At 42.1% G+C, this 72,089-nt stretch overlaps 1 protein-coding gene across 1 annotated transcript; it reads right to left on the bottom strand.

Moving 5' to 3' along the window:
- Positions 1–17,678: 17,678 nt before the first annotated feature.
- Positions 17,679–60,172, bottom strand: LOC126470819 (uncharacterized). Its single transcript, XM_050098833.1, has 4 exons — positions 60,036–60,172; positions 35,930–35,992; positions 23,226–23,483; positions 17,679–19,666 (listed from the first exon to the last, which is right to left on the bottom strand). Exons 1-4 carry the CDS (start codon positions 60,124–60,126, stop codon positions 18,069–18,071), a joined length of 2,010 nt encoding a protein of 669 aa, XP_049954790.1. The 5' UTR covers positions 60,127–60,172; the 3' UTR covers positions 17,679–18,068.
- Between the last annotated feature and the right edge of the window lie 11,917 nt (positions 60,173–72,089).

Below are 72,089 nucleotides of genomic sequence, written 5' to 3'. Positions count from 1 at the left end.
CGAAATGGCTACACACGGCGCGCGCTCTGAAGGTAGTTCAAAATGATACCTTATTGTATATCCTAAATTTACTGTCTTTTTTTGCTTTGCATTGTAAAAATAGACACAAATGTGATTGAAATATGTTTTCTCCAAAATTATCTCTTATTGCGAATACAGTGGACATCGAAAGTCGAAGTACACATACGTGTACTTCAGGTCTCAACCTCAAAGTTTTTCTGTTTACCTTATTCATTGTGAAGTTTTAATAGTTATGAAATTGTTTCTGGAAATACTCATAATTATCCTACGGTTGAGGCAGAATGTTATATAATTTTTACGATCTCGATTGTTTGAACATCAACAATCAATTTATTGCGTTATTTTCAGTAATCAACATTGAAGAAATACTGCGGATACTGGAGGCGAGTGACTTCATTTCACTTTCAGACGATGAGAGTCAACAGTTTTCGGATGAGGAGGCTTTCCCTGAATCTGCTGTCGCTACTGAACACGCAGAAATCGAAATAGAAGACCCTACCTATGAAAGGTCGCAGGGCAGTGGACGTGAACATAAGTTACAATGGACTTGCTCAAAAATGAAAAGCAGGGAACCAGGTGAAGATAATTTCGCAAATCTGACGGATGGTGTGTTAAGGGATCCTGCTGAATACCTTTTTGAATATTATGACAAGAATTTTCGGAATGTTGATGCAGAAGAAACAAATCTGTATCATGTGCAAAGTAATAGCAAGAATTTCCTTTGTTGGGGTTGAAATTCTAATGGGTACCCTCAAGCTATCACAAGCCAAGATTTACTCGAGTAGGCTACCTTGCCTGCCTCTCGTCAGTGATACTATGACTTAGATTTCGTAAATAATTTACATGATCATGATAGGACTGACAAACTTTGGAAAGTGGGCCTATGGTTAATTTTTTGAGGAATAAGTGTCTCACCTTGCCACGATCTAAACATCTCTCAGTTGATGAGCAGATGCTTCCATTCTCTGGCAGATGTGCGATGAGAACTTATGTGCCAACTAAGTCTAATCCTCTAGGGTTGAATAACTTTATTTTGGAAACTTCAGGTGGTTTAGTTCTTGACTTCATAATATATACTGCCAAAGGAAGAATGCCTGACACTGAATTAAAAGAAATAGGTTTAGGTGCGAGTGTACTTAAGCTTTTGATTGTGACAGTTCCAAAAAAATGGACAGCATGTAATATACAGTGACAGATTTTTTACAGGCACTAAGTCAATTGAGCTTCTCTTAGGCAACAATGTATATCAAACAGGAACTGTAATGTAAAACAGAATTTCTGACGTGGCTTCAAAATTCAAAACTGATTGTGATCTAAACAGAGGTGAATGGAATAAATATGTGAGGAAAGACAAAAAGGTGTGTGCACTTAAATGGAAAGATGATAAGTCTCTTATTTTGGTATCATCTTGAATCGGGATTGTGCCGCGAGTTACTTGTAAGCGATGGTCAAAGGCTCAATATTGAATTATCGATGCACCACAACCAGCTATTCCAAGAGTTACAATTGTATCATGGGTGGTTTTGACCTATGTGACAGATTCATGGTCTTCTACATGTTAAATACCAGAACAAGAAAATGGACAATCGGACTGTTTAACAATTTTACTGATTTAGCTACTATTAATTGCTGGATTATCTACAGAAAAACCTGTGCAAAAGAAGAAGCACCAAAGTGTAACAGACTGTCCCTAATAAACATCAGACTGAATTTGGCTAATGTACTGATAAAGTGTTCTCATGTCAGAAGTCCCTCACAACTCTCCAAAGAAATAACCTTGGATGAACAAGAGATCACTGACAGTTCAGGAGAAGACGATGACAATAAATCCAAAAGAAGAAAAGTTGTTTCGATGCCAAGGAAGCCAACTTGGTGTGACCAGATTGATCTTCCGCAATACGTAGAGGCAAAAAATTCTTCTAAATGTCGCTTTGAAGGTTGCAAATCTCGCACAAGAAACTTGTGCTTATTTATGTATGAATAAAAACAGTTGTAATACGTTTTTCAGTGTATTATTTCTTTACCTGTTAATACCTGAAATTCAAATACGAGTACCTCAAATATTTTTGACCGTACAAAAAGTAAAAATACAAATAATGTAATCCTGAATGTAATTATGTGCAAGACTAATAAAAATAACACTAAAAAAATTTTCTTCACTTATTTTATCATCGGGACTCAAGAGGTTATATTGATAATAGGTCGGTTGTCATAATGCTCTGGCTGACCAATGTATATCAAATACAAAATACACAGGGCATATTCTCAAACACTCGAAATATTTTCTTCCTCGTGTTTTCTTCGCTTCGCATTACTGTCTTCCACAGTTGCGTAAAACATTAAAATTTCATATAATAGTACACTTCAATATCTATTTTTATTTTACACCCTATCAATCTGAGATGAATGCAAGGACGACGTTAAACTATATTTCATGCCTGTTGAAGCTCATATTCTGAAGGATCAGGAAACGGCCACATTATTGTCCCAGAGAAGTCGTTGATGACAATAGCTTGCTAGTTCCATTTGTCTCTTTTGATCCTGCTGTAAAATTGTACGATCTTTCCAAACAGTAAAAATTAAAAATTGCCTGGGAACTGCGAGAAAATCTAATAATACAGGACATTACGATAAAATGAAAGTTTGTTCTGCTTATGCAATTTTTAAGTCATAGTTTTTTAACAGCAGTGAAGTGTACAGTACAACAGAAAATACTTTTTCTGTTGAGTCAGGTACATATTTTATAGGCAATTTACATTAATGTCCTCGAGGAACAGAAAAACTGGAAGGAGTACAGCTGTTGAAGACAAACGCTATGATGCTGTGCAATGCCCCACGAATGTTATTAAGCTGTCTGAGAATCGGGAAAAGAAATCCTGGAAAACAGGAGTAGTTCTGACAAGTACTTGGCAGCAGTCGGCAGTCAGAATTTCTTCCGAATGAAAGAGTTTTCCACTGTGTTTTACTGTGTAGGCTTTCACAAGATGCCCTGGAAAATATTTTCATCATAGTCCGAGAAAATAATTCAGTTCCATATTCCATCAGGTTGAAGACAATTCTACGGCTTATTGCTACGTCACAGTAGTTTCGTCCCAGTCGCTGTTGCAATCACCACACAGAACGCAGATGTAGGTGAGATAATATAGTTTCTACATTATCTAGTCACGATAACCGTAAAACAAGTTTAGCAGAAATATATGTTATGTGATGTATTCCATGTACTACCTTCAGCAAGACAGCAGTATGAATGAGAAAGAATTCCTATGTTAACCTACCTCAAAAGCTACACTTCCGACGACAGTTTAGAAAGCGTATTGGAATCAGCGGTTAACATTATTCAACTAGCAATAAACGTTTTATGTGTCAGTGAAAAACATATTTTGGAGTAAGCTTTTAACATTAACCAAACAGCAGAAAAAGGTTTTTGTATCAATGAAAAACAGATTTTGGTCTCGAAGATGTCAATTCAAGTACTGAAGGGAGATGCATGGAAAGCAGTCCATGAACTCCTTGACAGTATTCCGTCGCCGGCCGGAGTGGCCGAGCGGTTCTAGGCGCTACAGTCTGGAACCGTGCGACCGCTACGGTCGCAGGTTCGAATCCTGCCTCGGGCATGGATGTGTGTGATGTCCTTAGGTTAGTTAGGTTTAAGTAGTTCTAAGTTCTAGGGGACAGATGACCTCAGAAGTTAAGTCCCATAGTGCTCAGATCCATTTGAACCATTTGAGTATTCCGTCTTGTTACTCTGTCAGGGAAAATTGTATATGTACTCCTGGCAAAACGTTGTATATTCTTTTGAGGAAATGTTACCGTCAGCTAGAGATGTGTGCCACTACAAGATGTGGTAGGAAACGTATAGGCAAGAGAAATGCAGTAAGGTTATTTTAAGAGGCCGTCAGAAGGCAGATAATTTACTTCTTATATTTTTTGGCTAATTAAGTTGGCTGTTATATAAATGGTAAGCAACTTGTAATCTGTAGAGCATCTGTAAAGAAACATAAAGATGTTAACATGTAGACAGAAGTATGCTCTTTTGTTTCAATAGCGTCTGCAGTTCCCAAATCTCTAGTTCAAACTATCTATCTATACTGCTATTATATCTAGAGCATAATTTACTTAGCATAAAAGTATCTGTGAAGAAGCTTTGCTCACATGACTAGGAAAATAAAATGCCATAATTCCAGTGACGAACTTACGAAAGTCATCATTTTTAAGTTCTGTCCATAGCGCAACTACAGCCACAGTGATTCAAAATGGCACTCGCCACCGAGTTGGCGGTACTTTTTTTTTATATTAACGCGTGGTGTCTGTCTGTTCTTTCGGACACGTCCGCCTCGATGGGCTATGAATCCACCACCTTCAGTGCAAATGCACAAATACGTTCGACTTGCAACAGGAATCTCAAAGTAGCGAGCATGGATGACATGCACGGAGGCTGCAGATATTAATAGGTGGCGCTACGTTGGAATGTGGGTCAACCGAGGGGCTTACTGGGATAGTTTGCACAATTATGATAAACCTGTGTCTGGGTGGCGAAGAGGTTAACGCAACTCCCTAACGAGCAAGAGGTCCTTGCTTGGAATCCTAGTTTGATACACATTTTCAGTCGGCGCTGTTGACTCCGCGTAAGATCCCGATGTAGCTGACATCATGAGTTCCTTTCTGTTACTTTCTTTTCTCCTTCCCCACCTTCTATTTACATAATAGGTACCTTCTTTATTCGGGCCTTTAGCTGAACCAAGGGGAAGTTCCATCTCAGACACCCGAGATGTCCATGTTGTTTCTGCCACCCAGAATTATTCCGATTTTCAGAAACTGCGAAAATTTTCCCGTCATTACCTCTTCATTTTATAGACAGTTAAATTGTATAACTACTGTGCTTATGGGACAAGCGCATGTGTATAAGTTGCAAATGCTTTACTTACTGAGGAAAGTATAATGCAACACTCGATCATCACAGTTTCTACGCTGACAATCTGCAGCATCTTTATAAACTTTTATAAACGAATAACGCGCCCAACGCACGTTACAATGAACGTGAATCAAAGTGTTTTTTATTATCTTCTTCACTTTTTGTTTTCTGATACTATTCACAAAACTAGTTAGATGCAACATGATTCATTCCCACGGCAACTGGTGGACCAAACCATCAGTAGCTAACCTTGCTCAAGATTTAACCTACGGCTGGTATATATTCCTTCTCATCCTTACAGGTGTACTGCTTCGGTGTATCGATACATAGAGGCAAATTTTAACAAGAAGTCAAGGTCGCTACTGGATACAGAAATCTGTTGAATTAGTGATTGTCACCCTAATTAAATCGATCATAAAGCGTCAGTTACACGGGGACGAATTACCAGTGTTAATAGGGCAAGAAAAAACTGAAATTAAAATGAAACTCTCAAGAAGACAAGTATACCAGTCGCCAACAGCAGCTGACCTGTTTGTAGAAGCTTTCGGTCTACTGCACCGCTCTACATTACCATGCACTCTAAATGCTGGCCGCGCGGGTTAGCTGCGCGGTTTCAGGCACATTCGCACGGTTCGCGCGGCTCACCCCATCGGAGGTTCGAATCCTCCCTCGGGCATGGGTGTGTGTGTTTCCGTTAGCATAAGTTAGTTTAAGTTAGGTTAAGTAGTGCGTAAGCTTAGGGACCGATGACCTCAGCAGTTTTCTCGCATAGGATCTTACCACAAATTTCCAAATTTCTAAATGATGTTCCCGATGTGGGGCGTTGAGTGCACAAGGGAATCAAGTCACGATAAGGAAGTTCTGAGAAAAATTTACATAAAGCTTTTTCTGGATAATTGATTACAGGAAAAAGTTTACGCCATTTTAAAATGCTTGAATGACGGAAGGTACACTCCTGGAAATTGAAATAAGAACACCGTGAATTCATTGTCCCAGGAAGGGGAAACTTTATTGACACATTCCTGGGGTCAGATACATCACATGATCACACTGACAGAACCACAGGCACATAGACACAGGCAACAGAGCATGCACAATGTCGGCACTAGTACAGTGTATATCCACCTTTCGCAGCAATGCAGGCTACTATTCTCCCATGGAGACGATCGTAGAGATGCTGGATGTAGTCCTGTGGAACGGCTTGCCATGCCATTTCCACCTGGCGCCTCAGTTGGACCAGCGTTCGTGCTGGACGTGGAGACCGCGTGAGACGACGCTTCATCCAGTCCCAAACATGCTCAATGGGGGACAGATCCGGAGATCTTGCTGGCCAGGGTAGTTGACTTACACCTTCTAGAGCACGTTGAGTGGCACGGGATACATGCGGACGTGCATTGTCCTGTTGGAACAGCAAGTTCCCTTGCCGCCGACCACTGGCGACAACATCGATGTACTGTGGAGACCTCACGCCCCACGTGTTGAGCAATTCGGCGGTACGTCCACCCGGCCTCCCGCATGCCCACTATACGCCCTCGCTCAAAGTCCGTCAACTGCACATACGGTTCACTTCCACGCTGTCGCGACATGCTACCAGTGTTAAAGACTGCGATGGAGCTCCGTATGCCACGGCAAACTGGCTGACACTGTCTGCGGCGGTGCACAAATGCTGCGCAGCTAGCGCCATTCGACGGCCAACACCGCGGTTCCTGGTGTGTCCGCTGTGCCGTGCGTGTGATCATTGCTTGTACAGCCCTCTCGCAGTGTCCGGACCAAGTATGGTGGGTCTGACACACCGGTGTCAATGTGTTCCTTTTTCCATTTCCAGGAGTGTATTTTGTATAATGTATTCTAAAGATGATGAAGGGTATTTCAACTGCTGCTACATACTACCTTGAACAGAAATGTAAAATTTTATACTTCGTTATTTTGTGCACTTCTAACAACCCTACCACAAGAAAGATCATAATTTAATAATGATTGTGGTGTTGCTCACGCTGCTAAATACTGCATTTCCGGGCAACAACAAAGTTATTATGTGGCAGGTGTCATTAGAGCACAGTTAATAAAGTCATTTTATGTAATAATGAATAAACTAGGCACTCATCTTTTCGTGTTTCCCACGCTGGTCTCGTTGTAAAATCATGGTTCAATCGTCGAAAATCTAGGTGGTGATGATTCCAAAGAGGCCTAGGTTTTATTATGCGATATTCAAAAGTTTTATAGATCTGTTTCACAAACCATTCTTGAGGATTAAACCTTTGAAAGTTAGCACAATGGTGATGTAAAAAATAATCAGCACTCCGAATTTAAGTTACACTTCCTTTTTATTGCTTTTGTTGCAATATCACATAACACACAAAACACCACTTCACAATACAAAACATACTTGAAAACATCTTCCTAACTGTTAAAGTTTACATTTAATAAACTGACTACAATGTGCGTCTATCCAATATGACGTCCAAGACTTGACGTTTTCAAGGTCCGACTCTGTAACAACTCACCACTTACGCGCCCAAGAATCAGAGTTACAAGTACGTCAAAGATCATAGTGACAAAAGAAAGAATACACATAAGAATAATATCATTGCAACACAAACATATCGATGTATCAAAGTACTTCTACATTAATGAAATCAAATCTGAATGTTGTCTCAGAAATATCTCAATTACTTTACAGAAACACAGTAGAATGTTGCTGGTGTCGAGAGGTTGAGTTGAGGTGCCGTAATGGTTACGTAATGCAAGTACCATTACACACTGAATGTACACTGAGAGGACAAAAGGGATATCGATATGCACATGTACAGACGGCTGTAGAGTCGGGTACACAAGGTATAAAGGAACAGTGAATTGGCGCAGCTGTCATTTGTATTCAGGTGCTTCATGTGAAAAGATCTCAGATGCGATTATGACCACACGACAGGAATTAATAGACTTTGAACCGCAGAATTGTAGTAGGACCATGTGAGAGTCCATTTCGGAAATCGTTAGGGAATTCAATTGTCCAAGATCCACTGTACCAACAGTGTGCAGAGAATACCAAATTTTAGGCATTACCTCTCACCACAGACAACGCAGTGGCCGACGACCTTCACTTCACGACCGAGAGCAGCGGTGTTTAGGCAGAGTTGTCACTGCTGACAAACTAACAGTGCTGCGTGAACTCAATCAACTTGGTAAATACGACGAACATATCAATTAGGGCAGTGCGGCGAAATTTGGCATTAGTGGGCTATGGCAGCAGACGACCGACATGAGTGCCTTTTCTAACAGCACGCAGCATCTGCAGCGCGCCTTGTTGGCTAGCAGCCATATCAGTTAGACGCTAGACGATTGGAAACCGTGGCCTGGTCAGCTGAGTCCCAATTTCAGCTGGTAAGGGTTCGAGTGTAGTGGAGACCCCACGAAGCCATGGTTTCAAGTGGCCAACTAGGCGCAGTCCAGCTGGTGGTGACTCCATAACGGTGTCGGCCATGTTCACTTGGGATGGACTAGGTCCTCTGGTCCAAATGAACTAACCATTGACTGTAAATGATTCTGTTTGGCTACTTAAAGACAATTTTCAGCCAAAAAAGACGGAATATTTATGGATTACAGTTCACCATATCACCGGGCGACAGGTGTTCGCTATTGGCTTGAATAACATTGTGGAAAATTCGAGGGAATGATTGGCCACCCAGATCTCCCGAAATCAATAACATCGAACATTCACAGGACACAGTCGAGAGGTCAGTTCATGCACAAGATCTTACACCTTTAGCAATTATGGACAGCTATCTCTATAGCTGCAGTGATCCTTCAGCGACTTGTTGAGACAATGCCACGTCGAGTTGCTCAAGTGCGACTGGTAAAAGGAGGTCCGACACAATATTAGGAGCTATCCCATTACTTTTCTCACCTCTTTATTCCAATCTTCAGGTTTTATTGAGAAAATAGTACGGCAAATACATCCCTGGAATATATAGTTATAATTTTATTTCCTATGTCTGCTTGTAACAGATTTATCCAAACAGAATTTGTAAGTAGGCTGTTTACGTTTTTATGTTGGTAACGCCACGTAGCGCTGTGTATGAAAATCACTGACTGTGCTGTGTGCAGTCTATGGCTTGTTGGCATTGTTGGAATTTTTGATATTGTAGTGTTGGGCAGGATGTGAACAGAGCATAGCATTGTGTAACTGGAGGTGAGCCGCCAGCAGTGGTGGATGTGGGAAGAGAGATGGCGGAGTTTTGAGAGCAAACAATCTGGACGTGTGTCCGTCAGAAAAACGAAATTTGTGAGACTGGATGTCATGAACTGATATATATATATATATATATATATATATATATATATATATATAATGACTTTTGAACACTATTAAGGGAAATACATTGTTCTCTATCAAAATCTTTCATTTGCTAACTATGCCTATCAGTAGTTAGTGCCTTCAGTAGTTAGAATCCTTTATTTAGCTGGCAGTATTGGCGCTCGCTGTATTGCAGTAGTTCGAGCAACGAAGATTTCTTTGAGGTAAGTGATTCATGAAAGGTATAGGTTATTGTTAGTTAGGGCCATTCTCTTGTAGGGATTATTGAAAGTCAGATTGCGTTGTGCTAAACAAATATTGTGTGTCAGTTTAGTGATGATCAAAATAAGTAAAGAGAGAAATGTCTGAGTACGTTCAGTTTTGCTCAGCTGTTTGAAAATCAAATAACGCAAGAGGTTTATCAGCACAGTAATTCATTACTTTTTCTAAGGGGAAGTTTCATCTGGCGACCCTGAGAAAGCTACGACATTTCTGAGATTTGGCTGAGGTTTTATGATGTTATTATTATGACGACAATGTGTATTATGCTGTTGAGGTATGTTTATCATCAATAAGTTGATGATACAGTATATGAGGACTGTTATTACGTGTTTATATGTATATGAAACAGGATGTTGGAAACCAAAAATCGTACTTTAAGAGTTATGACTTGTTTGTCCATGCGTGAATGTATCACAAGACTGTTATTCATGAGATTTCGTTTCTACATATTTCTACTGTAATTTTTCGACCTGTGAAACTTTATTGGTATCAAACTGTCACTGTAGCGGAAACCGCTGTCGTAAATTTTTGGTAAGAAAGTTAAGTGACCTTGACATAATGCGTTCTGGGCGCCCAGCTGCGCCAGTCGCATAGAGAAAAAGCCGTTAGGTGGAGAAAAAAGAGGCCATTAACCTTGCTATTGACATTCGTTTGTAGAAAGCATCAGAAATACGACACGCTATTACTTGGAAACATATGATTATACTGTGGAGCTCGTACTTTTGTTACTTACTGAAATGCTTATGAATTGATGGGAAATATTCTTACATGTGCACACCTTATTATGACAGGTGTCTTTCTACGAGAGTTGAGAGAATTTCTACTGACTTATGAGATGCCACATGGCTATTGAATGATGTTTTTATGCTTTGCTCTGTACATAGTTGCTTATTTCATTTGATATCTGGTTTCCAGCTGTATTGCAGCATTGGTTTTATAAAGTAAAATTAGATGCATTTTCTAATGTGGACACTTTCTGTCTACAGATCTGTTAAATAATAATTTTATGATCCACATTCTTCAAAAAAGGAGCACTTGGAAAGGAAAGAACAATAAGAAGAGACTAATAACAGTAACTGCATACATAATTTTCTTTTCAAGTACTTGATAATTTTTTTTTGTAGAATAAGTTGTTCTGGTGCACCACTTTAATGACATGGACGTTAAGATGGATAATAGACATTTCCTTTATCTGCATTGTTGTCTTTAGTGTACTATTTTTTCTGATTGTGGGTTTGTCAGATTTAGATATCAGTTATTGCATTTGCTGCTACTGTTTGCCAGGCATAATGCTAGTGAATTTCTCTTTGTATTACTCTGTTAAGCCAGTTTTACTACTGATTTTTTTTCTTGTTTGCTGCACATTGCCTTATATTAGTTGTAATATTGCATTTGCTTGCTAATTTAGATATACTGCTGCTTGCTTTGCCAATTAGCATTTTTTGTCATTGCTGTTTGTGTTAATTGGTTTGTGCTGCTGCATTGCCTCGTCTCTTAGTTTATGCATCTGAGCTTAGTAGATTTAAGTTAGCTTAAAAGGAGGTAGGCTATAAAAGAGAATGAGTTGCAATGAATTGGAAGAAACGTATTGAGAAGTTATACGAAAAAAGTTTGTACAAAACAGGTACTGCACAATGAAGAATAATTATTTTGAAAGAGGATATGAATAGAATACAGAAACCAGGTATAGATAGGACTTTTTGGGAATAATGATGAACGAAGGGAGATCTCCAAGAAGTAAAGAAAGTTTTGTTTGCAAAATACTGCAGCAAAACAAATCCTGTCCTTTCCTTTTGTGTTATTCCGCTTTGTGTTTGTGTTCCCTTGTGTATTTGTGTTCTTCCTGTATTTATGTGTTTAGCAAATAAGAGTTACATTGTAGAATTTTTCTATTACTCGGCTACAGTCACTATTATGTGGAATACTGTTATCCTCAAATATAATTTGTATTTATGTTATTTACTTTGTAAAGATGTTTAGACATTATTTTAAAAAGCTATTCTGATCTTTTCTGTATTTACTTATGTCATAATTTCTGTAACACTGACGTATATGTTTAATTCTATTCTTTTGTGAAGCCTGTACTACTACAAATGTTATCTGTATTGTTTTGTTCTTTAATGATGTATTTTGTACCTTTGTAATTGTATTCTTATGTTGTAAATTTATAATTGTATAGACACTAGTTCTTCAAATTAAGTTCCATTTCACTGCACACGTTTCTGTTGGTCATAGTATATGCACAATATGTGGAAAAAGGGGACTGTTAGTGCTCGCACGTGTGTTGATAATTTAGCAAGGGAGTGGTTAACAGCATTGTTGGTTCTAAGGGCACCAAAAAGTTTGTGAGTGCACAAGTGGTGGTTTATGGACTTGCTATATTTCCGCAAGACGCTTCGATGGTGATTGTGCACCTGCACAGTCGCAAGAGATGGCTTCTGGCCGTCTCTACAAGGACTGCAGTGGATCTGCACCTCTGGTGACCCACCAATACCATAATCTCTACCAGGACTATAGTGGGACTGCTCTGTGATGACATACCTACCAATATTCTTCAAACCTTCTACTGACTCTGCTGTGGGTTTACTCTGTTGCGGCCCATTACCTGTCTGCATGTCAGAGCACTGTCTTTCCATTGGAAGGACAACTCTACTTCCTCAAGACTGCATGAAAATCCACTACTTCTGTGTGCATTTTCTTTTACTGCTCAGACTTTGAGAAAAAAGAAAGAAAACTGTAATTACTATTGTGATGAATGATCAGGACTGTCTTTATGAGTACAATTTTTGCTTTTGACCAACATTGTATCAATAAGTGTCTGCATTTGATATTTTTGTTATTGTATTTATGAAACATTTTATCAAATCATTATTGGCCACTGCCCAAAACAACTTGTAAATTTTTTTGTGGGGAGCATGGGGGCTATGTAAGTAGGCTGTTTAGGTTTTTATTTTGGTAACGCCACATAGCGCTCTGTATGAAAATCACTGACTGTGCTGTGTGCAGTCTATGGCTGGTTTGCATGTTGGTATTTTCGCTATTGGCAGTTGGGCAGTTGGATGTGAACAGAGCATAGCGTTGCACAGCTGGATGAGAGCTGCCAGTTGTGGTGGCTGTGGGAAGAGAGACGGCAGAGTTTTGAGAGCGGACGTTCTGGACGTGTGTCCGTCAGAAAAACGAAATTTGTAAGACTGGATGTCTAGAACTGATATATATATTATGACTTTTGAACACTATTAAGGTAAATACATTGTTTGTTCTCTATCAAAATCTTTCATTTGCTAACTATGCCTATCAGTAGTTAGTGCCTTCAGTAGTTAGAATCGTTTATTTAGCTAGCGCTATTGGCGCTCGCTGTATTGCAGTAGTTCGAGCAACGAAGATTTTTGTGAGGTAAGTGATTCATGAAAGGTGTAAGTTATTGTTAGTCAGGGCCATTCTTTTGCAGGGATTATTGAAAGTCAGATTGCGTTGCGCTAAACAAATATTGTGTGTCAGTTTAGTGATGATCAGAATAAGCAAAGAGAGAAATGTGTGAGTACGTTCAGTTTTGCTCAGCTGTTTGAAAATCGAATAACGTAAGAGGTTTATCAGCACAATAATTCATTAATTTTTCTAAGGGGAAGTTTCAAGTTATACAATATAGACTCAAAGAAAAATGTATTTGCTTTCGTCTGCTTGCTCTTGAAAAACCGAGGATACTCTTGTGGTAATGTCACACAGTAGGATTTTGAAAAATGGTGACACACAGCCGCAACATGTAAACGCTCCATGTCCTTTCCCTTCGCGTTTGTTGCTGTCGACGTTAGGAGCGCCCTGCTGTTTGCTATAAAATTATGTAATGGGATGGCTGGGGTTGTCCATTAAGTCATTTTCCTCAGATGACATATCAAGGTATAAGGAGATTGTGTTTCATACTGTAACCATCTCATAGTCAGTCAGTTCATGACGTAATAAACACCAATTTTTGCTGTTAGTTACCGAATTCTCCAAGTTTTCAGTGTGTATGAAGTCTGAGAATTTCATTTCAATGGTATCACATCTGGGGGACGTTTACTTTGCTGATCTAATGCTATTTTCCATTGGCATTCTTCACTAAACCAAAATCAGAAGTGCTGGGTAAGTGATAATGTCTTGAAACCAATAATTTATTATCAGTGGCTGAGGCTTCACATTCGGATCTTGATATAACTTCATGAAAAACAACTAAATTTTAATGATCCTGTTTTTGCCGGTAAAATAGTCTAAATGTAAGATTATTTTAATTTTTGTAGAGGATAGATACTCTTACAGATCTCACTCCAATCCGTAAGAGATATATAAAGCTAATGTCCTTAGGATTTCCGGAACCAACACTTTTCTGAGGCCTTATAATTGAACCTGGGTTAACAAGTTTGTAAGGCGTCTGGATTTTATGGACCTTACATGAGCTTGATCCATAGCGACAGGATGATACAGTGTCAGATCATCAGAAAATAATAATTATATTATATCATAAAAGGCAATTGCAGTTAATCTCATCTACTGAAAATTAAAAAAAAACATATCTACCGTATATGGACAGGCATGAACAAACAAGTTAAAATGAAACGCATTTTGTAGATGAACTGAGCAGGTGGTTAATGATATTATAAAACTCCCTATTAGCAAAATAATAGTGAGATTCAGCGCAGAAAGGGATAACGCCAGAAGAATACATTATTCGTTTTAATGTAAATAAGGCCAAGATTGAGTGTAAGTGGCTGCATGTCATTAACAGGGCTAGGCTGCGATCCAGCAAGAAAAATAAAATTGTATTCACCTCTAGCGAGATGGTGATTGGCTGAAGACATACTTCTCATGGCAGACCACACAAGTGTGTCGAAATAAGCGAGGACGTTGAGATCTTTGCTTTCTGCGAAGTGAGGACGATATGCTTCATGTATTGTGGCAACAGATAGCAAAGCGGCAGTAATTAATCCTGGAGGAATTATTGCACATCGCTCCGACCCATTATTTTGACTAGGGAAAGATTAATGTTCTACGGAATGCAGGATAGTTGCGACTGAGTGAATTCAGTCAAGATCAGAGTAGGGAATTAGCATTTCAGATCCATCATGGAGACAACACTGTTGCAGATGCCACTTGGTAAAGTACCATCATGCATTAGACCACAGTAAGTGTTGAGTCTAGATTTTGCTCACTCCAACTTGCATACGCTTTAACCATTGAATATCAAAAGCTAGGATACTAACCTACCCTCACAATGAATACATGAGAATTTTTTTCATTGCTTAAAAAAGTACATTTATTCTCCACCAACTCAGTGCATGACCAGCTACAACAACATAGATTTAAATGAGCTGAAGAGGATTTTTAATGATCTTTCTTTCCAGTGATAAAAAATTTTCATGTGCGAAGATAACGATTTTAATAATCGTCATTTCAATATGTCCAAGAATTAAATGTTTTGTTATGGATTGTCAAAAGTAACTGAACATGATTGTTGTTTACCAATTGACCCCTGAAAGCAACAGTTGATAAATTGTATGTAGAATAAAAAAGAAGGGAATAGCTGTGTTGTTTTTCTAGAATAGACCACAAACTTTCAATTTTATTAATTCATGCATTGTAGGTACATGACAGCAGCATTTCTAACGATTTTTATTACGGTCCGCACCTGATATTAGCCACCTTACAGGGCCAGGGTCATACTTATTTAGAATGTCTGTTTGACACCCTGGGCTTCAGAATACAGTTCAGTCGTTTTGTCCATTTGTGCGCTAAGTGGAAAGCTATGTTTGCACACATTAGTACGCTCACTGTGCAGATACAACGATCAGACATATGACAAGTTACTGAAGATACAGGATTTTCCAATTGTAATCAGTTTCTAGAAGAAAGTAAATGCATTTGCTCTTCATTCATAATCATCAGTCCGCTTCAGTTAGAACTTACATACTGACAAACCAAGCCATAGAAACTGTTAGAGTGGGAATGTTCCCCCCTTGTGCTCTAAACAAAAGACTTCTTCTCTCCATGCTCAGCATTGCCGTCACTCCTATTGATGTTATTTAAAATACCTGGATTTGATCCTTTTATACTAAGAAAACAGCTTCATAAACAGTAATCAGAAGATGACCAAAAATGTACTTGATTCCCTTGTGCTCTGAACGCCACATATGTGGATGACACATTCGTCGTCAGGACAGATGGAGAAATCGAACTTCGCCGTTTCCACCAGCATTTAAACCAATAACAAAACAAAATACAGTTCACGGTGGAAATCTAAAAGGAGGGAATGTACTTGTACATTTTCTCACTATTAAAGTCTATACGAAACATAAAAGGAAACTCATACACAGAGTTCATGTGGCAGACAAGTAGTGGACAGGTACCTGAACACCATGTCCTGCCGCCACTCAAAAACAAAAGATACCTTAAATGCATTCGCAATTGCGAATATGGACAACCATCAGCTGCGTAATGGAATGGCAGCAATCAAAATTTGTGCCGGACGGGGGCTCGCTTATCGCGAGCAGTCGCCTTACCATTTGGCTATCTGTGCAAGAGCCACAGCCTGACTCAAACTTCCGAATGTTGTCAACCATCCATCTACAATCTGTACTCGTACATTCATTATGTACATTCCCGTACAGGTGAGATATTTTACTTGAATGTCGCTTGCCCGGTGAGGGCAGATAAATACGATATTGGAGTATTGGCAGTTGGGAACTTGAGCAACCATCAGTATTTGCTCATGCATGCATAATTCAGAATAACACAGCCATTACAATATCGTATCAGACAAAACAAAGGAATTCCGCATTTTATACAGCAATCACAAGACCCACTGAATCAATGGCACTGATAGCCTGGGGGGTGAAGTAAGAAAGCTATGAAACATTTTCGGGAATATGACAGAAGTGAATGTACCGTAAGGAAAGCTATCACTCCAGGAGTGCACGAGCTTAGCTACAATAATGGACCGGCTTGTATAAGTGAGATGGAGCACTCCATCAACACACGTCTTGCAGAGAGTAGGAGATGCATATGGCTTGGTTGGCATACTAAAACGCCTGTGGAAGAACAAGTGTGATATGCCAATACAATCAAACAAGCTCTTGTTTTAAATATACCGCTGTCTAACACTAAGCGAGAAATGAGTGATGCTTTCAAGATAGCTAAGGAGCCATCCAATATGAACTGTGACAAGGTGTACACATACTCGCTGTCTTGGCTGACAATACTTACAAGCCAGTGAGCTGACTGTGCTAGCAGAATCGCCCAGTTAACGTTACACTACAGGCAACTGCGAACACTGAAGAATTGCAGGCATCACAGACCATTACGTAAGAAGCACCACGGCGGTAGCTTTCGCCCTATTCGCCAATGACAATCAATAAAAACTCACATAAAATTTCCCAGTAACAGCAGCTAAAACCCCTAGCCCTTGATTCTGTCACCCAGTCAAAACATAGTACGCCATATCTTCAAATAATAAATGTAAAGCTGCAAGTAGACACCATGGTGAAAGTTGCCTACAATAGCAGCCAATACGTTAGTGATTTTACCACATATGACTCAGGCACACACGCAGAAAATTTTTGTTACAGTGGGCTCTCATAATTTTATTATTACTCTGTAAAGAACCATTTGAGACCCGGGTCCCCAATACCAAAATACTCAGAAAATATCCCTGAACAACCCCCTATATTTCAACGATGGTTTAAGACTTAACTCTGTTTGTGTCCTTTCAATTTCAAGTACATCTGGTTGAAATTACTCAGAATGTTTATTGTTCAGCTGTACGAGTCCTATAATTAGTTGTGTGAACCTAAACTGCAGATACCTATCTATTTCAACTCTTGAACATAGGAAATTCATCATTTACATGATGAAATGCTTATATTGTATGTTCATACTGAATAGGTGACCTATACTTTTATTTATCGAGTGTGTTTTACGTGTTTTCTATCACATTTTTATTATATGTTATGTTATCTCATTAAAAAAACACAATGTGACGTTGATCACAGACTAATTATTTGGGAAGGTTATGTTATATAACTGAAATCATGACTGAGTATTACAACAAAGAGATGTTAAAAGGAGTCATCCATACTAGGTGTCTTCACAGTTTAGTATTGACCATAAAATAAAAACAGACATAACTGTAAAAAATTTATTTTGGAATAACATCATTGAACGAAATCATACTTTCAGCAGTGCCCTGCAAGTTTAAATTCTCACAAATGGCATTCATACATCAGTATTATACACAACCAATGTTAACTAACAGTAATTTGGGTTCAGTGAATTCGCTGACCAATAAATCCAGATGATGTAACTATAAAAACTCCTCGATTTTTTGTTTTGTTTTTCATATCAATCTTTGCATTTTACAGTTGAAACAGTTGGAGTATTTTTTGAAATGTAATGGCTGGAAGCGTATCTATGGGGAATGGATTTATAAAGTGATATCAGAACATGTCTGTTCTAGCGAGTAGTTTTACACATTTGTTTCTGTGTTGCTCAAGATAGAAAGCATTCTGAGGCATGCACTGAAGGGAAACAGAACCTCTAGTGGTAGCCACCCTTGACAACTTTACGGCCAAAGCCCTTGATGACCAGCTCCGCTATATCCCGGACAAACCCACCATCAGAGCTGTCAGAGCTACCGGAGCTACCAGATCTACCAGGGATACTATCGCAGTCAGAGCAACCGGAGCTGTCAGAGCTACCAGAGCTACCAGATCTACCAGGGATACTATCGCAGTCAGAGCAACCGGAGCTACCGGAGCTACCGGAGCTACCGGAGCTACCTGAGCTACCGGAGCTACCAGAGCTACCAGAGCTACCAGAGCTACCGGAGCTACCAGAACTACCAGAACTACCAGAGCTGCCAGAGCTGCCAGAGCTCCCAGAACTGCCGGAGCTGCCAGGGCTGCCTCCAAAACCACCAAAACTCACAGGATGGCTTCCAAAAGTGTAATCAACTGAGCTGCCAGATGAATAGCCAGTTCTTGGATATCCTGCTCCACTGTTAACTAAGGAACCAGAGTCAACGTCAGCACTGCCTACATGTCCAATAGGACCACCTTCATGTCCAGCACCTCTGTAAAGTCCATTGTAGCCTCCAGCTCCACCAACCAGGCCAGGACCAGGAACTCCATAACCAACTCTCACTATTCCAGTTCCACCACCACTTCCAGGTCCCCAATGGCTATTTGTAGAGTCATGACGTTGGAAGCTACCAATACCAGGGCTGGCTATACCACTAATTCCTGTTCCGCCAATAGGTCTATGTACTTCTTGTCCAAAACCTCCTCCATCAGATCCACTATGACCCAAATATCCTCCAACAAATCTCATACCAGCAGATCCAGATGAGAAACCATGAGAGACTCCAGAGTATCCTTCTTTAGTCCCAACAGTATCACCTGCTTCACCAGCTCCCACACCATGTGCTGTACCACTAGGACCATTGTGGTCTAACAAACCTCCTACTCCACCAGCGCCACTGTGACCAATTCCGCCAAATTTTGGTCCACCTCCAATACCGCCAACTCCTCCATAGCCTCCTGAGATACCAACAGTAGAACCTGTGCCTTCAATTCCAGTGGCACCTGGGCGAGAGCCCCAAGGTCTACTGCCAAATAAACGGCTGTCAGATACAATTTCATGTCCACCACCTATTACTGTGGGTCTACCAACCAAGCCTCCATGTCCAGCAGTTATTCCTGCAAGTCCACCACCTAAGCCTCCAAGCCCACCAGTTATTCCTCCAGGTTCACCGCCTAAGCCTCCATCAGCTATACTCCAATATTGACGTGCCACATCACCATGTTCACCTGCTATTCCTCCATGTCCGCTATTTCCTCCTAATACACTTTCTCCAAGAACAGTTTGTACAAATTCAGTTCCTCCTGTTCCAGGGTTGCCTCCTACACCACCTAGTCCCAGTACACCACGTCCTATGCCACCAGATCCAGCTCCAAGACCACCTCCAATGGCTCCCACACCATCTGTGTAGTGTCTGTATCCTGTTCCGTGTCTTCCAATTTCGCTAATGAATCCACCATGCTCACCAGCTCCTATTCCATGAGATCCAGCTCCAGGGAACGGTGCTCCCAAATGCCCTGATGCTGACTCTGAACTAGACCCTGAGCTGCTGCCACCTGTTAGGACAATCACAGAGTTAGACAATTGATTTCAACACGAAATAAAGATTGAAACAAGAAAAAATGTATTACTTTCCTTCTCATAGCATTAATTTTTTCTTTGTTTTGTGGTTGAAGTAAATGAAAGTTGAATAAATATAATTGAAATATCACATAGGTCATTTGTTCAGCGATATACTCAATATCTTTTGCATCATAGCTAAAATATATATTCAATACAACACCCAAATATAAGGAATGGATAAAATAAAATTAAATGTCAAAGAGAAAGCTATTCCCCTACGTGGCGATATTAATTGTAAATTGAGCAATGGCTGAAACCAATCCAACTGCTGTAAGATACGTGTTAAACAAATGTTTTACGTTGTGGAGATTGACATGTAGATCGTGATCGTTACTAAAAACAAATAAATTAGAAATTATAAAAACTTTCAAATGTGTATAAAGGTACATTAAATATAGTGGACAGTTAGAGAACCAATTATGACATTACTGCTCTTTACCTTATATGGACATATGATAATAGTGGTTTAGACGTTTTCAGTTGTTTATTGAGGGAGGTGGACACATATTTGAGACGCTAGAATCTTTTTTGAGAGGAGGAGCTTCAGTTCCATTCCACATTCCTGTTGAAGTTTTGTGTGAATTTTCTAAATTACTATCGTTTCACAACTTTCTTATCCAATCTTCGAGTTACCCGTAATAAAGGAGCATATGTATTTGACACCCAGCGAACAGCGGGATCATTAGCTCACGTGGGTCAAGGGAGGGAAGGAAATTGGCTGTATCCTCTTTCAAAGGAACCATATTTGTGTGTTAGTATGAGAAACAGGGGAAACCTAAATCTGGAAGGGCGCACAGAGACATGAACTATGAACCATTCTTAATGCATATCTGGTGGTATAGCTACTATGCAACCTCGCAAGAGTTAAGGTATATTTCCCAGTTGGCCCTGTCATTTAAATGGTGCTGTAGCAACAAGAGACCTACACCAATGTTTTTGCAAGTTGGCGAGTGTGCAGTAATTAATGAAGTGTTGTTCTACATTTCAGTCTTTTTTCTTGATGTTTTGCTCACATACTTCTACGAAGTTCCTAAGGACAGAAGAACACGAGGCAAACAGATTTCCTGTGTTAGGAGTTTGTTGACTGCTCATAGAGTGTTTTTAAGTATGGAGTGTAAAACCAGACCCAACGGTGTTAATGACTGTGTCATATGACTCTGACAATACGTTTCGAGTATTTATGCCTCCATCATAAGGTGAACTGAATTACCGTTGGTACATTATAAACGTCGATTTTACATTACTGGCCATTAAAATTGCTACACCACGAAGAAAACGTGCTACAGACGCGAAATTTAACCGACAGGAAGAATATGTGATATGCAAATGATTAGCTTTTCAGGGCATTCACACAAGGTTGGAGCCAGGTTAAGGAGCCACGGGGCCTGCACCATACACGTCATTCGGCTGCAAACACACACAACTTTTCTCAGACTTGAACTTTTCTTTACATTAACTGCATCCACATGATTACTGTGGGATTCACACTGTGGTGTTTGGCAAATCGTTCGTAAAACTACACTGCTCACCATTAAAATTGCTACACCATGAAGATGACGTGCTACAGACGCGAAATTTAACCGACAGGAAGAAGAAGCTGTGATATGCAAATAATTAGCTTTTCAGAGCTTTCACACAAGGTTGGAGTCAGTGGAGACACCTACAACGTGCTGACATGACCAAATTTTCCAACAGCTTCCTCATACACAAACAGCAGTTGACCGGCGTTGCCTGGTGAAAAGTTGTTGTGATGCCTCGTGTAAGGAGGAGAAATGCGTACCATCACGTTTCCGACTTTGATAAACGTCCCATCGTAGCCTATCGCCATTGTGGTTTATCGTATCGCGACATTGCTGCTCGCGTTGGTCGAGATCCAATGACTGTTAGCAGAATATGAAATCGGTGGGCTCAGGGGGGTAATACGAAACGCCGTGCTGGATCCCAACGGCCTCTTATCACTAGCAGTCGAGATACAGGCATCTTATCCGCATGGCTGTAACGGATCGTGCAGCCACGTCTCGATCCCTGAGTCAACACAAGGGGACGTTTGCAAGACAACAACCATCTGCACGAACAGTTCGACGACGTTTGCAGCAACATGGACTATCAGCTCGGAGGCCGTGGCTGAGGTTACCCTTGAAGCTGCATCACAGACAGGAGCGCCTGCGATGGTGTACTCAACGACGAACTTGGGCGCACGAATGGCAAAACGTCATTTTTTCGGATGAATCCAGGTTCTGTTTACAGCATCATAATGGACGCATCTGTGTTTGGCGACATCGCGGTGAACGCACATTGGAAGAGAGTATTCGTCATCGCCATACTTGTGTATCACGCGGCGCGATGGTATGGGGTGCCATTGGTTACACGTCTCGGTCACCTCTTGTTCGCATTGACGGTACTTTGAACAGTGGACGTTACATTTCAGATGTGTTACGACCCGTGGCTTTACCCATCATTCGATCCCTGCGCAACCCTACATTTCAGCAGGATAATTCACGGCCGCATGTTGTAGGTCCTGTACGGGCCTTTCTGGATACAGAAAATGTTCGACTGCTGCTCTGGCCAGCACATTCTCCAATTCTCTCACCAATTGAAAACGTCTGGTAAATGGTGGCCGAGCAACTGGCTCGTCACAATACGCCAGTCACTACTCTTGATGAACTGTGTTTTCGTGTTGAAGCTGCATCGGCAGCTGTACCTGTACACGTCATCCAAGCTCTGTCTGACTCAATGCCCAGGCGTATCACGGCCGTTATTACGGCCAAAGGTGGCTGTTCCGGGTACTGATTTCTCAGGATCTATGCACCCAAATTGCGTGAAAATGTAATCACATGTCAGTTCTAGTATAATATATTTGTCCAATGAATACCCGTTTATCAACAGCATTTCTTATTGGTGTAGCAATTTTAACGGCTAGTAGTGTATGCATGACCTAAGTACCCTTCCATCATCACAGTGATACTGTCATTCTTTTCTGAAAAATTCGATTGATAAAAAGCAACCAGTAATTTAATTCACCTGACGATTGATACAAAATATTCTTAAACACGGTGTAGAATTACGCAGAAAAATTTGTGGTTGGTTTCCGCTGAGTTTGACTTATCACAACATGATCTCCCTTGTGCTCTATAGCAACCAATATATTTCATTTCGAGACGAGAAGATATATCTGGTACATTACATCATACGACTCTGTGACTGTGGGAGCTATGGATTCTTTATGTTAAGGGTAACCAAAAACGCTTTTGAAATACTATGGAAAGTCGGCACAGCTTTTGATTTCAGCTGGAGCAATGTGTAAAGCTTACTTTACCCTAGGAACAAACCTGAACAATATTATAGACTCAGTAAGAGCAGCATACTTTATGGGAAAACGTGCCAGTAGCTAAGCAGAGCCTTAGAAGGGCCTACACCCCAGGCACAATATACTCACGTGGAGTAATCCATCATTAATATTCTCGCCACGTAACACGACCTAAAGCCACTCACCTGCTCCGTATCCAGCCTGGCTGGCGCTGTGGCTTCCAGACGCTGAGCCACCAGGGCCTCCCAGGGAGCCGGCGGAGGAAGACGACGCAGAGTGGCTGCTGGAGCCTGAGCCCGAGCCTCCAGCGCCGTACGAGGAGGAGCTGCTGCCCGACTGGCTGCCGCTTCCAGGGCCGCCGCTGGACGACGACCACGAGAATGATGAGGATTTGGAGAAGCTGCCCGAGCCCGTACCAAAGTTGCCATATCCGGGATTCAAGACTGTGCAGACAAGAAATATACACTATCAGCAGCTAAAGTAAACTAGTATTACTTAATGATATTTTAAAATGTTCCTGTCCCTCAAGAAAACAGTCCTTCACCGTACGAACTGTCTGATCCAGGTTTTAACCTTGAGGAAGTTTCTGTTGACGTTGGAGGACTAAAGACTGCACAAAACGCGTCAGTTATCGCCGTAACTCTCTTACACATGCACAGATATCCGAACACAGACGGGACTTTGTTGTTTGTGAGCCGTGGTAAAAATTTGCTGTTTTGAAGAGCGAGCCGCAGCGTGTAGTGTGAAGCAGTCGCCCTCCGTACCGAGCGGAGTGGCGCAGTGGTTAGACACTGGACTCGCGTTCGGGAGGACGACGGTTCAATCCCGCGTCTGACCATCCTGATTTAGGTTTCCCGTGATTTCCCTAAATCACTCCAGGCAAATGCTGGGATGGTTCCTCTGAAAGGGCACGGCCGACTTCCTTCCCCATCCTTCCCTAATCCGATGAGGCCGATGACCACGCTGTCTGGTCTCCTTCCCCAAAACAACCAACCAACCAACCATCGCCCTCCGTTTCTGACGGTGGCGCCGCTATCGCAATCGCACCTTTGGTGTCTCCCTCTGGTGGAAAAGGGGAAAGGTTGCCTCTTCACGTGGATTTAAGGGGCGCGACAAGCTCGCTAGTAGAGGACAGTCGAAGCCAGTTAATCTGTTAGTCTGAGTCAGTCGGAGGCAGTTGGTCAGCGAAGGCAGTCTGTCAGTCTGGGCGAGTCTGGTCAGTTGGTCAGCCAAGTTAGTCTGGGTCTGTCTCTCGTCTGCATTGGTGAGGCGGTTAGCGTTGTCGGTCGTCCGGAGTGCTAGTATGTGTTATGCCGTCAGTCTGCTCGAGTTTGTTCAGGCAATGGGCATTGGTGGTTGGATCGATCGGTTGGTCGGTCGAGCACTGAGACACAAGATGACTTGTCCGCCTGGAGCGTCGGCGCATGTGAGGTCGCCACGTGAGTCCAGTGGCCGCGCCGTATAGCGAGGAGTAGTGGCTTCGCGGCCGACACGAGAGCAACAGGAGTCAACCCACGACGTCGGTCTGGCCGGCGCGAGCTGCGACGCCGTGAGACGGGACATCGGCGCTCCTTTCTGCGTCCGTTGAAGCGGCTGGCAGCGGACGGTTCGGGAGAGCGTTTTGGGGATACTGCGTCAGGTCTTTGCCAGAAATCGCAGTTATTAGAAGGTAAGTGATTAGTGATATGTTGTTTCAGTTATTTGTTAAATTCTACTTGTATTCTTGGTCAGTCTCTCGTCCCCAGCTTGCTCGCATGTCTCTCGTCCGCATTTGTTAGGCAGTTAGTGTCTGTCTGGCTGTCTGTCGGTCTGCCGTACGTTAATAGCTGCCTCTGTCATGTTTGTCGGATTCGGTGTTAACGAATTTATTGCTTAAAGGCCGAATTCTTGAAATATGCTTTTTTATCTTGCCTATCATCTTGCGTGGTGGTGTATGTGTAATGTAGAACATGTTGTACATTTTATGTAAGTCTGCATTTATGTTCCTTTTTTTAATAGTAATTTTAGGTTATAAGGTTGCTACCCTTCCACCGTAAGAGTCCTTAAAAAAATCAAATTGGACTTTCGGTGGCAAATAATTTGTGTGTTGTACCATTTCCATCCCTCTTACGAGCTGCATAGTTTACATGTTTGTGTGAGTTGTTAAAATTTTTTTAGTTTAAGGTAATCTGGTGTGCTACAGATTTGCACCAGTGTACTCTTTCAGAGGTTGTTGTGAGCGGTCATGACTACGGCCGTGTTGAAAGGGAGCAGGCAAGCTTCTCAGCCCGAAGGCTCATACTGTTAATATTGTTCTTCCTGCCTCTAAGTAAAATTGTAACTTGATATTTCGAGGGTGGTTTTCTGCTTATAATTTTAAATCTGTTTTAAAAGCTTTAGGAATAAAATTCACATTTGTTAGAAGTAATTTCATTTTCCATCAGTTACTTCCTGGAAAAGTACTTCCACGCACACGTAGTATGATTAAATGTGTTAATGTTCTTGATGAATCGCTAGTAAATAAAGTAAATTCTTTAAGAAAAGATTTTGAAATTAAATTCACGGTTCAATTAGGTCTGGACGTATTGTCCAAGAAACAAGCAAAACTAGATCAAATTCTGCAATTCCATCCTGTGTTAGCGGTGGGTTTCTCTTAGTCTTAAGGATAATTCCGAAATTTGAAATCCCCCCCCCCCCCCCAAATGTTCCCTACTAGAACTCTTTCTGTGCCACTATAAGCTCTGCTGGAATTTGACTAAAAAGAATAAACCTTTGGGATGGGGAGTAAAACATATGTATTAAAAAACTACATACATTGCACATGTCGAACAAGTCATCGATTCATCTCTCTTTCGAGAAAATACACTACACCATAATATTTTTGATTAGTATATTTTATCTTAGAAATATATAAAACATAGCACATATCCTTCAGTTAAAACTTCCGGGGTGAGAGGCCGTGGTCGATGTATAAAACTGATTCCTGACGTTTCGTCTCCAGCTACGGGAGACATTGCCACCAAGGTTTGAATGGGTGTAGCATTTATAGAGCGTCTGGGACAACCGAAAAATCGGACGCAGTAGAGCATGTCTTTCGAGATGAGAACCAAGAAATGAAATTCAGTGAGACGAGCGTTTTAGCAAGGACATCGCATTATCATCCAAGTATGTGTAGAGCAGCAATACCATCATAATTTTAATAGAGAAGAAGGAGGTTTGAAGTAAGATAAAATATGAATGTTGACTTCGTGCCGAAAGAATGACAACCGATTATTTTTAATCTGAATTGACGATGCCATCCAGAGATTACACACAGGCGGCTCACGTGAAGTACGTTTGTGCCCTCTATGCGCTCTATAAACGCGATAGGCCTTCAAGCCTTAGTGGCAGTATCTGTTTTACCTCAGAAGATGACTCCTGTAGCTGGAGACGAAACCTTAAGAAGCAGATTTATACTTCGACCACGGCAAACAGCCCGGAAGTTTTGTTTGAAGACGTCGGACCCGAAATTCTACATTCTATGAAGAGCTCATATCCCCCGGTTTTGATCATGATTTTCATGTGGTGTCTTTGAATATAAGGCAGCTGCCGGAGCTGGTACGTCCCTCAGAGAACGCATAACTAGGAACCCTTTACTGAAGTTCCAGCTTCCTGGCAGCTGCCTGAAACGAACTGATCTGTTCAATGGACTGGATCTCAAACAGCCCCCTCTGCCCTTTGAGGTAGATAATTTTTTTAAAGGTCTACTTGCATTGACTGTGGCGCAAAATATTATTGTGGAATAAACATAATTTTTTGTTACTGAAACCGTGGCAAGTATTTCTGTAGTTCGTCTGACTAAGATAGATTGGGCGCAATTGCACATATGGATGCTTCCTGAGATTACATCAGTTACGAAGGAGTATGGATTTTCGTTACGCCAGCCAGAGCAGAAGATATGAGAATCACCTTCACTAAGATAGAAGCATTTGAGTTTTGAACGCAGTGTTAGTTGCCTGATAGGTCAAATGTCAATTACTTTTTGAGAGTTGCATTGAACTCGACGTATCAGAGAGTCAGTCATGGACCTTAACAGAGTGGTAGCTTAGTTGTATGATGTGGAGTGGAGATGATTGGATGGTTGAGAGGGAATTAAGGGACTAAACAGAAAGGTCATTAGTCCCTCAATCCAGGGATAGTTCATCCAGAATTAGTGAAGCCCATGAAGGAAGTGTTCTGATGATTAAACTGTGTAGGAGCAGTAAGACCGAGGTATTGAAGATCATACTGATGCCAGAACTGTAAAGGAATTTACGGAGAAGTATATGTATTGGCAGTATATGGATTGGGGCAGTAAGTAGGTCAGAGCAGATGAAGGGTCTCCAAAGGTTCATTCATCCATTGGCCCCACCATGCAGCCAACCCCCGCCAGCCCGATTTAGGACAATGACAGTTACATGGCAGAGAATGTTTTCTAGCTGTAAAATTCAGAGCAGGCTAAAAATGTATTGGACATCGCTTGGATCAACAATAATAAAAACAAGAGGAGAGAAATACGCAAGGCAGAAGCAGTCCCGGATGTACGACATTTGCGAACCGGGCAGAGATATTATAGTGGTGCCTGACACCCTCCCCCAAACCCCACTCCTGGAGCGTTCGAGATAGGACGTCAAAAATTTTAAAAAAGTCGATTTTTAAAAAATATCTTCATTTTGCAGCGCACATCTTTCTGAAGTGCTTGATATATAAAACACATATCTACGAGGGAATGTAAGACATTATTTGGTTTTAAGTGTGCCCAAGTACAGTGTCACACGTCTTCACGCAGCGTTCTTCTACTGCACGTCACTGTATTTCCCTCTGTGAAATTCAGGCGGATATACTTTGTAAATTGTAATGGAAGGCTACATTCAGCACAGTGTAAATTAAAATGTCCTGTGGTTCCTCTCCTGCTATCAGTCGGCAATCGGTCAGTTTGACATCCTACACCCCTAGAAATAAAAAAAAGAACCTCAGAATTAATGCTGGGTGGTATTATTTGTGACGGGGTGAAAAAGAAACTTTTCAAAAAATTTGCACTCTTTATTGCCAGTTAATTAATAACTTTTTCTTTTGTGTGACATTACATTAAATATAGAAAGATCAAACCAGTAAAGACAAGCCAGTACACATTCCTTCAATCATTAGGTCCCAGCATTTTTTCTCTCTAATCTTGATACAGCTTTACAAGGAGCACTTTTCTTTCTGCGAAAGAATCTATTACCTATCAAAGTTCGTCAAACGTTTTGCTACATGAAAACTCAAAATGTCGTTGTCTAATACTAAAAAAGTTGTTTGCACGAATAGTACCCAAGACTGATGTGGTTTCTCGACTTGGTTGCGTCTATTTCGCCACTGTCTGCTAGATAAAACGAAACAGCTCTTTGTATTATTGCAAGAATTGTAACACATGCCAAAAAGCGATACTGTTTCGGAACAAATGGTCATTTTTATATACCTCAATTTCATAAATAACACGACAGAATATAGTTCACGAAGTAGCAATTGGAACTTACCATTATGGATAAAGGGATGTAAGGCGAAACCTTAGGGCCCACATATCATCACTTGTCGTTTCCAGTTACTACCTTATTGACATAAATACCTCTGAAACAGGTAGGCCTTAGGCAATCACAGTTTCAGTTAATTACAACACAGATTGAGTAAGATATCAGATCTCAATAATAGGGCAATAAAAACAGGTAGGCTTTAATTAATAAGTGTTCTAACTAAGCCAAATTACAAATAGTTCTTAATTTTATTAAAAGTCAACAGGCAGGCCTTCAATAATAACAGCCTCAGTTAAGTAAAATTACCAAATAGAAAGCAGGCAAGCCTTCAATAATAACAGCCTCAGTTAAGTACAGTTACCAAATAGACAACAGGTAGACCTTCATGAATAACTGCTTCCGTTAAGTAGCCAAGAGTTTAATTGCCTCCTCACAAGGGGTGGACCAAAAAACTTATACGCAAGGGGCTCAAGACTACCAAATAGGAAGGCCAAGGAAGTGTACAAAGGGAGGACCGGCCTTCCAAGACCCCTTTCGTAGGGTATAGACTGGCAAAAGAAATATTAACACAGCAAGGTTAATTACGTGAAAGCAACAATAACCAGCCAAGCGGTGTTCCTGAGTCACTGCAAGATATCGCCCCTACAACGACGGCGAAACGCCTGAAAGAAAACCGGGCTGCCAAACCCAATTAAATAGCCTCAGCAATTGCAAATTTTGAGACGCAAGCATCCTCTAAGCAAATATAATTAACAGAGCGATGACGTCTGCAATGCTCGAAGGTATCTCAGAACCGGCACATGGCCGTATTACAAAAGAAAGGCACTAATCTGGTATTAGAATACGTTTGGTAGGGAGGCCGGCTAAACCCCAACCATCTAGGTACTGCGTGACGACAAAGAATTTGGATGGCCATTCTTGGCATGGAGAGCCAGAAAAAATGGGGCTTCCACTGGGATATTAGCTACTGTCTGTGAGCCATCACAACTGCAATGAGTGGATGGCTCGTTAAATCAAATAAAGTTATGGGTTAGCTTGGTATGACTTATGTGAGAACGACATAATAGAGTAGATTCCTTTCAGGAGAAACGGAAGGAAGAGCGCCATGAAGCAATAATCTCCATTAGAGTGCGGAGTATCCAACCAGATGCCATTTCATTTCTGATGAGCAGTAATGTGATTTGCAAACACAAATCTGCATGTGGGACCAGTAAAGCGAATAGGATGTGAGTAACCGCTCTTCTTGGTAAATGGTCCTCCATTCCTTGGGATACCCATATGACGTGGGACACAGAAAAAGACAACCAAGCAGTTATTAAGACTAAGCTCATCGAGACGGCCATAAATATCAGAGATCACAGTGTGGTAAAGGCAACAACGGTCGGTGACCCAAATTGAGCCGCTACGTATTAAAACACAGTAAACAGAGGCCTAATAAAATGGAGGACTCTGTTAACGGCTATCAGCTCCACTGTCTCAAGACTGAACGCTGAAAGGTCATAGGTATGACTGAGACTTTAGGACCTTGAAATAGATCGGTCCCACTTCATCTTTTGGGTACCAACCAATTGTGGGGTGGGGAGTAGGGGTGCATAAGAAAACACAGGAACACATTAGAAGAGGTGGAGATTCTGATAGAAGGCTGTGAGGCATATTCGAACTGGTAATTCTATCTGAATGTGAGTTTCAGGAGGTTGACGCTCCTTTTGTGCAAAAAGAATGGGATACGTTAGATGATGAGGGAATTGTGGAGGGCAAATGAATAGGAAACAAAGAGTTGGTACCATCGGAACTGAAGAGATAAGATCCCCACTTCGACAAGGAGACTGTCTAGGGGACTAGTCTAGAAGGCGCCAGTGGCCAGACGAACTCAACAATGATAGACTGGGTCTAACAATTTCGAAGCTGAAAGTGTCCTTGATCCATAAACCTAGCAATTGTAATGCAGTCTGGATGAGTCAAGGGCCCAGTAAATATGGAGAAGAGTAGCATGATCTGCACGGCAATAGGTGTGGGCAAAGAAGTAGAAATTGCTAAGCTTCTATATACAACCAGTCTTTATAAGACGGATGAGGGGCAGCTAAGTCAGTTTTATCGAAAAGGAGATCCAAAAGACGGATCTGTGCAACAACTTCCGAGAGCTCGGTACTGAGCAGGCTTCAGGGTCAGAATGGACCCTAGTGCAACGACAGAAATTGATGATCCACGGTTAGTAGTAGAGAAGTGGAGACCATGTGAAATGGTCTACACAGAAGCCCATTAAATGCCACTTTGGAGCTGACGTTCAGCTGAGGCTACTGAGTGGGATCGGTACCAAATGCAGAAGTAGTCCACGTACACTGCAGACGTGAACAAATTCCCGACAGAGGTCACTAGCCGATTGATGGCGATGAGGACACTCAGGACGGAGCCCTGTGAAAGCTGTTCTCTTGGATCCATGAAGAGCTGTTTGAAGTATCAACTTGAACCCAGAACAACGGGTGGAATAAAAGTTGACGAACAAATACCGGCAAGGAGCCTTCAAAGCCCCAGGCATGGCGCTTAAATAAAATGTGGTGGCACCAAGCGGTGTTGTATGGCTTCTGACTGGTTTGATGCGGCCCACCAATAATTCCTCTCATGTGCCAACCTCTTCATCTTAATGTGGCATGTGCAGCCTATGTCCTCAGTTATCTGCTGGATGTATTCCACTGTCTTCCTCTACAGTTTATGCCCTCTACAGCTCGCTCTAGTACCATGGAAGGCATTCCTTGACGTCTTAACAGATACTACCATCCTGTCACTTCTCCTTGTCAGTGTTTTCCAAATATTCCTTTCCTCTCCAATTCTGCGCAGAACCTCCTCATTCCTTACCTTATCAGTCTATCTAATTTTCAACATTCGTCTGTAGCACCACATCTCAAATGTTTCTATTCTCTCTCTTTCCGGTTTTCCCACAGTCCAGGTTTCACTACCATACAGTGCTGTGCTCCAAAGGTACATTCTCAGAAATTTCTTCCTCAAATTAAGGCTAATATTTGATATTAGAAGACTTCCCTTGGGCAGGAATGCCCTTTTTGCCATTGCTAGTCTGTTTTTGATGTCCTCCTTGCTCCGTCAGTCATTGTTTATTTTGCTGCATAGGTAGCAGAACTCCTCAACATCATCTACTTCGTCATCATCAATCCGGATGTTAAGTTTCTCGCTGTTCTCATTTCTTCTACTTCTCATTAGTTTCATTTTTTTCGATTTACTCTCAATCCATATTCTTTTCTCATTATGCTATTCATTCCATTCAGCAGATCACGTAATTCCCCTTCCCCTTCACTCAGGACAGCAATGTCACCAGCTAATAGTATCTTTGATAGCCTTTCACCGTGAATTTTAATTCTGCTCCTCAATATTTCCATCATTGCTTCTTCGATGTACAGATTGAACAGTAGGGGCGAAAGACTACATCCCAGTCTAACACCCTTTTTAATCCGAGCAGCTCGTTCTTGGTCGTCCACTCTTATTATTCCCTCTTGGCTGTTGTACGTATTGTATATTGCCGTTCTCTCCCTATAGCTTACCCCTATTTTTTTTAAGAATTTCGATCATCATCTATCGTTTTACATTGTACAATGCTTTTTCCAGGTCGGCAAATTCTATGAAGATGTCTTGATTTTTCTTTAGTCTTGCTTCCATTATCAACGGCAACGTCAGAACTGCCTCTCTGGTGCCTTTATCTTTCCTAAAGCCAAACTGATCGTCGTCTAACACATCCCCAATTTTCTTATGGCTTATGTAGATAAAAAAAAACTGCAATGAAGTGAAGCATGTCAGATCGCGGTTTTCAACGCACCAGATGGTTGGTTATGGATCCTCGCTCCCAGAAGCCACACTGATGGGTGGAGAACCCAGCGTAATCTATGGGCAACCATCCTTTCTAGTTGTTTGCAGATCATGTTGGCCAGGCTAGTTAGTCGGTAGCTTTCGAGATATGTTAGGTTATTGCCTGATTTAAGGATTGGGATGACCATACTATCTCGCCATTCGAGCCAAATACTGTTGAAGATCCCGTAGAAGATGTAACATTTAGGTGTTGGTTCGTCTGATTATGAACTGAATCAGGGCTGGCGGTTGTATCCCGAGATGAGCCAATAGCCTGAAACAGTTCCCAGTCAGAGAAAATTTCATTATATGATTCGGTTCTGTGGGGATAGAACATAGGAGGGTGGTTTCAGCTGGTCGTTTCTGCTCTGGAAAGGCAGCTGGATAAGAAGGGGACGCTGATGCTGTCGCAAAGTTGGTCAGAAGTTGTTCACTAAGAACTGATGCATCAGTACAAAGACCGCCCCCAGAACAAGATACAGAATAGTTGTTGGTCGTTGACAGCCCAGAAGACTATGGAGCCTGGTCCACACCTGGGATGAAGATGCGTTCGTTTGCAGGGAAGATTAGATAGCGAGCCTTACAATGAAATCATTTAAAAATCATAACGATGGTCTGCGAAGGTTGTCGGTTGAAACATTGTAGGGCTCTTCAGCAACCCTAAACAGCTACTGCAGTGCCTTTGGTTCACCATGACATTAGCCGGCGGAAGAGGTGACCTGTGGAAAGAGGAATAGCAGTTCAAGCAGCGTTGATGATAGCGTTGGAGACATCTTGCACAACATCGTCGATGGAATTTGACAGAGAGAAGAGGGGTGGTAACAGACTGTTTATGATGTTCTTCTTCAGTCGGGATTCTCTACAGAAAAATTTGGAAAATGTAGATCAGACTCAGAAGAAGAGCACATATTACTGCAGCCGAAAAACGTTTAATTCCAAGAAAGGAAGGCAGAACCCAAAGAATATCTGGGTCAACATCAAAGGTTGCCACCAAGAGACAAGGAGCAAGAGAAGCAAATATAATCAGAGATGACAGATAGCACTACAGGACAGGAAAAAGGTGTTGCAGAAGCTTGGGACTCCGCGCTTGCCACAAAGAAGTGGATATGATTTTGACCCTTCCGATTTTTTAGATTGAGGGTTCTACTTTAGTGTGCTTGTTCCGTGGTAACCATGTGACGGGTCGTAGAGTTCGTAGAAAACTGGAGTAGTTTTTGACTTGAGGAACTGACTTGGTAAAGTTTGTACAAGTGTGAATAAATTACATTGGTTCCATGAGGACGTAAGTGAGCTTTCATTATTTAACTCTGAACAGTTTTCAGTATTTCTGCGACTCTCTTCTTTTCTTATATCCTAGGAATAAATTGAGAGATAAGGTGAGAGTGTCAGTGGTGGACAGTTTTCAATTCAGACAGAAGTAGGCCTCAAGCCAGTGATGTGAGACACCTGTAACTCGTCTCGCAGATGAAAGTGAGTTTTGCAGCTTTTATCAAAATAGTTTCACGAGTATTCGTACAACGATTCGAGTCTGCTGCAAGTTATACGCACCTCCTCGAAAATGAAAGCAAACGTTCTAGCGAGACTGTGGAAAATTACTGTATTATTACATAACGTCAGAGACTAGTACGGTAAATTAAATACAAAGCTTACTGCTCACCGATTTGGAAGTGCACAGCAGAGAGCACATTCTTTATGCACTATAATTTTAATCTTTATTCATGACTGGAAAATGGGATGATGACTGTTTACAAACAAAATACTTTCTTGAGATCAGCGTCACTGGTAGAACATAGTTTCTTCATCTACGTTTACATCCACATGTACTATATGTTGTACTGTCGGTGAATTATTTTAAGAAATTATTTTAAATGTATATTGTTATTACAAAACGAAATAGTGAACTTCAGACCATCAAGATGATCAACTGCTTATGTGCCACAGTGCGAGTCGTACTTAGTTCACTCTTAAATATACTGCAGAGATTGTAAAGCACATTTTGCTTCTGTAATACGAAAAAAATTTGAAATTTTATAAGTAGATTTTTGTCAAATGATTGCCATCTTCCTTAGAGCGTTTGTCAATTTATATTCTTCGGTATTTTTCACTCACCTATAGGAGTAGAAACGCATGAAAATTCACGAGGCCCTCTGTGGTATATGAAGCCACGTGTCAGTTCAGTCTGGATCGGAACGCTCGCGCTTGATTAGAATTTCTGTGTGGCTCGTACATAAGTTGCAAAGGCTGCTTGTTGCACAGACAGTCTCCTACGTCCCAGTGATCTATCACTAATCCTGAGGCTGTCTCTTATTGTATTCCTTATTCAACCAATTTGGGCACCCACTCCGTAGCCCCACACGCTGTTACTCTGATGTGTGTGTTATTCGCATGTCATAAAATGTGCATAATGATGAAAAAATATTTAAGATTCTCAGGGGTATAAAGCTATGTTTCTCTATGTTCAGACCATTCAGCAAACATCGAACGAGATTGAAATAATGTTAATATTTATTGAATACTCATGCAGCGGGTTTATCTAACACTACTGAAGATAATAAGGTTATTTGTGAAGCTGCGGCAGCATCTTTCTGTGACCATATTGACAGTACGTTCTCAGTCTGATAATGACTCCTGACTGGGACAATCAGCTGTGTGCCTTGAATTGTTCTCCATCCATTCTTAAATCCTTCTTTACAGGCCACAGTCACATTTCTTCTTTAGCGGGAATCGAGGTAGTACAGAACCAGAAGAAAGGGAAGACATATCGAATTGAGCTGATTAATTCGAGTGATCACCTTTGGGTTAAAGATGTGAAGGCCACGAGGTGGATATGTACGGTTACTCACCGATCTTTCGAATCTGATAGAAACTGATATTGTATCTCGGGTCAACTCAGGAACTCTCTTTTGTACTGTGCACTTATCACTTGAGTTGTCTGGAAACTTCTCACTGACCATTGCAACGTTTCAGTTAATCATTAATTATCACTTACCAGACCGCACAAATTATGAAAAATCTTAGAAGAGGAAGCGAGATGAGTTGAATTAATGAGACTCAAATGAAAGTCGATTTCTGGATGGTACGTACATTCATCAGCAAAGCAATAAGGGATATAAAACCTCACGACTGTGTACGATTAAATGCTGGAGAAGTAGGCAAACAAATCGTATCTCTGCAATTGGAGAAAAGGACGAAAAGTTTCATGTCCTACTCTAACGGGAGCCTACGAAGTTATGCTAGAGCTACGGTGGTACAAAATTAAAGGAAAAAATAGGTTCTACGTAACGTTCACAGTTCCTCTCCGCAGCTGTGGATGGAAAAATAGAACCCTTCCGATGGAGGTTCGAATCCTCCCTTGCGCATGTGTGTGTGTGTGTGTATGTGTATGTGTGTGTGTGTGTGTGTGTGTGTGTGTGTTGTTCTTAGCATAAGTTAGTTTAAGTAGTGTGTAAGACTAGGAACCGATGACCTCAGCAGTTTGGTCCCTTAGAAATTCACACACATTTGAACATTTGAAAAATAGAATTACTTACTATCGGAAGCGAAGGGCACAGCTCCAAAGCGCTCTCCCAATACGTCCCAGGCCTTGACGCCACCTAGAACAACATAACAACAGCGTCAATAATTACCCTTTGCGTCATCATGCACATGCACCGGCGCTCCCTCTGCGAGCTCGGTCTTGCTGTAAGACCACCACATGACGTCACACTTCATGACTTCATTCGTCGAATACCAGCTCTGCGCTTTGCAGAAGAGAACTGATCGTGACTAGATGCATCACGTTTCGTTCATCGGTACAGGAAACATGCACTGCTTCTAGAGTAAGCATTTACAGACGTATTCTCCACTCGAATAGTTCAGTACAGTTGTTAAATTTTGCATTTTGGAATGAATTTTATCTCTCAATAGCAACTACGTGTTAGCTGCATTCTCATTTCCACATAATAAGGCCGCTTCGATTTGCCATTAACTAACGTATTACATCGACAGCGATGTTTACTGTGATAGTGTGGACGACTCACTTCGCACAGTTGTTAAATTTTAGTCTTCGATTGTGGACGCGAATGTTCTTACGAGAATGTCTACTCGAAACGGTGCAGCACTTCTTTCCTCAGTGCAGGGTGTAGCTAAATTTCCTTCACTAACGTTGAGGACTTGTATTGTCGAGCAAGATGATTAGGCTTAGCGTAGGAACTCATATTTGGAAACGTACCGTTTTCCCGTTGTCCCCAAAATACCACAAGACACGTTGTTATCTCCCGCATTTTCGGCGCCACTGGCAAGGATATTAGTACATCCTTCACCGATCACCTGATGCCCCATAACCACCACAGGTTTATTTGCACACCGTTCAACTCAGTTTGCGATCTGCCCATGGAGGTTTCTACCTGCTGTTGTGTTCGTGATGTTTGTTTCTACTGTACAGTAGTAATCATTCATTGCAGTACAGAAAGCAAGCTACACCCACATTTCATTTGTAGTGTGTTGCTGGTGACCATGGTTAACTACACGTTTTTGGAATACCGACATTATGCTGTAGTACGAGGAATTTCGGTGCAGTGGGATAGTTGCTCGTCAGTTGTGCACGGAGTGTTTTCCACTCCGCAGGACACAATAACACTCCCTCTTTAATACGGTATAACAGCAGGTCTCGGAGGCAGGTACATTCACCACCTGTAGGGCCAACAAGTACCAGAAACATAGCAAGTAGACTGAATGTGGATCGACCAACTGTCTGGGGTGTTCTGGATGGCAGCAGCTATACCAGTACAAACCCCCTCTCCCCTCTGGAAGGTATTGGCAATGCAGCCACAGGATTTTTCATTTGGAGCCAATTTCTACAGGTGGTTCTTGCACCGTTGTGTAGACGAGCCCATTGTCCTATGGCCAATCGTTTTCACGGATGGGGCCAAGTTCACCAGGAAATGTGTTCTCGATTCCTACAATAGTCCTGTGCAGGCTGATAAAACCAGCATGCCGCACGCCGCATGGGTTTCAGGACGATATTGTCTGAAAATTTTCGCAGGGATCCTGGATGGATGTGTGACTGCGCCGTACCTTCTTCCTCCACATCAGAAGGTGCCATGTATTTGCGATTCCTTGACGGGATACTGCATGGGCTCTTGGAAAATGTGGCACTGCAAGTAAGTCGAAACATGTGGTTCCAACAGAACAGCACACCACCTCAGTTCTCATGTGCTGTCCTTGATCGTCTGGGCAACAGTGGATAGGTCGTGATGACACTATTGCTTGGTTTGCACATCCTTCCGATTTGAATCCACTATATTAAAACAATTGAGTCACATGAAATCCTTTATTTATAAGACCCCTGTGGCATCCGAGGTAGACCTACTTGTGCTTATTATTACGGCGGCAGAGAATAGTGGACGAGGAATTTGTGATCTTGCGTGCTGGAACATGATACTGAAGTATCCCCGATGACGGCGGTGATCGCCACATCGAGGCCTACTTGTAAGTGGACCGAGACGACAAGCTGCAGAAGTCAGAGAACAACGTATATTGCGCTATTTTGCGTGTGGTGGCAAACAGTACTTTCCTGGACATGAGAACTTACGCTAAACTTAACCGTCTTGATCCCCGCTACAAGCCCTCAAGGTCTGTAAAGGAAATTTGGTTACACCGTGTACACAAGCAATCAGAATTACGTATTTGGTACATAAGGACTGCAGTTGGAGTGAAACGGATACATTGAAGCAGATTTGGGAAGTAACTACTCTATAATATTACAGTATCAAACAAGGCACTTCGTCCAGTGTGAGAGTTACATATATGGCTTATCAAAAGTAATTGATCTATTTGTCGAGAAATACGTTACAATTAATTTTTGAGTTGTCAGTCTTCTGACTGATTTGATGCGGGGGAGAAAAGAGGAAGAGAATGAAATCTGTGTCGACTCATAGCATACTTCTCTAGACGAAACAAAAGGGCACCGTGCTTATCGTTTCCTTTCGGCAAACGGATCACTAACAAAAACCTTCAAGAGACACAGAGTGGAAGAGAAATTTACCGTAATACATTGAAACAAAGATAATAATAAGGAACCTTTCGCTACCTTCCTCACTTCCCCTTGCTTGCCATATACTGCCAATGAAAATTTGTATTTCTCCGCTTCCACATAAGCAGGCGTTAACAACATCGACTACAGAGCAGGGGAGGCGAATGATTTGTTAGACGCATGGAATATTATTAACATATTCGTTGACCACGAAATGGTCTTTGCTCATCCTTTCTGCTGACTTGCAACTGCAAATTCCATCTGTACGAGGTGGTCATTAACATTGTGGCATATTTTTTCTCGGCCAATTTCGGTTGAAAAAAATGCGAAATTTGTTGTGGGACATGGTGGTATATTCCCACTTCAGCCGCTATGGTTTCATGAGTTCCGATAGGTGGTGGCGCTATGTGTAGCCTCTAAGACGGCGTCTGTAACGAAGGCGTGTCCTGAGCAGAGAACAGTCATTGAGTTTCTTTTGTCGGGAAACCAGAGCATCACAGATATTCAAAGGCGCTTGCAGAATGTCTACAGTGACCTGGCAGTGAACAAAGGCACAGTGAGTCGTTGAGGTGGCGCAAACCTGTCCGATCTCCTGCGTGCCGACCAGCTGCACACAGTTGTGACTCCTACAGTGCTGGAGCATGCGGTCAATCTCATTCGATGTGATCGACGTATCACAATCAAACAGCTCGCTGCACAACTGGACGTCTCTGTGGGTAGTGGTGACATACTCGTCCCCCTCGTAGTGCGACGATCAACTCTGAAGTGTATTGCGCTACCCTCAGGAAATTGACAATCGGCTTGAGCAATACGATGCCACAAAAATACAAAGGAACTTCGCCTTCTCCATGAGAACACAAGGCCGCAAACAATTTTGCACACCCGAGATTTCATTGAACTATTCTTCCTCATCCACCTTACAGCCCACATCTCGCACGTTCCGACTTACATCTGTTTGGCCAACGAAGGAGGCTCTCCTCGGAAAGCCGGCCGGAGTGGCCGAGTGGTTCTAGGCGCTATAGTTTGGAACCGCGCGACCACTACGGACGCAGGTTCGAATCCTGCCTCGGGCATGGATGTGTGTTATGTCCTTAGGTTTAAGTAGTTCTAAGTTCTAGGGGACTGATGACCTCAGAAGTTAAGTCCCGTAGTGCTCAGAGCCATTTGAACCAACTCTCCTCGGAAAGCAGTACGCGGATGATGGGGAGCTTACTGCAGCAGTAAGATGTTGGTTCCGACGTCGACCAGCAGAGTGGTAGCAAGCGGGCATTAAGGCCTTCCCAGTTAGGTGGCGTAATGCCGTCGCATTGAAACTGGATTATATTGAAAAATAGAGTTTTGCAGCCAGAAAAGTGAGAAATTTGTGGTGTACTGGAATCCAAAATAAAAACAAAATTGCTTTAAGAAATAAAGTGTTGCATTACTTATTGAACGTACCTCGTATACACTGTGCGGCATCTTCGATGCGTGTCTGCAACTCTCGTCTCGAGTGATATAAAACGAATGGGCAAAAGTCACAGGGAGGTTTTTCCGACTTGGAGATGAGTTAGGCCCGAATGTTGCGACTACATACTGCGTATGGCTTGACTGTAGACACGATGGCTAGTCAGTTCGTTACAGGCAGCTGTGTAGTGAGCGTGGGCGTATTTCGCGAGTTAATCGACAATGAACGTGGGATGGTAATAGGTGCAAGACGGATGTGTCGCAGCACACTGGAGATTGCACAAGAACTTGGGATTCCAGTATCAACGGAGTGTGTCTTGGACAGTGTTTACACATGCGAAAACCGGCGCACAGAGAGTCCACAAGTGTCTGAAAAACGGCAACGTCACGTCGCCTGCGGTCTAGTGTGCGCCAGACTGCTGCCGACATGAATGTGAGGCGTCAAGGAACCGTCTCCACCAGAATTGTACGGAGGTATATATAACGCATAGCTTCAGTAACCGAACCACCGATTCATGTCCTAATTTATTCCCATGATGCCGTGCGGAGTGACCGCACGGTTTAGGGGGTCATGTCACGGACTGCGCGGCCCCTCCCACCCAAGGTTCGAGTCCTCCCTCGGACATGGGTGTGTGCGTTGTTCTTAGCATAAGTTAGTTTAAGTAGCGTGGAAGTATAGGGCCCTTGGCAGTTTGGCCCCTTAGGAATTCACACACATTTGAACATTTCAACTTCCCATGACTGTAGGCTGCTCAGAGGACTTTTATTTTTCTTCCGTAAGGTTCAGTGAATTCGGCTATGAGACAGTACCTGAACTCAGCAAGAAACACAGCATTGCTGATTGCTAGAGCAGAAAGATTTGGGTAATGTGAGGATTGGCAAAAGCCTTGCTCACTGTCAAGAAGCACAGACTGATGACAATTACTGCCATTTATGTACGACACATCGCAGTTTTCAGTACACGAGTGACTCATTTATAGGATGATGAAGTATGCACCATGTGCTGTGGTATCTACAGCTTTGAACGACAAACTGGTGAAGGAAACACATGACCATGTATCAACAGGTCACAGAAGCCAAAGAACAACTGATTGTCGAATAGCTGAGTAGTACTGATGGAGGACAAGGAGATAAGATGTCATCCAGAATGTGAGGAACTGCATCCTGTGCATACAACATGCTGATATTAGCCATCAATGAGTCTACTACAAAGATTATGGAGGCATCCAAGCCATTTGAAGTGGTGGGAATGGATATTTTGTGTCCATTGAGTTTGGCATTGGTGAATAGCTCTACATGCTAAACATCACAGAACACTTTACACATTATGTTACGATGGTTGCAATCCAGACTCACAAGCGAGTACAGTCTCACATGCCATGGTAAACAGTTGGTAATTAAAATCTAGCATTTGCAGCACTATAATTACAAATCAGATTACTAACATTATGTCCAACGTTATGCTATCTACTGCGGATGTGGATGCTCAGAGCTAGCCCTTCCATCCTCAGTCAAACAGTAGAACGAAATGCATGCCTTCTACGTTTATCAAGATGTTAAGTTATTATCTAAACAACTGTTACAATAAATGGGCCATTTACCCAGTTTACATCATAGCTACATATGATTGTAATGTACAGTCATGCTCAAAAGTATCCGAACGACCTGAACTGCGTTTCACCTGATTCGCATGCAACCGGCATAACGCAGCTGTCTAGCAGGTCCTCTAATCGCTCCTTGGTACAGTCGTTTGGCTATTGAAAATGGTTCCAACAAGTCACCACTAGAAAACACTGCTCTGTATCGCAATAACTCATGATGTAAAGTAATACCACAATGCTACAAATATCAGGGAACACCTTATCACAGATAAGACTGCCCTTAAGGCTTGTGAGCTCACATTTATTACAATAAATGACATACCTGAAGTGTTACCACGCTCATTATTACGTCAGATAGGTAATGCACGTAGTAAGTTCGTCATATTCATGATTTCCTCTTCAAAGTAACATACAGTACTTATTATTTAACACAAAATGATGTTAAAAATTTAAGTTATTCAAGAGCTGCTACTTGAGAATATGTATTAAATTCAAATGACGCGACGAACCATCTCGTTCTGCATATGGATTCAAACCCAGGTCAGGCAAACTAAGCAAAGATTTCGTGACTGACGCAAACTAACAGTCATTGCTGATTAGGCATACAGAGGGTGATATACCTCGATTTTAGACAGTATCAGTTAGCAAATATCAACTTTAAATTACATAACACAAACATTTTTAACGGACGCGAATAGCTCCACAGTATCTCTTGTCCCTGTTAACGAACTACGAGAGATGTTAAATATTTCTTTTTCGCAAGTAACTTACTTGAAATGCCGTGAGGTAAAGCTTTGTGTTGGACAGGAATTCGAACCCAGAACCTAATCGAATTGATATCGAAGCACAGCCAACTCTGACATATCGGATTTTCTCGGCAGTAGCTAGATGTTTTAACTGAAATGACGAGAAGAAACATTATTTTTTTCCTTCCCAGGACTCCAACCCGGCACCTATCGCTGTTATATTCTAGAGAAAACGAACGTTAAATATGGGTTTGTTGCATCAGCAGTGACATGTGAGCATGTTTCAACTAGAAATAATATGACGAAGAGTTCAGTGCTCACTGGGAATAGAGCCCCACACATATTGTAAACTACACACAAAGAGACGTCAGCTACCGAATTTTTCTCCACCAGCAGCTCGGCATAACATCTTGAACTTACAGTGATCTCGCAAATAGTTCTGTGTCCCACTGGGAGTCAAAAACGTCAGATATCGTTAGTGTTGACAACGAATGAAAAAACATTAAAAATCAAAATTATTATCCACCAGCAGATAGGTGTTCTCATGCTAGAGCTTGATAATACATAATGAAAACTTTAGTGCCGGGCCAGGATTCGAACCCATTCACACGTAATATGTGGAGATGCTGAGGAATCTGCAGTTTTGAACAAACAACAAATAGTAGCCGACCTGCATTGCCACGAAGGGATCAAATTCCGCGTTAAGGGCGGTCTGAGTCGGATTCTCAGTTCAGAACCAATTTTATCGACATACAGAAGCTCAGATAAAAGATGGAATAAGTGTCCTGCGACTCTACATAGCGTTTGTTTCGTCACTAGAAATAAATAACTAGTATAAGAAAGGTTACTGGTGATAGAGTTTCTACATGTCACCACTCCAGACTTTATTGTGGTTCAACCTAACGTCTACTTGGCAGAGAAGGGATATCATTTTTAATGTGAATTTTAGACCACACTGCCATTATATCTTCTTCACTTGGTGTAGTCAGAAGAGAATGGAGTCTTTCTCTCCCTATCTAAAATCATTGACAGAAGTGGGAATTGAACCCAAACCACAGGTATAAGAACCTACCATCAGTCCAACAGACCACCAAACCCTCTTTTCTGTGATTCATTTTTCTATTGTAACGCTGTTGCGCCACACTGGATGAGAATTCTGACACACAGGCTCCCTGTAGTAATTTGCAGCATGTTCAGTACATTCATTTGAATCACCATGAACTAGCTGCCTCGGCTACCCAGTGCATACATTCGGCTCTATTTTGTAATCACCGAAATAAAATCACGTAACTGCCACCTACACAGAACTGCCAATAGTGTAGGATGCAGAAATATAAATAGGGAGTGTTCCATTCCACTAGAGGCTATTCTATTGCGCTATCTGTTTGTAAAAAACGTTGTGCAGCGCAAAAGAAAAGCTGTAACTGTTTCTCTCAGACGTCTAGACCCGGCCATTTGCATTATCTCGCAGGGCTGTGGTATGCAGAAGTTCTGGAGGAATTGTTGTTCAGCTCTGGAGCTGCTGCAGCTATGTGTCAGCTAGTAGCGTAATGGAAAGTGTCGTGTACCATAGGCAAGATGTCGCGAGTTCGAATTCATTTACTAGTAGAATTTTTTAAAACGCAATTCTGCTGTCTGCTGATGTTACCAATCTAATGGAACTTTGAACATAATTCCCTTCACTTCTCAGCCCAAAATAGTTGCATGTGGAAAAAGGGCTAACTTCTGTGACGTTTTGTTCTTTTCCGGTTTAATAGACAGCCAGGCAGCAGATGCATTTCGAAGCTTTTGTATTATGTATGGGGAGAGCGCATCGTGCCCAAATACTTCAGAAAAGTATTTTCTACATTAGCTGTCGTCTGGTAGTGGCATTTTATTCTTCTTCAAACATTGTTTGACAGCTTTAAATCACAACAAGTTTTCTACATGCATGTAATCAATAAACTACATGTGCATTGTCAGACTATTATAGATAACATCAGAGAATTCGCATATATCGTTTATGATTAATTTCGCTCTCATGTTTACTATTGTTTAAACAACACTAAAGGAAACCTTACGAAAACTGTGCACTGTATTATAAGAAATGAAATAAAACTACTCATGATAACCTTACGACGAAAGTCTGTTTTAATAAAATTGAATATCTTTACACAAGCATGCCTCTATCGACACGAATTAGTAAGATACTGGTTACTGGTTACCGGTATTGGCAAAAATTTCGGTAATTCATGACTCTTCATGGCTAGCCATCAATATGATGTGATCAGATTATATTAGATTAGATTAATTCTTGTTCCATAGATCATGAATACGACATTTCGTAATGATGTGGAATGTGTCATTTTAAATGAAAGAATTCTTTACATACCATGATTCAATTTCTTTACAAGAATTTTGTACACACTCTCTCTCTCTCTGATTCTTTTTTATTTCTCTCTCTCTCCCTCTCTCCCCCTTCTCTCTCTCTCTCTCTCTCTCTCTCTCTCTCTCTCTCTCTCCACACCCACACACACACACACACATATTATTTTTTTATTTTTGGTTGTTTGTTGTGCTCGACTATCGACGAGGCACGAAAACGCCTATGATTGAGTTTATTAGTTTTGAGTACATTTGCGAAAGAAATATAAAAACAACTATGAGAGTTACTGATTTATGATGCTTAGTTTGGAATCAATTCTGAGTATTTTTAGTAACTACGCTCCAGTCCCTAAACCTAGTTACAGAAATACGAATCAGTCGCATTATTATTCCACGCTGTAGCAGCTGCGACTTGGAGACACCAGCTATGGTCACTTCCCAGCCCGCTGTAGGATCACATCGGTTCGTCTTCTTCCTGCTGGTACTGTAACTCAGATTTGGTAACAAGGCAACGTATGTTTGGCAACTCTGTGATCGACGAGTTACTTCCTTGTGTGCACGGAATTAAGCCTCAAAGTTCACTTGATTTTACCTGTCATTTCCATTGAATAATCTCAGTTATTATCGCTTGAGGTGTAACAAAAGATTGTAAATTTACGGTTTTCAGCCCAGGAAAGTCGTTGCAGGTGGAAATCGCAACTAATCTCGTCCTTTAAATAGCGGTTTATGAGTTCTAGCCACTATTGGCCTCGTAAGAGGAAGCTCACTCACATATCTGTTCGCCAGCTCTGTGGTAACGTGCTGACCTGTGAAAAAGCGACTGATATGGTTCACAGTTCCAGTCTCCCTGACTTGAACTTTCTTACCCCTTCTGTGAAAGAGCTACAAGCAGTCAGATCAAACATCAATAAGGAAATCGCAAGAAAATACTTTCGGCTCATAGTGCAATGGTGAAAAACTTACAGTGCTGCACAACAGGTAACGCCTCTTTCCGCTGCTGACAAGCAAATTTTGGGTTTCTACAAATACATAACTATATTTATGAAATGCCACATTTGCATACCTCTTGGGTATGACACAGCATACCAATTAAACACAGACCCAATCGAAATCTAAGTGAGTAGTATTTTACTAATTCGTGTCGATAGAGGCATGCTTGTGTAAAGATACTCAATTTTATTAAAACAGACTTTCATCGTAAGGTTATCATGGGTAGTTTTATTTCATTTCTTATAATACAGTGCACAGTTTTCGTAAGGTTTCCTTTAGTGTTGTTTAAACAATAGTAAACATGAGAGCGAAATTAATCATAAACGATATATGCGAATTCTCTGATGTTATCTATAACAGTCTGACAATGCATATGTAGTTTATTGATTACTGCATGTAGAAAACTTGTTCTGATTAAAAGCTGTCAAACAATGTTTGAAGAAGAATAAAATGCCACTACCAGACGACAGCTAATGTAGAAAATACTTTTCTGAAGTATTTGGGCACGATGCGCTCTCCCCATACATAATACAAAAGCTTCGAAATGCATCTGCTGCCTGACTGTCTATTAAACCGGAAAAGAACAAAACGTCACAGAAGTTAGCCCTTTTTCCACATGCAACTATTTTGGGCTGAGAAGTGAAGGGAATTATGTTCAAAGTTCCATTAGATTGGTAACATCAGCAGACAGCAGAATTGCGTTTTAAAAAAATCTACTAGTAAATGAATTCGAACTCGCGACATCTTGCCTATGGTACACGACACTTTCCATTACGCTACTAGCTGACACATAGCTGCAGCAGCTCCAGAGCTGAACAACAATTCCTCCAGAACTTCTGCATACCACAGCCCTGCGAGATAATGCAAATGGCCGGGTCTAGACGTCTGAGAGAAACAGTTACAGCTTTTCTTTTGCGCTACACAACGTTTTTTACAAACAGATAGCGCAATAGAATAGCCTCTAGTGGAATGGAACACTCCCTATTTATATTTCTGCATCCTACACTATTGGCAGTTCTGTGTAGGTGGCAGTTACGTGATTTTATTTCGGTGATTACAAAATAGAGTCGAATGTATGCACTGGGTAGCCGAGGCAGCTAGTTCATGGTGATTCAAATGAATGTACTGAACATGCTGCAAATTACTACAGGGAGCCTGTGTGTCAGAATTCTCATCCAGTGTGGCGCAACAGCGTTACAATAGAAAAATGAGTCACAGAAAAGAGGGTTTGGTGGTCTGTTGGACTGATGGTAGGTTCTTATACCTGTGGTTTGGGTTCAATTCCCACTTCTGTCAATGATTTTAGATAGGGAGAGAAAGACTCCATTCTCTTCTGACTACACCAAGTGAAGAAGATATAATGGCAGTGTGGTCTAAAATTCACATTAAAAATGATATCCCTTCTCTGCCAAGTAGACGTTAGGTTGAACCACAATAAAGTCTGGAGTGGTGACATGTAGAAACTCTATCACCAGTAACCTTTCTTATACTAGTTATTTATTTCTAGTGACGAAACAAACGCTATGTAGAGTCGCAGGACACTTATTCCATCTTTTATCTGAGCTTCTGTATGTCGATAAAATTGGTTCTGAACTGAGAATCCGACTCAGACCGCCCTTAACGCGGAATTTGATCCCTTCGTGGCAATGCAGGTCGGCTACTATTTGTTGTTTGTTCAAAACTGCAGATTCCTCAGCATCTCCACATATTACGTGTGAATGGGTTCGAATCCTGGCCCGGCACTAAAGTTTTCATTATGTATTATCAAGCTCTAGCATGAGAACACCTATCTGCTGGTGGATAATAATTTTGATTTTTAATGTTTTTTCATTCGTTGTCAACACTAACGATATCTGACGTTTTTGACTCCCAGTGGGACACAGAACTATTTGCGAGATCACTGTAAGTTCAAGATGTTATGCCGAGCTGCTGGTGGAGAAAAATTCGGTAGCTGACGTCTCTTTGTGTGTAGTTTACAATATGTGTGGGGCTCTATTCCCAGTGAGCACTGAACTCTTCGTCATATTATTTCTAGTTGAAACATGCTCACATGTCACTGCTGATGCAACAAACCCATATTTAACGTTCGTTTTCTCTAGAATATAACAGCGATAGGTGCCGGGTTGGAGTCCTGGGAAGGAAAAAAATAATGTTTCTTCTCGTCATTTCAGTTAAAACATCTAGCTACTGCCGAGAAAATCCGATATGTCAGAGTTGGCTGTGCTTCGATATCAATTCGATTAGGCTCTGGGTTCGAATTCCTGTCCAACACAAAGCTTTACCTCACGGCATTTCAAGTAAGTTACTTGCGAAAAAGAAATATTTAACATCTCTCGTAGTTCGTTAACAGGGACAAGAGATACTGTGGAGCTATTCGCGTCCGTTAAAAATGTTTGTGTTATGTAATTTAAAGTTGATATTTGCTAACTGATACTGTCTAAAATCGAGGTATATCACCCTCTGTATGCCTAATCAGCAATGACTGTTAGTTTGCGTCAGTCACGAAATCTTTGCTTAGTTTGCCTGACCTGGGTTTGAATCCATATGCAGAACGAGATGGTTCGTCGTGTCATTTGAAGTTAATACATATTCTCAAGTAGCAGCTCGTGAATAACTTAAATTTTTAACATCATTTTGTGTTAAATAATAAGTACTGTATGTTACTTTGAAGAGGAAATCATGAATATGACGAACTTACTACGTGCATTACCTATCTGACGTAATAATGAGCGTGGTAACATTTCAGGTATGTCATTTATTGTAATAAATGTGAGCTCACAAGCCTTAAGGGCAGTCTTATCTGTGATAAGGTGTTCCCTGATATTTGTAGCATTGTGGTATTACTTTACATCATGAGTTATTGCGATACAGAGCAGTGTTTTCTAGTGGTGACTTGTTGGAACCATTTCCAATAGCCAAACGACTGTACCAAGGAGCGATTAGAGGACCTGCTAGACAGCTGCGTTATGCCGGTTGCATGCGAATCAGGTGAAATGCAATTCAGGTCGTTCGGATACTTTTGAGTATGACTGTACATACCAGTGTTGGATTTTCGCCATATGAAGTCGTATATGGTAGAAAGAAACCATCACATTTTGGAGAGATTAAGCCTAAATTGGGGAAAACAGGGAGGTTACGTTAATATCTTCTAGTAGATGTTGTGCTTCTTTGTGTTAATGGGAATGGTGCAAATTCCGTTCCCTCAGGTTGCGTTACGATCAAAAAAGTCCAGAAATCGTAAACCATCAGCAAATTTGTACAGGTGAAAACACAGGTAGTGGTGTCAATCTCAAAGGACAAATGTTACTATGTATTGATGTCAATGGATGAGCTACACTCGTGCCAGAGATAGATGGAGAGAATTGCTATATGTCTGACTAGGTAGGTTCAAACTGACACATGAGCCTGTGAAAATCTATTATTCTTAGGTAAGGGGGAAGCAGCAGGACGTCAGAGGGAAGTGGTAGAGGGTTGGTACGCATTGGTTTTACTCTATGTTTACTCCAGAGATAGTAATAGTAAACTACTACAAATGGGTAGTCCCAAAGCAATTATGAGATTCGAATGAAGAAATAATGGGATGTTAATCGATCGTACGACTTGCAACAAACATGGCCCAATGTTCTTTATCCCTGCAGCTGTCACTGGAATAAACATAATGAATCTGACATGGCCTTTGTTGTATTAGCTGGAGAAGCTAATCGTACTAGGTATGTTACCAACCAACAAGCTAACCAGTTTAAATCGCACCATAAACCTAGAACTCCTTCACTCACTGAACGAGTTTATCACCTCACTAAAGGGTCGAATCACCGCTGAGCGAATATTCCAATATGTAAGAGGGTATTGCGATAAACATATCCCACTTTTTAGTACTGTAGTGGTTCTGATTTTGCTTTGTGTAACCTACATCTGCCTGATGCATAAATCCTCCCGCCCTGATGAACTCCCAGTAAATTTTAGAAAGTCAGGATTAGTTATGTAAGAAGTAACTAGAGAGTTAGTGGGTAAACAAAAAGTAGTGCAAGGCATAATGAGAAGTTGAGACACATTGTCTACTGTCAAATGTTGGCTGAGGAATTTGTATAGCTGATAGAATTTGATAATGCACTGTGCTATTCTGCAACTAATAATTCAGTGGGATCATATTTCTGTAGTGAAGTAAGGCAGTCCAGTGAACTAAACCTGGAAAATAATGTTTAGAATCAGGAGTATAGACAGTGAACTTTGTGGTTTAAGATGAGGTAGTTTAAGTAGAAAAATAGGTCGCTGTATAAATTGCCAACTTGTAAGTATATGCAAGATTTTGCTGAGGAACCATGAGTAAGAATCCGGAGGCCGAATTTACTGAAAGAGAGAGGCATGTTTCCTGCTAATAATTTACTTGAAGCTGCTGGTTCGAACGAAGACGCCTTTCTGGGATAATGCAATAAGGCAGGGAAGTTGGCCAATCCAGATGGCAGAGCAGAGTTACACCAGGGCTACCTGCTGAAGCCGGCCGCGGTGGTCTCGCGGTTCTAGGCGCGCAGTCCGGAACCGCTCGACTGCTACGGCCGCAGGTTCGAATCCTGCCTCGGGCATGGATGTGTGTGATGTCCTTAGGTTAGTTAGGTTTAAGTAGTTCTAAGTTCTAGGGGACTGATGACCTCAGATGTTAAGTCCCATAGTGCTCAGAGCCATTTGAACCATATACCTGCTGAGAGTGTGAGTAGGCTTATGAAGTGTCGAAGCGGTTACCTCATGTTGTCTTCAAGCAGAGGGGCCACAAGCGTAAACAACATCGATACAGTAGAAACGGAAAGACCCCACAGTCAGGATGTCCTGGTTACTTCACATCAGAGACACGTACTTGTGACTTACATAGTAAACACAAATGCTGTAGCAAAGCAAGTACGTGCCAAGACTGTATAAATACTCATCATTTTTAACCAAAGGTATCACAGGCTCGCAGTCATTAGTTACGAGGAGGCACCTAAGTCACTGCATCAGTCTATGAGTCCCAAAGTACATTCAACTGCCATCGCCTGTGTGGACAAACTCTTTGTTGTCTGCCACTGATATGGAAAGATCATGCTGCTGTGGGTGGCACCTGTGGTCTATAGGTAACGTCTTTGACTAGTAACCAAAACGGTATCAGTTCTGGGTTCGAAACCCGTATTCGCTTTAATTTTGATTAATAATCAGCACTGGCGGCCGAATGCTTCCGGCGTAAGAAATCTCCCTCATTCTGCCAACGGCCTTGGCAGAAGATGGAGAAGTGGACAGAATTTCAGGGCACTCTCTTGTCCTTGGAGTGGGAAACTCGGCAATGATCAACTACATGGGGATGCAGAAGGCAATGGAAACCACTGCATTAAAGACACATAACGTGTATCCACAGGACACGTGGCCTGTAACTGAAAAAGTGTCATGATGATCTCTCCATTGACAAAAGATTACGGTAGAGCCACCCATTCGGACTTCCTGGAGGTGAATGCCAATAGGGAGGTGACCGAGGGAAAAGAGTCAACAACCAATGGAAGGATAACGTTCTACGAGCCTGGCGTGGAATGTCAGAAGCTTGAACGTGGTAGGGGAGCTAGGAAATCTGAAAAGGGAAATGAAAAGGCTCAACCTATATATGGTAGGGATCACTGAAGTGAAATGGAAAGAAGAGGTTGATTTATGGTCAGATAAGTATAGGGTAATATCAACAGCTGCAGAAAATGGTGTAACGGGAGTAGCATTTGTTACGAATAAAAAGATAGGGCAGAGAGTGTATTTCTGTGAACAGTTCAGTGACAGAGCTGTTCTTATAAGAATCGACAGCAAACCAACACCGACAGAGATAGTTCGGGTATACAGGGTGGCCCAATTGATAGTGACCGGGCCAAATATCTCACAAAATAAGCGTCAAACGGAAAAACTACCAAGAAGGAAACTTGTCTAGCTTGAAGGGGGAAACCAGATGGCGCTATGGTTGGCCCGCTAGATGGCGCTGCCATAGGTCAAACGGAAATCATCGGAGTTTTTTAAAAAGGAACCCCAATTCTTATCACATATTCGTGTAGTACGTAAAGAAATATGAATGTTTTAGTTGGACCAGTTTTTTCCCTTTGTGATAGATGGCACTGTAATAGTATGGCTCGCAATTTTAGACGAACAGTTGGTAACAGGCAGGTTTTTTAAATTAAAATACAGCGGGTAGGTACGTTTGAACATTTTATTTCGGTTGTTCCAATGTGATACATGTACCTTTGTGAACTTACCATTTTCAGAACGCATGCTGTTACAGTGTGATTATCTGCAAATACCACATTAATGCAATAAATGCTCAAAATAATGTCCGTCTATCTCAGTGCATTTGCCAATACGTGTAACGACATTCCTCTCAACAGCGAGTAGTTCGCCTTCCGTAATGTTGGCACATGCATGGACAATGCGCTGACACATGTTGTCAGGCGTTGTCGGAGGATCACGACAGCAAATATCCTTCAATTTTCCCCACAGCAGAAATCCGGGGACGTCAGATCCGGTGAACGTGCGGGCCATGCTATGGTGCTTCGACGACCAATCCACCTGTCATGTAATATGCTAATCAATACCATTTCAGCCGCACGCGAGCTATGTGCCGGACATCCATCATGTTAGAAGTACATCGCCATTCTGTCATGCAGTGAAACATCTTGCATTAACATCTGTAGAACATTACGTAGGAAATAGGCATACATTGCACCATTTAGATTGCCATCGATAAAATGGGGCAATTATACTTCCTCCCATGATGTCGCATCATAGATTAACCCGCCAAGGTCGCTGATGTTCCAGTTGTCGCAGCCATCGTGGATTTTCCGTTGCCCAATAGTGCATATTATGAAGGTTTACGTTACCGCTGTTGGTGAATGGCGCTTCGTCGCTAAATAGAACTCGTGCAAAAAATCTGTCATCGTCCCGTAACTTATCCTGTGCCCAGTGGCAGAACTGTACACGACGTTCAAAGTCGTCGCCATACAGTTCCTCGTGCATAGAAATATGGTACAGGTGCAATCGATGTTGATGTAGCATTCTCAACACCGACGTTTCTGAGATTCCCGATTCTCGCGCAATTTGTCTGCTACTGATGTGCTGATTAGCCACGACAGCAGCTAAAACACCTACTTGGACATCATCATTTGTTGCAGGTCGTGGTTGACGTTTCACAAGTGGCTGAAATAACATAACTATCCGGCGAACGGTCCGGACACTTCGATGATGTCCACGATACCGAGCAGCACACATAGCACACGCCCGTTGGGGATTTTGATCATAATAGCCATACATCAACACGATATCGACCTTTTCCGCAATTGGTAAACGGTCCATTTTAACACGGGTAATGTATTACGAAGCAAATACTGTCCGCACTGGCGGAATGTTACGTGATACCACGTACTTATACGTTTGTGATTATTACAACGCCATGTATCACAAAGCGAAAAAAGTGGTCCAACTAAAACATTCACATTTCTTTACGTACTCCACGAATGTGTAATAAAAATAGGGGTTCCTATTTAAAAAAAAAACGCAGTTGATATCCGTTTGACTTATGGCAGCGCCATCTAGCAGGCCAAACATAGCGCCATCTGGTTTCCCCCTTCAAGCTAGACGAGTTTCGTTCTGTGTAGTTTTTTCGTTTGATGCTTATTTCGTGATATATTTGGCCCAGTCACTATCAATGGATCACCCTGTATATGCCGACGTCGCAAGCTGAAAATAGGAGATACAGAAAGTATATGAGGATATTGAAAGGGTAATACAGTACATAAAGAGAGCTGAAAATCTAATAGTCACGGGGAACTAGAATGCAGTTGTAAGGGATGAAGTAGAAGAAAAGGTTATAGGGGAATATGAGTTTGGGACAATGAATGACAGAGAAGAAAGACTAAGTGAGTTATCTAACAAATTTCAGCCTGCAATAGCGAATACTCTGTTTAAGGATTACATCATGGTCAGACAGAGATTCCGAAATCAGAGACTGGATATAGACCAAGAGCACAATGTGTTAGTGATGAAGAGTAGGCTGAAGTTTAAGAAATTAGTCAGCAAGAATGAATAGGCAAAGAAGTGAGATACAGAAGTACTAAGAAATGACGAAATACGCTTTGAACTCTCTAAAGCTATAAACACAGCAATAAGGAATATCTCAGTTGGCAATACAGTTGAAGAAGAATGGACATCTCTAAAAAGAGCAATCACTGTAGTTGGAAAGAAAAACATAGGTACAAAGAAGATAACTGCGAAGAAACAATGGGTAACAGAAGAAATACTTGAGTTGTTCAACGAAAGAAGGAAGTATAAAAATGTTCAGGGAAATTCAGGAATACAGAAATACAAGTCGCTGAGGAATAAGAAGCTAAGACGAAATGGCTGCATGAAAAATGTGAAGAAATCGAGAAAGAAATGATTGTCGAAAGGACCGGCTCAGCATATAGGAATGTCAAAACAACCTTCGATGAAATTAAAAGCAAGGGTGGTAACAATAAGAGCGCAACAGGAATTCCGCTGTTAAATGCAGAGGAGAGATCGGGTAGGTGGAAAGAGTACATTGGAAGCCTCTATAAGGGTGAAGATTTGTCTGATGTGATAGAAGAAGAAACAGGAGTCGAATTAGATGAGTTGGGGAATCCAGTATCAGAATCGGAATTTAAGAGAGCTTTGGAGGACTTAAATCAAGTAAGGCAGGAAGGACAGATAACATTCTATCGGAATTTCTAAAATCATTGAGAGAAGTGGCAACAAAATGACTATTTATGTTGGTGTGCAGAATGTATGAATCTGGCGACATACCATCAGACTTTCGAAAAAATATCATCCACACAATTCCGAAGACTGCAAGAGCTGAAAAGTGCGAGAATTACCGCACAATCAGTTTAACAGTTCATGCATCCAAGTTGCTGACAATAATAATATATAGAAGAATGGAAAAGGAAACTGAGGATGTGTTGAATGACGATCAGCTTGGCTTTAGGAAAGTTAAAGGCACCAGAGACGCAATTCTGAGGTTGCGGTTAATAATGGAAGCAAGACAAAAGAAAAATCAAGACACGTTCATAGGATTTGTCGACCTGGAGAAAGCGTTCGACAATGTAAAATGGTGTAAGATGTTCGAAATAAAGATTCAGGAATGGAATTAAAATTCAGTGCAAAAAGATATCAGTGTATACGATTCGCTGATGACACTGCTATCCTGAGTGAAAGTGATGAAGAATTACATGATCTACTAAATGGGATGAACAGCCTGATGGGTCCAAAATATGGATTGAGAGAAAATCGAAGAAATACGAAAGTAATGAGAAGTAGCAGAAATGGAACAGCGAGAAACTTAACATCAGGGTTGATGGTCACGAAGTAGATGAAGTTAAGAAACTCTACTACCTAGGCAGCAAAATAACCAATGACGGACGGAGCAAGGACGACATTAAAAGCCGAATAGCACTGGCGAAAACGGCATTGCTGGCCAAGAGAAGTCTACTGGTATCAAATACTGGCTTTAATTTGAGGAAGAAATTTCTGAGAATGTACATTCGGAGCACAGCATTGCACAGCATTGTATGGTAGTGAAGCATGGACTGTGGGAAAACCGAAACAGAAGAGAATCGAAGGATTTGAGATGTGGTGCTACAGAGGAATGTTGAAAATTAGGTGGACTGATAAGGTAAGGATTGAGCAAGTTCTGCCTCAGAATCGGAAAGGGATATGTGGAAAACTCTGAAAAGAGAAGGGATATGACGAGAGGTCATCAGTTAAAACAGTGAGCAGAAGTTTTCTGCACTGAAAAAATGTTTTCAGTTCTGACACAAAGAAATTAAAGACGTTAGCCGCCAGTGAGCATTGTTTATATCAATGGGGTGATTTGAAAATTTGTTCCAGAGCGATATTCGAAACTAGGTCATCCCGACGCAGTGGTCACCACAACCGCACTAACAACCCCAGTACGGCTCCCGTCAGGTACAATTATCAACTTACATCACACACTAGTGTTGTAGTGCCACCGCTCATTATCTTCATTACTCGCAGTATCTCACTGATTCCTGTCAAATTTCGAGCTTGGTGTGCATCTGCAATGAAGGGATCAGTGGCTGTCACCGCCTTAATTAATTATTAGTTTTTAATTCTGAGATAAGGACGGAATGAAATTAACCTAATAGTATTTTGTTACCTCTAATTCCGGCATGGACCTTCGACCACGGAGTGTAATGAAGTACTGATTTACATTTCTTTCCGAAAGATACTATGTAACAACATACGTGGTGGTCCAAACAGTGTATAAATTACGTCTCTGAAAGGAAGAAGCAGCATCTGACAGTAGTGTTAAACACTAATTCGGTGCTGTAAATTTACATGGTGGCGCTGTCGTAAACTAGGCTAGCATCTTTCCCTGAAGGGTCTGTACCCCTTGGATAAATCACAAACGACTATAGGTGGGGAAATCAATGAATGGGAAAATATCGAAAGTTTTGAGAAAAAACTAGTAATACAGATTGCAGTGCTGTAAAACTCATTTGCAGTCATAATAATATGAAAAGCCGCGCTTAATTAATATTCCAATGAAAGAAGTAGCTGGCAGAGAAGAAAAACTGTGTGTTGTTGGTTTTGAGTGGTTGGTACGTCTTCTTAGTAACTGGTGTGTACTGTGAAGAACACTTTTCGTCTACGCCACGTGTCTTCCTTTTGCCAGTGATACTGATGTGGGCTGCCTTCTCGCAACCGAATTGCACTATCATTCCGTATGACTCGCAGAACTTTGTTTGCGACAAGTCTGAAGATGAGCTGATGTCATCAGGCTCTTTAAAATGCTAATAATGCCTCCTACAAATCGAGCCGCATGAACGTGGCGTGACTTGTGACGAACGTACATGAAAAACTTGAGTACCTGCCTCTCGAAAAATATTTCGTAGGTCCGGGTGTTTACGTGGAAACGATGACGTTCAGCGCAGTCATTCCCGTAATGTGAAATTTACCCGTACTTAATAATAAACCTACAGAAATGCAATAATAGAAACGGATATTCGACCAAACGCGACACTTTCAATTAATCTGGTAGGGGATGCTACACCTCAAGCAATCGCTCAGATACTCTGGTAGAAGTTTTTCGTTAACATATAAGACATGGAATATGCTACGTCTCTTAGGGTAACTTCAGAAGTGGAATTTACTGAAGTGCAGAAGCTGCCTGTAAGTAATGTCCGACTGGAGACGTGTCTGTCTGAATAATCGATAGTGCGATGACTCGAACCAAAACATAACGAAAATGGGCCAGTAGCCATAGTTTGAGAGCAAGATTTGTAGAGACATCTCATATTATACTAAACGATCGCTTAAAACGAGCTCTAATATAAACGATAGAAGTTTCCCAAATAACAGTGCTTTCTATAACATTTTAGTCGCTTCGGCGGAACGAGTCAATTACTGTGACAAAAAAAGCTGGTGGAAAACTAGAAGAACTGGTTAAAATATCGTGCGATTCAAGACGGGCTTCTTTTGGTGGATCGTATTGGTGACAAGTATCTGAATATTCATTTCCAGGACATTGGACTGGCACTAAATGTATGTTAGAAACTGTGCTGATTAACGACTGATAGTTTTTAATATTATTACAGCGCACAAGTCGTTGTTAGGACAGTCTGGAACCGCACGACCGCTACGGTCGCAGGTTCGAATCCTGCCTCGGGCATGGATGTGTGTGATGTCCTTAGGTTAGTTAGGTTTAAGTAGTTCTAAGTTCTAGGGGACTTATGACCACAGCAGTTGAGTCCCATAGTGCTCAGAGCCATTTGAACCATTTTTTTCTTTGTTAGGGAAGTTGTGAGGTGGTTCATAACTGACACATTTACTCCTGGAAATCTTTTGATGGTTAAAATCTGTGTTCCCAGTCTCTGTCTTACCACTATGTAAACAATTCGGAACCCTTCGCTATCTTCCACGTACAAAAACGTCTTGCATGTTATAAGTTAAGTGTTATAAGTTAAATTGTGCTTTGAGTCTAACTTCCCATGCTTTCCCTTTCCGTCAAGCCGTGTTCTCTTGGTATTTTTCGTGTTCTTTCTTTTCTGCTATCGAATTCCAGTCCCCAGCCAGAGTTACATTTCCGTCTCCCTTAATGTCATGAATTATATTTTTAATTTCATCGTGCGTTTCCTTCAGTTTCGTCGTTACTCGCAGTAGTAGTAAGCATATATACTGTAAGTACTTTGGTGAGAATCAATATCATTGATTATTAGTCTTGTTGGACTCAGACTTTGTGTTTACATCTCTTCCGTGCTGTTTCTCTACTACGTTTTCCACGGCTTTGTGTAAGGGTCAGTTAAATGAAAACGAAATGGATGGGAAAAAGTAAGTAAACTGTTTATTATTTCAGAAGTAATCGCTATAATTGTTAATACAGTTATCCCACTGTGAAATAAGACAATCAGTGCCTTCATGGAAAGATATTTGCGGTTGCCTAAGGAATCAAGCGTGCACCTCTTCGCTCGAAGCAAATCGACGACGGCGAATGTCTTCTTCTTACTCCAAACAATTTTGGCAACATATGGGCGATCATTTTTGTCGGAGATTGTTTCGATGATACTGCAGATGTTTCGATGGAAAGGACCTACTTCTCCTCCGTACAGTCCCTAACTCTTCTCATGCGGTTTTCACGTTTTTGGAGCACCGAAGGATGACATTAGTGGCCGTCGATTTGCTTCGGACGAAGGAATACACGCCTGGGTGCAATCATGATTGCAGAGGCAATCACAAACATTTTTCCGTGAAGCCATTCACCGTCTTGTGTCACAGTGGGATAAATGTATTAGATGAGACTGTCGCCCTCCTCTGGCTGATATACCAGGCATACACTGGACTTCTTTCCAGCCCTGGATGTTATTTCCTTAAGGGGCTCCATAAAGCTCCTAACATCGGAGATGCCAGCCCGGTTGGCCGTGCGGTCTAACGCACGGCTTTCCGGCCGGGAAGGAGCGCCTGGTCCCCGGCACGAATCCGCTCGGCGGATTTGTGTCGAGGTCCGGTGAACCGGCCAGTCTGTGGATGGTTTTTAGACGGATTTCCATCTGCCTCGGTGAATGCGGTCTGGTTCCCCTTATTTCGCCTCTGTTACACTATGTCGGCGATTGCTGCGCTAACAAGTTTTCCACGTACGCGTACGCCACCATCACTCTACCCCGCAAACTTGTCTAGTGTGAGACGTTCCCTGGGGGGGGGGTCCGTCCCATGGGGGCCGAACCGCACGATAACCCTGGGTTCGGTGTGGGGCGGCGGAGGGGTGAAGTGGACTGCGATAGTGGTCGTGGGGTTCGGACCACTGCGGCTGCGGCGGGGACGGAGCCTCTCCGTCATTTCTACGTCCCCGGTTAACATACAATACAATACAACATCGGAGATCGCGTTAACTAGTAAACCCCTTTCTTCGTGTGCATACTCGGACGCCGGCAGTCAGGCAGTTGTCCACATAGAGAGTCAAACGGCGGGGTCAGACGGCCAGTTCTGACTTTGACTCTCTGCCCTGAGCGACACTAACGCTTTACTACCCGCCAGCCACTCCGTGTTGAGTGAGGATTACCTGTGTTGGGAGAACTGCAAAATGCCTCGCTAGCAGAACCCACGGTCGAAACAAGCGACACCTGAGTTGATGGCGATTACTTTTGAGATAATAAGACAGTTTACTTACTTTTTTCCATCAGTCTCGTTTGTCTGCCTCTTATAATTATATGGTATATTATTTTTCTTGAAGGAAGTTTAAAATATATCAATAAATAAACGAACTACTGAGAACGTGTTAGCCGGCCGGGGTGGCCGAGCGGTTCTAAGCGCTACAGTCTGGAACCGCGCGACCGCTACGGTCGCAGGTTCGAATCCTGCCTCGGGCATGGGTGTGTGTGATGTCCTTAGGTTAGTTAGGTTTCAGTAGTTCTAAGTTCTAGGGGACTGATGACTTCAGAAGTTAAGTCCCTGGTCGTGCGGTAGCGTTCTCGCTTCCCACGCCCGGGTTCCCGGGTTCGATTCCCGGCGCGGTCAGGGATTTTCTCTGCCTCGTGATGGCTGGGTGTTGTGTGCTGTCCTTAGGTTAGTTAGGTTTAAGTAGTTCTAAGTTCTAGGGGACTTATGACCACAGCAGTTGAGTCCATGGTGCTCAGAGCCATTTGAACCATTTTTTAGTTAAGTCCCATTGTGCTCAGAGCCATTTGAATTTTGAGAACGTGTTATGCATTGGAGCCATTGTAACAGTGATGGCTTCCAGGCTTTCATCTGTGCCTACTAGGAAAGAGACACCGTGTCTACTCGTCTTTCTTTATCTACGTTTCTTTCGAACTGAGATCTTGTGAAGACAGTTACATCCATCTCCGATGTTCGTAACACTTCGAACAAGAGCGGAACGTAATCCTGACATCACGAAGTATTCACGCAGTATGAAACTGCGTTAATGCTACGGATGAGAAACGCTGAGTGCGTTCGACCGACTCACCCTGTGGGCGCGCCGAGGCGGCAGCGAGCAGCAGCAGCAGCAGCAGTACTGGTGAGGCTGCCTCCAGCAGCCTGTGGGCGGTGAACGCCATGGCGCGCTATCGCCGCTGGACTGGCGGCCGCTTCCTCCGCCTCTCCTATATACCGGCGACCACAGTCAACACTCAGCACGCTGACGCCTCGCTCAGATCACTGGCCGCTCCCGCCCACCGGGCTCTCCTCAGCCCAAGGTTAAGGAGCCAGGGGGCCTGCACCATACACGTCATCCGGCTGCAAACACACACAACTTTTCTCAGACTTGAACTTTTCTTTACATTAACTGCACCCACATGATTATTCTGCGAATCACACTTTGGTGTTTGGCAAATGGCTCGTAAAACTACTTTCAAACTATTTCTCGAGCACTCCAGTCTCTAGTAGCACCTAAATCTTTCCTTGTGAGCTCTGATTTCTCTTATTTTATTACGAGGGTCATTTGTCCCTATACAGAACACTGCTCAAAAGTACACTACTGACCATTAAAATTGCTACACCAGTAAGAAATGCAGATGATAAAAGGGTATTCATTGGACAAATATATTATACTAGAACTGACACGTGATTACGTTTTCACGCAATTTCGGTGCATTGATCCTGAGAAATCAGTACCCAGAACAACCACCTCTGGCCGTAATAACAGCCTTGATACGCCTGGGCATTGAGTCAAACAGAGCTTGGATGGCGTGTACAGGTACAGCTGCTCATGCAGCTTCAACACGATACCACAGTTCATCAAGAGTAGTGGCTGGCGTATTGTGACGAGCCAGTTGCTCGGCCACCATTGACCAGACGTTTTCAGTTGGTGAGAGATCTGGAGAATTTGCTGGCCAGGGCAGCAGTCGAACATTTTCTGTATCTAGAAAGGCCCGTACAGGACCTGCAACATGCGGTCGCGCATTATCCTGCTGAAATGTAGGGTTTCGCAGGGATCAAATGAAGGGTAGAGCCACGGGTCGTAACACATCTGAAATGTAAAGTCCATTGTTCAAAGTGCCGTCAATGCGAACAAGAGGTGACCGAGACGTGTAACGAATGGCACCTCATACCATCACGCTGGGTGATACGCCAGTATGGCGATGACGAATACACGCCTCCAATGTGCGTTCACCCCGATGTCGCCAAACACGGATGCGACCATGATGATGCTGTAAACAGAACCTCGATTCATCCGAAAAAGCGACGTTTTGCCATTCGTGCACCCAGGTTCATCGGTGAATACACCTCGCTGGCGCTCCTGTCTGCTGATGCAGCATCAAGGGTAACCGCAGCCATGGTCTCCGAGCTGATAGTCCATGCTGCTGCAGACGTCGTCGAACTGTTCGTGCAGATAGTTGTTGTCTTGCAAACGTCCCCATCTGTTGACTCAGCGATCGAGACGTGGCTGCATGATGCGTTACAGCCATGTGGATAAGATGGCTGTCATCTCGACTGCTAGTGATACGAGGCCGTTGGGATCCAGCACGGCGTTCCGTATTACCCTCCTGAAACCACCGATTCCATATTCTGCTAACAGTCATTGTATCTCGACCACCGTTTTCAGGAATGTCGTGATACGATAAACTGCAATCGCGATAGGCTACAATCCGACCTTTATCAGAGTGGGAAACGTGATGGTACGCATTTCTCCTCCTTACACGGAGCATCACAACAACGTTTCACCAGGCAACGCCGGTCAGCTGCCGTTTGCGTATGAGAAATCGGTTGGAAACTTTCCTCATGTCACCACGTTGTAGGTGTCGCCACCGGCGCCAACCTTGTGTGAATTTTATGAAAATCATTTGCATATCACAGCATCTACTTCCTGTCGGTTAAATTTCGCGTCTGTAGCATGTCATCTCCGTGGTGTAGCAATTTTAATGGACAGTTGTGTATTACGTGAACACGACTCTGGGTGTCCGTCATACGTGACTCAGCAATAGTTGAGGACTGGGTGCATTACCACATCATATCTTCATCTACCACAAATTAAATACAAAGCAAAACATCATTGCCTGTGGTCATGTTATAGACCATTCTTTGATTTAAATTCTGAGGAAGACAGTCCTAGCAGTGTTGAAACCCGGTTAATTCGTTAAAATTAGTGACCGAGGGCTGTTTTGTTTCAATTGTAATCTGCAAGATATTGTCGTGTCAAGCGGAGCACTGGAACAGAACCTCCGCCTTGTAAGATCCTTCCTCGTAACCTGTTCATTATAGTCTGATCACACACAGCGCCTCCAGAGAACCTTCTGAGATAGTCCTGCAGTGTTCTCAGGTATCTATAAGACGCCACAACGCAGAGATGGCCAGATATCGGTCTTCTCCTGCGTCGGCTATCTTGTCCAACTCGCCTTGTGTAGTGAACTGTCTTCCTGTAGAGTGTACACAAAGACACGTGGAGAGCCATTAGCATATACAGCAACACGACCAAAATTGCATTAGTTTTGGATCGAATGGACCTCCCTTGCATCTTTCACTGCATTAAGATGTCGCATTGTACGTGCTTGACTGTATACAACCTCCACAAAGGACGACTGCATCTGTATACTTCACCAGGGAACACTAAAGCGACACCTGACAGTGTAATGCACAATGCAGCCAATAGATGGCGAATGATTTGTTTCCTACACTGACAGGGAAGATGTCAAGCGATACAATAAGACCACGGGTACCGCCGGTATTAAAATAGATACCCGTGTTCCCCTAATTCTTTTGAACAGTGTATATAAGTGTGTGGTGTCTGTCTTGTCGGACATATCGGACAGGGCAGACACCGCATTGTTGCTTGATGCAGCGCCCGTAAACATTAAATTATTTTGGGTATCGAAGTAAACAGAACATATTTGAAGTGTATTCCACACATTTCACAATGACCCACATAAAAAGATTATAAAATGCCATAAAATCAGAAAATTGTAGCAAAATGATCAGGTATGCATTTACGCAATAAATCAAATTAATTGACTTCCTACATTATGGGGTGAACAGAAACTACAAGAGAGTCTCGCCGACCGGAGTGGCCGAGCAGTTCTCGGCGCTACAGTCTGGAACCGCGCGACCGCTACGGTCGCAGGTTCGAGTCCTGCCTCGGGCATGGCTGTGTGTGATGTCCTTAGGTTAGTTAGGTTTAAGTAGTTCTGAGTTCTAGGGGACTGATGACCACAGCAGTTAAGTCCCATAGTGCTGAGAGCCATTTGAACCATTTGAACAAGCGAGTCTCCAACCCTCGAACAGACGAGGACCAGTCAGCTTCTCAGAATCTACAGTCCGAAACTAACTACGCAGTAAAACTTCTCAGAACTGCGACCCACGACCGTTGGGAGGATTCATGAATATTCTGCCTAAGAAACTGGCATACTGTTTTCCGTACTGCCGCTGTATCTTCTCGTCTTGATCGTAACAGTGCATCGAAAATCACAGCATTTTCATCCTGTTGTCATCATATGTGCAACTGACTGTCATCCCTGCAATCCAGTTGACCAAGTGTCACATCCGGTTAAAAAGTTATCTGCAGTTTGATCTTTGTGTATGTGGTATGGTTGAGGAAGGCTATGATATGACATGTCAGAGTCCACATCTCCATCGCCTTTCCACACTAAACGGTGTTCATCCCTGTCCATAAGACCACAATACCTGTGAATCAACACAAGCGAATCAGCCATGTTTATCACGTGCAGTCTGGCCTGTCTTATGTACTTGTGATTGACTAGAACATACCATGACGTAGCTGTAGTCTACAACAAACGTTGCAATGTGAGCAAGTATCGGCGAGATGTTGCCAACTGGAACAGTGGCATTACCTTGTCAGTCAGTGCCAACGTTTTTGTATGCGTCCGACGGTGCATTTTCTGAGCATTGCCCACGTGAACAGGGCCAAAGCTCTAACGTGGACATTCGTAAGGCCGAGTCCACAGTTGCACACGCCGAATCTTGAGCATCATCCCGTTTCTGACGAAATATTCGAAGGCCGCCAACAGGAGATCTGCAATTCCCGTCGCCAGTACAGATGTCTGTGCAATATGTGGCATGCGCGATGCAATATATACGTGATATATTGCGCGTGTTGTGTCATGTCCAGAACTGTTGAGGAATTATCTCGTACCCAACCGCGAATTATCTGGAGCCGCCATCACCGTCCTTCATAGGTCACTTGTGAAAGGGATCCTCGGGCATCTCAACATTTCCACCACTTGTACTAGGCCAAGATCCCCAATAAGGTCTCATCCAATGGGGATTATCGCCGATTTCGCTGTATTCAGAACACTGCCCTCCTCGACTAAATACTGTGTGATCCAATCCAGGTCTCATCCAATGGGGATTATCCCCGATTGCGCCGTATTCAGAACACTGCCCTCCTCGACTAAATACTATGTAATCCAATCGAGGGACATTCGCACCTCTCTCTGCACAGGGAACAGCATTTTCTATGCATTTGGGCGACAAATGAAGGTATTACCCCTCAAGTTCATGCCAGTGACCATCAATCACAGTTGATTCATGAACGGTTCAAAGTGCTACTGCGAAGACGACCATTGATAGAGGGCCACCTTGCATTTCGGTGCTCATTATCGGCGTAGGGCTAGCATCTCAACCTTTCACTACGTCTCTGGAAACCGCGCCCTGTAGCAGCCGCAAGTTGATCTAAATAAAAATGGGTAGAAACGCCATTCGGTGTAAGAATGGTGTTAGGAAGTTATGATTAATCAGGTCCAAAGTTTGATCAAAGTCGACATAGACCAGGGCTGCTCTAAGTTGACAGGTAGTGCCCAGTGCAAACACAACTTTATAGACTCTGAACCCCGATTGTGTGTTGCTATTTATTCCAAGACATTTCTGATGCTGGGAAATATTGTGTGACAACACTGTCTTGAGCAGTGTTCCCACCAGTCGGGCAAAGACCTTATAGTCACTATCAAACATGGTAAACGGTGAGTATTGGTCCACACTGTGACCTCCAGCCTTTTCCGGTATTGGTACAAGGTAGCCTTCAACGAAGTCTGGCGGTACGTACGTATCAGGCTACATGAGCTCACTGTACATTATTATCCATCGGGGTATTATAAAGTCTGTAAGAGTCCTATAAAATGATGGCTCAATTTATTTACTACCCCTTTTTTGAGTGCCCCCCATTATTTCATTTTCCATGATTGCTTCCCGGGACAGTTCCTCACCCATCTGTCTCGCTTGCGTTGGACGCAAGATCTGCTCCCCAAGCAAGGGTTCTGTCTAAACACCAATGGACACTCGATGAAATCTGTCCATAAATGGTGAAGCTATGTCCCTTTGTGACGTCAAATCCCGACCATCCACGAATGGAGTGTTTCGATCAACGTTCGGCGAAATCGTCGTTATTCGCGTATCACATGATGCACTGATGGGAGTTATCCGCCAACACCATCCAGACATCTGGTCGTTATAACTAGGCCTTCCACCCTGCGTCGCATGATCGTAATAATACGAGTCTTAACACGGTTGACTTCAGCCTGACGGGAAGATGAAGGCGCTTGCAATGACAAATCACGAAGCAGCTTGTGATAATAATTCATGGTGTCCTGGTACCACTGCATTTTGTCTCAGCTGTAAGTAATAAGGGTGCGATGTATAGCTGAGTTCGTACATTTCAGTTACCACTGTGTTACCACTGCATACGCTGCGAGTCACCACCCACGTGTGGTCCTCGGATTCTCAGTTCGCTCATAACACCCTCGTTCCAACAATAGCGAGACGTTTTATTTCTTAGACTGCGCTACACACTGTCGTGTTATGTTGATGGCGCCAAAGTATGCTAAGTGATCAGCAAAAGCCGTGCGCCATGTTTCAGTTGCAATCGCCGCTTCCTGTAGTCCTCCGGATACAGAAAAACAGTCAATACGGTTCGCCGAGTGTCCGGTGAAATATGTGTAACCTTCCCTGTTCACATGGATCCGTTCCCACGTGTCACACAGGCTCGTGTTCCAGCATATCACTTGCAGTTTCGTGCAGGTACTGAAATTGGAAGTTTCAGCTTTCGAGCCAGAATTTAGTTATGCCGCCGCTGAGGAGAAAGTGGTCATACCTTCGGCCAAATATCTGCACAGTAAACTTTGTCCTTTCCTTTCACTGATCTGTGCCGGGCAGAATGTAGATGCTGATGAAGCAGGTCCCATAAACTGTAGCTGCCATACTACATGCTGATGGTATAAAAGAGAGATGGAAGCTGTACTTCTTGCTCCAACAGGATATCAATGTCAATGACGTATAACATACCACGAAAGAGTTGCAACTTCACTGTCGTACTGGTGTTTTTGATGTTGACAATCCCTATTTTATAGGCTTGTGGCATGTGTCCATCATACGATTTACAGGTGTAGTAAGGGCTGCTCTCACAGTGTGAACTCACACGGTTTCCATGGCGGACCTACTTTCCTATAGTCGTCCAACATAATCATTCGGCTGAATGGGTGGGTGCACCATCTCGTCCCTGACACTCTGTGTGTTAGCCTCTTTGGTGTCGTCTTCTTGGTCACCCCAATAGAAGGTACCAGGAGCCACAAACCTTCCGTGATCCATTTTGCTGGGTAGTGACCGCAACGCCTCTGTCACATCCTTTTGGCATCTAAAAAAATGTACGGGATCCTTAGGGGAAGAGTAATCATAAAAGCATGAAGCCTCTCATCATCTGAGAGCGCATGGTCGGCGTCATTATAGCGTTGCAGATCTCGTGACGAATGTTCCAAGGTGTTATAATTATCACTGATACCAGATGGCAGAGAATGGACATCGTCTTGATTGAGTCGGCTTTGGCCAACGCTGCTTACACGTATGTGTATTGCCGTCCTTTTAGTGTGAGGTTCACGACGGTGTGCATCCTCCACTTCGTCGCGTATCACTTCATGCGTTCCTGCGTCCATATCCTGTTCCAGTCTTCCTTCGGTTGCTACTGACACAGGCCGTGTTGTGTCGGGCGTAGTTGTGATCGGCGTCTCCTTGAATGTATGCCGTGGCATTGTCAACAACTCCTGAGTCGGTGGATCTATAAAATGCTTTGGCGTCGGCGTCAGTGTGTACTGAAGTGCCGCCACATATGACAGCAGATGAGAAGTAGTCACATCTGTAATCTGATCGCTTGAAGTCAACTGCGTCAATCTCCTCTGGAGGCATTCCGATCGAACATGGTTCTCTCAGCCGCCTCTGGGACAGATCCTTGGCTGTCGGTCACATATCGTTATGGCTTCTCTGCAGTCCTCAATGCATATATGTGAGGGCACAAAAATGGTTCAAATGGCTCTGAGCACTATGGGACTTCTGATGTCATCAGTCCCCTAGACTTAGAACTACTTACCTAACTAACCGAAGGACATCACACACATCCATGCCCGAGGCAGGATTCGAACCTGCGACAGTAGCAGCAGCGCGGTTCCGGACTGAAGCGTCTAGAACCGCTCGGCCACAGCGGCCGGCTGTGAGGTCACATGTTTTGCAACTCAATATGAACATGTTGCACACCATTAAGTACTGGACAAGTTGCGAAATTTTCCTACTTTCGGCGGTGTGACCATCGTTTCTGGTGCCTCAAAGGGCAGGACAAAGACCTTTATGGTGCAGATACCGAAAACCACATTATCCACCAAAACATCTCCTATATAGCTGATGAGCGTCGAAATTTTAATCCCCATCTCACACCGTTTACTATCACATGCCGCACCTGTTACCAGATTGCCAAAAACAAGAAATCATAGGCTCATTATCAGCCTTCTCAGCCTCAGTACTGCAATTAACACTCTCTGTTTCCCCCTTTGGTACAAGATCACCAGACTCACTAGTTTCAGCATCAGAACAAACATTCACTCGTACATCCAGTACCATCCTTGCTTATCAGATTATTTATACCATAAAGGTCAAATTTGTTGTCATAATTAGCGCATTCACCCTCACGTCCTTACTATTCTCATGGCTATATAGATTATGAAAAGTTCCTGTATCCAGTCTACATTTGTATCTTTCCTCAGTTTCTAATTCTCTCCTATTGGGTTCATCGAACTTCGCTGCTCTCCAAAATTTTCTGTTGAAACATAATCTGCCCACCTGGCAAGTCCATGTACTACTGAATCTGTGGGATTTCACATTACCTTATCTAGTCCTATGATGTTTTGGGTGATTCCAATGATTTGCTCTCACCCCAAAGTAACAGACACCTGTTAAGGCGACCTTCAGTTTTCGTGATCATTATCTCTATTGCTTTATCTCAAGTTATAATATTCCCTACTCTCTCTCTCTCTTCCATCGTCTATTCCTGTTCTCTATTCCTCTTTTTCTATTCCTGCTCCTATTACTACATTGTTATTTCTTCTTTTTTGTCTCCCATGATAATCATGTATGAAGTTATTCCCATCTCTTCTCATGTAGTTATCCCAATTATTAATCTGATTCCATCCATTTGGTTGATATCTGTTATTCTTCCTAAAGTTACTGTCTTCAATTCCGTTTTGTTCTAAGACTCTGTCTAGTCTGTCCACGTATTTTACGACTTCCTCTACAGATTCATCCGGTCCAAATATAAGCCCCCTTGCACTCTAGTCTCTTTTACGAACCTCAGTCATAATGAGTTTTTCAAGTGCTTTGTTCAGATGAATTTTTAGTCTCTTGAGTTGTTTTTCGCAAAATGCTTTCATGTTTATTTGCCTTTCTCTATGAATCAGTCCAACAAAAATTGGCTCTGTATTCTTGCTTGCTCTGTTTATGACAAAAAATTATTTAAAAAACTCCTCTCAAATTCATCATAAGACATTTCAGTATTAATATTTTGGTTTGCCCGTGACAGTGTCTCCCAAGGAAAGCTTCTTTACAAATGTGATTTTTATTTTTTCAGTCATACCACTTACGAAGACGTCCCTGAATTGATGCAAAAAATCAACAGGGTAAATTTTAGAGTCGCCTGGAACTTTAGTTAATTGAAACGTTACCCCACAAGCCAACACAGTTATTGCTAAAGTTTTTAGCTACAAAATTTTCCTGAAACTGAGTACGTTTTTTGTTCATATTATTCATTTCACTACTACACTCATCTATGCTGGTAGTTAAAATGAGTGAAGTTCGAGTCTGTCTCCGATACTCTGTTATTACAATGATTTTCTGATTTTTTAAATTTAAATCCAAAATCTTACTTATTATTTATCACTTTTTTTCAATACATCATAACCATCTGGTACATTTTTGCGATCAACCTTGAAATTTTGTTTGGTACGAGCGGTTTCTGATTGATTTCTGTTTCGAGAGTACCAATTTTCGTTGCTACAGACCCAGATTGAGCATCAACCAGTTTTCCACCTGTTTCTACATTTCCAAGCTTTGATATCTCCTCTTCGTTTTTCGTTATTCTTCTATTACTATGTTACAGTTGTGTTTTAAGGTCCTTCAAAGTACTGTTTGTTTCAGTAAATTTTCCATACAGAATACTAGTTGAAGTATTAGCTGTTTCGGTAATTCTGCCACCACATGTATTTGTTAATGTATTAGGTGTTACAGACAGTATGCTTGATAATAATTCTACAGTTCCACTGTTATAGCCTACAGCTTCAGTTTCGCCAAAACCAAGGATTGGTGGACAAGCACTCACATTAACACTTCCTAATGCTTCATTGTCATAAATCTGGTCCTGTACTACTTAACTGTTTACTTTCGTTTCATTTTCATTACCTGTAGTGCAGCTGTTTAAATTTCCTGCTCCCTAATCCTGATTTTCTACTGGTACATTGTCTTTGTTGTCATTGCTCGCGGTATTCATAAACAAACACAATTCTAAACACTCTGAATGAACATTTCACTCTTCACGATAAAATTCAAGCCATCACACGAAATTTCTACCACACAGAAAAAAGAAATAAATAGTCAAAGTACATGTCTCAGTTGTCAGCAACGACGTATTCCATATCACAAACATCATTTTTTTTTCTTTTTCTGCGTCCATTTTCTAGTTATTGTTTCTGTAACCTCCTTTTGCGACATTAACTATGGTGCATCTCAGGTTTACATGCCAGTGCTCTGTTTTAAATTTTCCATTGCATCAGAGTCCATTATTATATAAATCAAACCTGAAACTCAAAATTCTTTTAGAAAAACCTCATTAGCAGGACAGCTTGAATCCCAGGAGCCTCCACCACAACAGATAACACCAGATACTCATCTCGTTTCTAAGCTACTTGCTGGGGTGGCTGTAAAAGAATTTGCGAGTATCTGCTCCACCAAAATTTGCTGCAGCTAGCTGAGTTCTTTATATTTATCATTATATTTTCCAGGGAAAAGCTGCACGGTCATCAACAGTAACTGTTCTTTCGAGAACAAGTTACTGTCTTCGTATATATTATTATATTTATTATTAAAGTTAATTCTTTAAATGTCCGTATATAGGCTAGTGACAATAGCGTATTTTGACTGCTGTTAAGTTCGTAATCAGTGTGAAACTAGAATCAGAGCATTAAGAACAGATACAAAATGCATCACACACACACACACACACACAGTTATGACTTATTCCAACATCTCATGGTCCTCGTTATCATAATTTTCATTTACCGTGTGGCGCAGTTGTACACTGCAGTGGGCTTTTAATGACGCTTCTGTGAGTTTTTAATGAGTCCCGAGGCTACACATGCACGCAGAACACAAAACCAGTAGGAACTATCCACGGGATTGGACTACGTGCATCTGCAGCCTCAGAACCGACTAAAAATAACCAACAAGCCACATTAACAGCTGTCCACTGCAGTGGACAACCGCACCACAGAGTTAAGCACATGCCGTGAGTTCAGGTTCAGATAAAACTGCTGAAATACGTCCGCTAATGAAGTATTACTACTATGTTCACAATCTAGACACTAAATTACGTTGTCAACCATTCAAAACAAATGAGCAGCGCAAAGCAGCAAAGTAATTATTTGTGCTTTGGATCCATATGGAAATGAATATACGAGAAATCGGTGAGACAGCTTTTCGTGATTCTTCATGTATCTACTGTGCAACTACAGACATAGATAAATCTTGTTCACAAGAAAGATCGACAGATTTCAGGAGCATGCAATCATATATGCTACAAACCCAAAATTGATGACTGTGTGCTTTAGACCCTTTGGTTCCCAACGCCTCAATTGATCTTTGAGTTTTGCCGTTGTATACTACGCAAACAAGAAATTGGTTGCACAATAAGTTATATTTGTTACTGGTAGGTCACCCAACCATGGAACAGTCATAGGACAGTGAGGGACTCTGAAATGTAACTCAAAGCTGAGATTAATAGTTATTTATTTGGTCTAAAGATTGACACCATCCACAATAACGACAAGAGAGGGCAAAGTAGTCTAAAACTCAAATGATCTACATCTACAATGATACTCTGCAAATCACACTTAAGTGCCTGGCAGAGGGTTCATCGAATCACCTACACTACAATTCTCTATTATTCCACTCTCGAACAGCGGGCAGAAAAAACGAACACCTATATCTTTCTGTGTGAGCTTTGATTTCCCTTATTTTATTATGATGGTCGTTTCTCGCTATGTAGGTCGGCGTCAACAAAATATTTTGGCGTTCGGAAATGTGTTCTTTTCAGTTTAAGCTGTTCATAATTGTAATTCCTAGGTATTTAGTTGAATTTATGGTCTTTAGATTTGATTGATTTATCGCTTAACCAAAATTAAACCGATCCGTTTAGCAGTCATAAAGATGACCTCATGCTTTTCATTATTTAGGTTCAATTCCAATTTTCGCACCATACAGATATCTTTTCTATTTCGTTTTGCAATTTTGTTTGCTCTTCTGATAACTTACTATACGATAAACGATAGCGTCATTTCCAAAAAATCAGACGGCTGCTCTAATTGTCTCCAAAAACGTTTCTATAGATAAGGAACAGTGGAGGTCCTATAACACTACCTTTGGAAACGCCAGAAATCACTTCTGTTTTGCTCGATGACTTGCCTTCAGATACTAATAACTGTGACATCTCTGGCAGGAAATGTAGAATCCAGTAGGATAACTGATAACCACTTAATCTGATTACAAG

The sequence above is a fragment of the Schistocerca serialis genome, chromosome 1, assembly GCF_023864345.2.
Source record: "Schistocerca serialis cubense isolate TAMUIC-IGC-003099 chromosome 1, iqSchSeri2.2, whole genome shotgun sequence".
In the NCBI taxonomy this organism is placed as follows: domain Eukaryota; kingdom Metazoa; phylum Arthropoda; class Insecta; order Orthoptera; family Acrididae; genus Schistocerca; species Schistocerca serialis.
Note: the sequence above shows the minus strand (reverse complement) of the source record. Positions and strands in the feature narration are given on the sequence as shown.

Coding starts and splice junctions, on each gene's coding strand:
- LOC126470819 (XM_050098833.1), bottom strand. CDS start 60,126: ATGGCGTTCACCGCCCACAGGCTGCTGGAGGCAGCCTCACCAGTACTG. Junction 23,484..35,929: donor TGTGCCCTTCGCTTCCGATA/GTAAGTAATTCT, acceptor TTGTCTGCACAG/TCTTGAATCCCGGATATGGC. Junction 19,667..23,225: donor CCAGGCTGGATACGGAGCAG/GTGAGTGGCTTT, acceptor TTGTCCTAACAG/GTGGCAGCAGCTCAGGGTCT.